The 72,089-nt window shown below is 36.4% G+C and overlaps 1 protein-coding gene and 1 pseudogene across 1 annotated transcript; both read right to left on the minus strand.

Moving 5' to 3' along the window:
- Nucleotides 1–17,313: 17,313 nt before the first annotated feature.
- On the minus strand, nt 17,314–18,941 carry LOC133196234 (putative nuclease HARBI1; annotated as a pseudogene).
- A 29,070-nt stretch (nt 18,942–48,011) lies between these two features.
- On the minus strand, nt 48,012–48,992 carry LOC133196246 (uncharacterized). Its single transcript, XM_061332162.1, has 2 exons — nt 48,234–48,992; nt 48,012–48,077 (listed from the first exon to the last, which is right to left on the minus strand). The coding sequence occupies exons 1-2, from the start codon at nt 48,990–48,992 to the stop codon at nt 48,012–48,014; spliced, it is 825 nt and encodes a 274-aa protein (XP_061188146.1).
- Between the last annotated feature and the right edge of the window lie 23,097 nt (nt 48,993–72,089).

The following is a 72,089-nucleotide window of genomic DNA, read 5'->3' on the forward strand; positions in this document are numbered from 1 at the left end:
TATTTTAATGGAAGCATCCTCAGGTAGTGAAGAATCAAATTTCTTCAAATGAGGGCCCCCGGGGTAGGGTGGATGCACAATGGGGGATCAATTTTTTTAAAAATGAATATATGGGAAAAAATCTGCTGCTCAAGAACAGCAAAGCCATCTGTTCTATTGATATAAAAGCATCATTAGGTAGTTTAAAATTCAAGTCCAACCCCCCCCCCCCTTTTGGTAAACTTTTCAATACTGAACTGACTTTTGCTTTTTTCCCCTAGCCAATGTGCTCAGATGAGCGATGTGGCCCATGGGCCTCTTGTTTGGTTTGTTTCAAAGAAACAAAATGTAATCTTTTAAAATTTATGAATTCTGAAATTCTTTCTAATTGGAAACTTAACCTTTTTGCACTAGAATTTGATTTGCATTTAGAATATTGACCACATTCAATATAAATTCGAAATTTGAGAGATAAATATTAGATATTTGCTTGATATTACAATTTATGTCTTCATTTTTTTCATTTTCTTATAAAATTAGCCAAATTCCCATTATGTCTAAATTTTGAGATTTTGTAAATGAAACATATATCATTTTTGCATCATCATAACTTGTGAATTAAAAGGAGATAAACTCAAACAATTTGTATTTTTACTTACTTATACTATAGCTACCTGAAAATGCAAAAATCTCAATTTCATGAAAAAAACTCAATCACATATATCAGCGACAAAATGTGCAAATACTCACAGTACATATTGTCGCCGACGACAAAATGTGCCGATGCGTGACTGTAAATTTTATCGTCCATTAAGCAGGAGGGGAAAGGCTCGTTTCGGTACATATTATCGCCGGCGACAGTATGTACCGATGGTCGACACTATGTGCAGTGAGGTTAGGTACATATTGTCGCCGACAACAATATGTACAGAACGGTAATATGTACCGTCACAAGCCTTCCAAGGGGAGACGTATTGTGTTTGTCGATTTTCTTCTTCATTATCCAAATTTTGTCCGGGGCGTAACTTTAATACCCTTTTAAGACTTCAAACTTGGAACATGGACAGATGACATTGAGAAGGAGTGCACGCCTCCAAAATACCTATTTGTAAGGTAAAGGTCAATTTTTTAACATAAAAATAGAGTCCAGGCCATAATCTGAGATCCCTTTGATATAAGGACTTCAAACTTGTAACATAGAAAGAAGACATTGTTACAAGATGCACTGCATCAGAATTTTGACCTTGGCCCCTTTTAAGGTCAAATAGAGAAAAAAAACATGAATTGACAACCCTTGAAAACCCTTTGACATTAAGACTTCAAACTTGGAACATGCAGAGTTGGAATGGAGGAGGGGTGCATGCCATCAACATTTTTGACCTTGATCCAATTATTATAAGGTAAAGGTCAATCTTTTACATCACAATACAGATCATGCCGTATCTTGAGTACCCTTTAATATGAGGACTTCAAACTTGTAGCATAGAGAGAGGACATTGATACAAGATGCAACGCACCAAAATTTTGACCTTGAACCCTTTCTTCCTTCAAAGTCAAATGGAGAAAAACTTGATTTTAGGAATGACTCTAATTCTTGGCCAAATTATTCGAGTATAATCTGGTTTGGGTCAGTTTACGCTTTATAATCCGCGAAGCGGATTATAAAACAGCGTAAACTGACCCAAACCAGGTTATACCCGAATAATTTGGCCAAGAATTAGAGTCATTCCTTATAATTTAATTTTAAAATCATTAAACATCTGTGGTTGTAAAATTTCGTTGCTTTTTATTAGTTCAAATTTGCCGCTCAATAATACAACCGTAGTGATGGGAAGCGAGGGGAGGTAAAAACTGATACATAGTCCTAGCAGCCATGTTGTTTGATTACATGTTGTAAGATCCGAGTTACTGTTCGAAGTAAAAGGTACATTTATTAAATCTGGAATTTTCCATGAATCCCGAGGACTAGAAATGAGATGATTGCATGGATACAGACGATTCAGCTGGTTGTCGGGGGGGGGGGGGGGTCCCCATACCAAACCAGGCGGAGCCTAATTTGTACGGGAAATGTTAACTATGACATCATACAAAACCAGCAATTCTTAAAAACCCTACAAAATGAAATAATTTACTATTTTAAACTATAGGAAACCATCAAACTACATCTAAACTTACTATAAAATGCTGTTTTGTCTTTAGTTAAATTCCACATAGCAAGGTATAAACAAGTCACTGATCGCGATGCACTTGTCGATGTGACGTCATTTCGTAAAACCTGACGCAGTTTGTATGCAGTAAGTGGCGGATCAAGAAATATTTTCACAACAAAAAATGCATTCTATAATTAAATAAAATATTATTTAAAGATATTCAAGAGGCAGTTAACTTGGAGGCAATGTCTTCTTTATGATTTTATTCGTATATATTCCGTACATTCCCTATTTAATTGATACTGCCGTATATTTGTATGCAAGTACATCGGAGGGTAATCCAAGGGTCTTAATAAATCGATCTAGTGCAAGGGCATACAATCAATGGATTACAGTAAGCTTTTACATATAAACTCTAGAAGTATTAAGGTATCTGAAAAGTGCTGCGATCCTGGTGAAATCTTAAGAATGAATTAATTATATCTATATTTAATGCCGTTGACCAGCAAAAAATACAGAATGTGGTCATATAAATTTGATTTTAACAATGAAATAGCAGAATCTATAGAGGATCGCAGCACTTTTCAGAAACTACGATGCGTGTTGAAAATATTTATACTCTAAATTTAGAGTTTTAACTTGATTATGCCCTTGCACTAGTGAAATTTATAGGTGACCTCAATACTGCAAGTATATGTGCTATATCACGTGTCTGCCGCATCACGTGACAAGTCTAAATATAAAATCTTATCGTCCTCAATATGTAGTTATTAACCATAATTACATTTGTTGGATATCAATAAAGTACTGAAAATAATCGCCATCCTGATTAAGAATATATTTTCAGTGGCAAAAATTTGCCGATATTTCCATTGCGCACCTTAACTGTACTGCGAATACAAACAAACTTAAATTATTAGATAATAACTTAAGAACCCTTTGTTATTACGACTTCAAATTTGGAACATGCAGATTGATTGATTATTATTGTTTTACGCCGAGTCGGCAATATTTCAGCCATATTTCGGCGGTGGAACATGCAGAGATGGTATGAAGGAGGGATGCATGAAACCAAAATTTTTGAAACCAAAATTTTTGATCTTGATCCAATTTATAAAGTCAAGGTCAAACTTTTACATCAAAAGAGAATCCAAGCCATAGCCTGAGAACCCTTTAATATTAGGATTTCAAACTTGGAACTAAGAACTAAGAAGACATTGATACAAGATGCACTGCGTCAAAATGTTGACCTTAACCCCTTCACCAAGGTCAAATTGAGAAAACACGACTAGACCATAACTTGAGAACCCTTTGACATTAAGACTTCAAACTTGGAAATGGAGAAGTGACGTAGAGGAACATGGAGAAGTGATGTAGAGGAAGTGTGAATGCCAACGTTTTTTTTTTTCACTTTGACCTATTAATAAAGTCAAAGTCAATCTTTTACATGAAAATATAGTCAAGGTCATAACTTGAGAACTTTTTGACATTAGAATTTCAAACTTGGAAGAAGGAAAGACAATATTAAGACTCAAAGCACTGCATCATTATATTTGACCTTGGCCGCTTTCTTCATTCAAGGTCAAATTAAGTAAAACACGACCAGACAATGAATTAAGATCCTTTTGACGTGAAGACTTGAAATTTTGTACACAGATGGGGGAATTTGATCTGAGATGCACTGCATAATTATTTTTGACCCTGATCTTATTATTGCACTCGTTAATGTTGGTAAAGAAGGGGAGACGTGTTTTTTTTTTCGTAAAAAAAACAATACCTACTTGTCTGGTTATGGTTCATACATGTGGCTTATAAGTAATCGACTTATCGTGCTTGCAGCCTGTCTGATTATATAAATGCTTTAATGTATAAAGAATTTACGATAAACGACATACTTAACCCTACCCTGGGGTCTAAAATCAGGGGTTTAACTTTCACAATTTTGAAAGAGGACCAGCTGCTTACTACAATCAATCATACTTTCAAATAGCCTGTTTGATGTGCATGTGTCAAGAATAAGTCATACATATCCCTGTCAAGAGGCACTATAAAATATTATTTTCAAAAGAGTCATATATTTAGTGTATGACCATTACTATCCTGGGGTCGAGCTGCTGTAGTCAAAGGATATGATTTTAACGATAGCTGTAAAGTGCACAATATACTCAGGTAAGACATTATCCCGCTAAAAATTCGTGACTAAAGCAGAAAAGTTTGGTGCTATTTATTTTCAGCATATCAATTAAGTTCAACTCTAAATCCTGTTCATTATATTCGATAAGTATTTTTTGTCCACCGCTTTCGCGAAAGCGAGGGGGAAATTCAATATCATTCGTCCGTCTGTCAGTCTGTTTGTCACAAAAACTTTAACCTTGGTGATAACTTTTGGATGAGAAGAGATAGGGCTTTAATATTTCACATGTACATTATCTGTGACAAGACCTTTCCAAATATACTTTGATTTTTGACCCCGTGACCCTGACCTTGAAGTTTGACTTACTTTTCTAAAATTTCAACATTACTTTGAATTGGTCATGACTTTCGAATGAGGATTTTCATATTACACATGTACATTACCTCTGACAAGACCTTTCCAACTATAATTTTTGACTCCTTGACCTTGAAGTTTGACCTACTTTTTAAAAATGTTATCTTTGTTTATAAATTTTGATTGAGAAGAGATAGGGCTTCATATTTGACATGTACATTACCTGTGACAACATGTTTCCGACCATGCTATGATTTTTGACCCCTTGACCTTCATGTTTGACCTAATTAAAAAAAAATAACTTTGGTGATTACTTTTGAATGGCATACGATAGGGCGTTCATATTTGACGAGTGCATTATCTGTGTCAAAATGTTTCCGAATGTGCTATGATAGTTGACCCGGTGACCTTGACCTTCAAGATTACCTAATTTTCAAATATTTTATCAGTGATGCTAACTTTTGAAGGAGCGAAGATGGGGCATTCATATTTGACACGTGAATTACCTGGACAAGCATTTCCAAATGTACTATGTTTTTCAACCCCATGACCTTGACTTCAAGTTTGACCTAATTTTCAAAAAAAAAAAATTAATATAGGTGATGATTTTTGAATGACGGAAGATATGGCATTTAGACTTGACATGGGCCTTACCTGTTTCAAGACCTTTCCAATTGTTTACTCTGGGTTTTGATATTTTTTTTTCACATGTGCATTAACTGTGACAAGACTTTTCAGATTGTATTATGGTTGTTAACCTCATGACCTTGATCATTAAGTTTGATGTAGTTTTGAGAAGCTAATATCTTTGCCATAACTGTTATTAATTTAATAATTTATGTCTTTTCGTATGATGCATAGACAAGACAAGACACACAACCAAGACAGTTGTAATATATATGCCATAAATAATGGCATCCCATCCACTTAGACACCGAAAGCGGGGGACCACAATTCTTTGAGTTTGCTTGTTTTTCAAAATTCTCAAAGAAGCTTAGTTGTTTATCATAATCATGGAAAAAAAACTCTGTGGCAGATGTATCAAAGAATGAGAAAAATATTTTAAAAAGATATAATAATTTTGAAAAACCATTGAAGCTCTACTTTGTACGTCTGTACTCCGAAAGAAGACGCGATGAATTCACAATTTTGTCACAGTTTTCATTGAACTGTTCATTGTTTGACTAGTTTTATATACAAGAAAAGAACAGGATTTTCAAAGATATTAATGCACTTTTCATATATGACTTTGGTAGCTTAGCCCAAACTGATGCCTTTACTCGTAAACATGCATTTCCTATTTTTCAGTTCTTAAACAGGGCCATAAAGACGTGCTCATTAAAATTATATGAACAATATGCCTGTAGGGTATCATGAACAAAGATGATTTTTAAAGATATGATGAAATTAGCCCAAATATAGAGCTTAAATCCTTATTCCATGGAAGTGTAATTGCTGATTTTAATCAGACCAATAGTTTTCCTCTTCGGTGTTCAGGGGAAAAAAAAAGAATTTTTGGATATTTTTAATACAATATTACAAACTTAGCCGGTCTCTGGGGCCTGAACCCTGAACTAGTGGGGACAGTTGTGGAAATGTTAATTATACTAATAGTAATAATGCACACAATTCACATCCTACATATCTACGAAGAAACTTCAAAGATATAATATTTATAATATTATTTATTATATGATCGAGTAACTCCTAGCTCTTTGATTGAGATCCAACATTGTAAAAAATAATAATTATTATTATTATAATAATACATTATGTTCACCTGCACATGACTTTCCAGGTTAATGTAAAGATTTCTTTCAACTTTGGACTAAAAATAGATCGGGAAATAAATAATTCTGGAAAGTTATTTCACTTGCACTCGACTTCCACGTAGATGAAGATAACATTCAGGCAAATGGCATCGGGGAGATGGGGGTGTGGGGTGGGATACTGCAGGGGACCTGTCCCCTCCCCACACTGTTTATCTGAACGTATTTTTTTTACTTTACTTCCAATCAACATTGATAGGCTGGTTGTGTCCCTTCCCGTTAATGAACCTAAACCAATCCCAACCCCGAAAGAAAGAAAAGAAAATTTGGAGTTTGGAGAATTCTTCTTTTTTAATGGGGGGGGGGGGGTAGTCAAAGATTTTCTTCAGGTATTTGGGTAATTGTTTTTTCATTAAAAAGACACCCCCTCCCACATTCAAAATCAATCTTATGTGCCTGACATTTAGTTATTTTTTTCTGCATAGCATCTAAAATGGATTTTGAAAAATTCCAAATTAATACAACTTGATTTGGTTATTTTTTTTAACCCCGCTTCTCTCGTAGCGTTTGGCTAGAACTTCAGCAAATGTAAACAAGTAAGATGGAATGGATTGCTTAACGAGCTTTTGTCATTTAATCATATAATAAAACAATTATTGCTGTTTTCTTTTAAGTAAATACTATGATTTAGTCACCTTTGAAGTGCAATATTCATCTCACCCTTCGAGCTTGGGGAATATTGTACTCCTCATGTGGTATTGACCTCAAAGCCAGCAATAATTGTATGTTTTTTAAAAAGAATGACTGACTTGAATCAGCCTAGGGAACGAAACCTATATCAAGTAGCTACGAATATCATAATTTTGATGGAAGTAAGCTGTTCAAAATAATCACGCAAATAGCCATCTTATAAACTTGAGAAGTACAGAAAAATGATTTTAAAAAATGTCATTAGTTTGTCATTCAGTCATGTTTTAAACTCCTTCGCCCATGTCACTCTGTAAAAACTGTCATTCATTTGTATCAACGTAATTTTTCAAAGACTTTTGTATATGTATACATGAATTCCGCGTTTTAATAGAAGTTTCTTTACAAGAAGATATGCTTAATTGTTGTTGTTCATGCCAATGAATGTGTTTGACGTCTGAAAAAGTCAGTGTTAAGAGTCTGAATCCAATGCGCAATTAACCTAATTTATTTCTCAACAAAGGATGTAGTTGCTAGCACCTTGTTTGTTCAAGATTGTTTAAATGTTTATTGAATTGTACTAATGTCAATTACCTTGTACATGCTCCATACAAGTTTACAAGTGATGTTTGAAATATTAATAAAAAAAAATTAATTAGTATCAATATTTCTGAAATTTAATGATTAAATGTAGATATTTTTCAGAATGAACATTGTTTGAGGAGAAAAATACTTTCCTTTGAACAGTTTCATGTTAACTTTCCTTTTCTCATCTTGTGGCTTGTATTTTAGTGCAATCTTAGTAGGTTATTACTTTTGTCTTCTGTATTTTATCTGCAATACTCAATTTATTAACATTTTATTAATTGAGAATTAAGGAAGAAATGAATATCTTTTTAAAAATTTCCTATTTATTTTATCAACTTGAAAATTGTCTGTTCTCATCAATTCTGTGGAAAAGAAGAATAGAAATACTTAAAATCCTCAATGAAAAATTTAAGATAACGGACAATGAATAAATACACATGTTTTGAACAGGGCATGCATGTAAAAACACAGAACACCCCATATTCCAGAGGTGCAGTCAGGTGCTTAGGAGGAGTTGACATCCCCGGTCGACCCATCACATCCGGTGTGAGCCCTACGTATTTGATCAGGTAGACTAAATATTCCCTAGTCAAATTTAGTATAAAAACAAAGACCTATCAATTGGCATGAAATATGTCAGTCAAAATACGACCCATATAATTTTGAAAATACTACCTGTAAAGGAGGTTGTTGAAATCTCTGTAACATAAATTTATCTGTCAATAGCCTGCCTCGGTTTAAATTTGTTCGTACATGTGATTTCCAACAATTTGTTAGAAGACCTGATCTGCAAAGACTATATAGATGTCGTCCATGAGGAACTCCAGCATCCTTTTAATATCAACTTCAGAGTTTTTGACAATGTGTATAATATCAGACTGATTTTTAACAAAGTGATTTTGTATTTGTGTTTAAAATCAGACTGATTTTTAAGTAATTTTGTTGATGACCAATCAAAATATAAAAATTTCAGAGTTCCATTTTTATTGAAGAAGAGTATGATATCAAAAAGTCTAGTTTTTTAGCTCTACTGGTCAGAGACCAGGCGACCGTTTCACTTACAAATCGTAGATCGTAAACGTACGACTACGTTTACGATTGCCAGACGTGCACGTAAACGAGCGTTTCATTAAACCTATCGTAAACGTAGCACTTACGACCGACGAGTTACGATCAACTTGTTGGAACTCTTCTGACTAAGGAGGTAACTGTGGTTACAGCAGACGATCGTAAACATGGAAGAGAGTACAAAGGCAAACTGGAATGAAGCGGCGATAGAAAACTTGGTGGATCTCGTTACAGATTGTGAGCGATGGGCTATTATTCGAGGGAAGTTTAGCCCATCGCTTACTATCCGGACTAAACAACGTGTCTGGCGTGACATCACTGAAAGGTATCTCGTACTTTATAAGGTTGAATCTAGATGACAACATCTGCAGTTGAAGCATTTTTTTTAACGTTTTTTAAAACTTGTATTGAACTTGTATTCAGTCCCCCAACCAACATATTCCAATATTTTTCCCCGGAAAATTACCGAACTTAAAACGGCTAGACGGCAACTTAGTAAGGGGAAATTCAGTAAAATAATTTTAACAGATAAAGATAGGCTAAAGTAAAGAAGAAATCATGCTTACGTCAATCAGTATATAATCAATCAACCATCAAAACTTGAAGCAAATCACTGGTCTGTTGGAATATGTTATTCAATGTGTTAATGTTCTTGAGTTGTAAAAGGTTCATTTTTTTAAAAATTACTATAATTAAATGCAGGGTAAATGCAAGCTCCACCTGTGTAAGAGCAGTTAAAGATGTCAAAAAAAAAAAATATGGCAGGACATCCAAAGCCACACCAAGAAAAAGGAGGCCAACAGGTACATGTAAGATATAGCTATTTTTACCAAATAAAAAATTTATTTGGTAATATATATATATATATATATATATATATATATATATATATATATATATATATATATATATATATATATATATAACGTCTTTTATAATAACAATTGCTAAAATCAAATTCTTTCAGCTGCAAATGACGTTTCTTGGGATACATTTATAACCATATCAATGATCAGACATAGGCTGGAATGTTGGAAAAATTTGCTATTAGCAAGCATTGTTCTATGATCATCATTAAATATTTGTTAGTTTGATGTACTCCAACCCACATTTTTTAAAGGTGGGTAGATGGTTAATATTTTTTTTTTAAATTAGCTAATACATAGATAATCATCATTAAAATCATAGACTCAGAAATTTATTTATGCTTTCATTTCAATATATATATTTAAGGAATGAATTTAATAGCTTCACGGTTTATAAAGCGTAAACTGCTCCAACCCAGTTTATACCGTATAAAATGGGTAGCTTTTAAATTCATTCTTATAATTTAATTTTCATTCATTTGGTGTTAGAAAAAAAGATGATTGTCCTAAAAAAAATGACTACAATATGTTCAAAATTTGAATGCAACATAGGTGGAGCGATACGTTTTTGACGCAACTCATTGTGACGTAGGCAACCCATTTTATACGATATAAAGTAATTTTTATTATCCAATCAAATACAGCGTTACAACCAGAGTTAAATTATTTACATTTCCAAATATTTTTCCTTAAGATTCTTTGCAAATTAGAAGACTGTACATTTTCTCATGAACCGACATGGATGAGCATGAATATCTCCTTTGTTACGTAATTATATCACACTTGACGTCAAAAGTATAATGCAAACTATTTTGCTTTAAAAAATGACAGTTGAATGGCGTAATTTGTGGCAACTCATCAGGAAAATAATGTAAATATAAGAAATGAATTTATTTTTTGAAAATTCATGAGGTACATGAACTACAACGCTTCACGCCGGCATATTTATCATGAAGCGCTAACACGCTTCATGAAATATTCCAGCGTGAAGCGTCGTAGTTCATGTCCTCATGATTCTTTAAAAATTAACTTCATTTCTTAAGTATACACTGGACAGTGCGTCTGAGTATCGCAAGCGACCTAACGATACGATATATATCACAACACAGTAATGCGATACAACATGTATCATGATACAGTTGACAACAATTGAATTTAATAAAAGGAAAAGTAACTGAAATTTATTCTTTCTTTTCCAAAATAAAAAAAAACTGAAGTTTTTGAAATTGACATGAAAAAGATACGAATTAATGTGATATTTAATTGGTTTCAATAAAAAATGTATATTCATGAATATCAATTAGAGAAGTATGTATTGTATTTAAATACGTATTTTTTTTATAAGATTGTATCTATCCTCTCAGAAGTGTCATTTCTGGTGTGGAGGGGGTTTTGACTGTTTGTGTACAGCAAGTTTGCCAACAGATAAAACATGCAAGTATAAATATAAATACACTTAAAAAATTTCAGAATCTGATCATACAGTTTTTAGCTCACCTGAGCTGAAGGCTCAAGTGAGCTTTTCTGATAGAAATTTGTCTATTGTCTGTTGTCAGCGTTGTCATAAACTTTTCACATTTTCATCTTCTCCAGAACTACTGGGCCATTGGCACAGAGTATCCTTGGGTTTTGTTCAAATGAAGGGCCATGCCCTCCTCCAAGGGGAGATAATTATGAAATAGCGAAAAATTAATGCATCATTGAAAAATCTTTTTCTCAAGAACCAATGGGCCAGGATGGGCCACAATGAATGATGAAAGTTTTACATATAGCAATATATAGGAAAAATCTTCCCAAGAACAGCAAAGCCATGTTTGGTCCTATTTATATGGAAGCATCCTCAGGTGGTGTAGATTCAAGTTTGTTCAAATCAATAACCCCCAGGGGTAATTGGGGCCACAATGAAAGTTCAAGCTTGTAGGGAAAAAAGTCACAGTTATATGTAAGCATCCTTAGTAAGTGTAGGTTCAATTTTGTTCAAATCAACCCCCCCCCCTCCGTTTCAGGGGTAGGTCAGGACCACTTATGCGTTTAAGCTTTTCAATACTAAACTGATTTTTGCTTGTTTCCTAGCCACAGTGCTCAGGTGAGCGATGTGGCCCCTGGACCTCTTGTTATTAGCTCTACTGGTCAGAGACCAGAAGAGCTTATGCGATAGTAATGTGTCCGTCGTCCGTCCGTCTGTCTGTCTGTCTGTCCGTCCGTCTGTAAACAATTTTTCAAAATGCTACTCCTCCTACAGTTTTGGTCTGATTTCAATATAACTTGGCACACAAGTAGACTACACTAAGATACATAATTCTGTGTATCGGTTTTTGATTTCGATGAACAGTGTTGCCATGGTTACTAAAAATAGAAATTTCTGTGAAAAACATTCAAAATGCTACTCCTCCTACAGTTTTGATCTGATTTCAGTATAACTTGGCACACAAGTAGACTATACTAAGATACATAATTCTGTATATCGGTTTTTGATTTCGAAGAACGGTGTTGCCATGGTTACTAAAAATAGAAATTTCTGTGAAAAACATTCAAAATGCTACTCCTCCTACAGTTTTGATCTGATTTCAGTATAACTTGGCTCACAAGTAGACTATACTAAGATGCATAATTCTGTGTATCGGTTTTTGATTTCGATGAACGGTGTTGCCATGGTTACTAAAAATAGAAATTTCTGTGAAAAACATTCAAAATGCTACTCCTCCTACAGTTTTGATCTGATTTCAATATAACTTGGCACACAAGTAGGCTATACAAAGATGCATAATTCTGTGTATCGGTTTTTGATTTCGATGAACGGTGTTGCCATGGTTACTAAAAATAGAAATTTCTGTGAAAAACATTCAAAATGCTACTCCTCCTACAGTTTTGGTCTGATTTCAATATAACTTGGCACACAAGTAGACTACACTAAGATACATAATTCTGTGTATCGGTTTTTGATTTCGATGAACGGTGTTGCCATGGTTACTAAAAATAGAAATTTCTGTGAAAAACATTCAAAATGCTACTCTTCTTACAGTTTTGATCTGATTTCAATATAACATGGCACACAAGTAGACTATAATAAGATACATAGTTCTGTTTATCGGTTTTTGATTTCGATGAACGATGTTGCCATGGTTACTAAAAATAGAAATTTCCTTGAAATACCTTCAAAATGCTACCCCTACAGTTTTGGTCTGATTTTAGTATTACTTAGCATACAAGTAAACTACACTAAGATACATAATTCTCTGTACCAGTTTCGGATTTTGATGAATGGTGTTGCCATGGTTACTAAAAATAGACATTTTCTTGAAATACTTTCAAAACGCTACTCCTCCTACACTTTTTGTCTGATTTCAGAATAATGTGGCATACAAGTAGACTACAGAGATACATAATTGGTGTTATTGTTTTTTGATTTTGTTGAATGATGTTTCCATGGTTACTTAAATCAAAATTTCAGTAAAATTGTTTTAAAAGGCTACTCCTCCTACAGTTTTAGTCTGATATAATAATAAATCTTGCCAAAAAGAGACTAAACCAAGGATCATTATTCTATTTATTGCTGTTGCAAAGTTTCAAGTCCAAGTGCTACTTTTATCTTCCTTTATAAATACAACCAGTAGAGCTACAGTCTCATCAGAGACTTCTGGTTTTTTTAACTGAAGTGGTAAGTCATTGCTATTATACATGTGAGTGAATATAATCAATATATCAGGTTCATTTATGATTTGATTTTATGTTCGAAGTTCGAACACTTTAATATCTCTCCTCTGTTTTTGTAGATACTCAATCCAGACAAGATATACCAGTGTCAAAGAGAAGATATGGTACTCGTACATATGTTTCTGAAATAATTCTTACATTACAGTCAAACTTCATTATCTTGAACTCAATGGGACCGGAAAAAGAATTCCAGATATCCTAGGATTCAATATATCTAGGGTAAAATACATAAGGAAAAAGTAGTTGGGACTTCCAAATCACTTTGACGTATCCATGGTAACGTACCGGTATATGAGATATCATTGTTCGAGATACTGAAGTTCAACTGTATTTATTTCATGGTCAATAATTATAAGATACACTTTATTTAATTTTGTATGATTATAATTTAACATATGATACAAGTGGTAACTGAAAAATTACATCTTTGATAATACTTTGCATATATAAATTTTAGAGGAAGCAGATCTTGAACCAGAAATGGGGATGGAGGCACCACCATCATCTGGTTAGTTACTTTATATTATCATCTCTTTCAGAGAAGGCCAAAAAAAAATATGCGACAATGTGCAAATTATTTCAATAATGTCATTAACACAATTTTGAAATTTAAGTATCGAAACTTTTCTTGTGAACTATTCAGTATTTGGGCATATGTTCCTTTGTAATATTTAGAAAGGTTACAGACTCTTTAAAAAAAAACAACAACAACAAGCAGTCCTAAATGTAAATTCTATGTATTCCTTCTTTGGCATTGTTATGTACTGTACAATGTACATCTCTAGTTTTAATTGCACAGGTTTCTATCAACCAGAAAAGGCTCTACAGACTATTTCAGGTGAGTAAATTTCACACAAATAATTAAATTTATCACAATACTTAAATATTGCTTTTAATACAACATAAATACATGTACATACACAGGGTAGCTAGTAAATTCATTTCTTAAATAGCCGCAATGAAAATATGCTTTTCATTTCTTAAGTAGCCGCAATGAAAATATGCTTTTCATTTTATTTTTTACTGTTGCTTTTCATTCTATTTTTCACTGTTGTTGCAGCTAACAGTCATTCTGTCAATAGCAGAATCTCTAGTGAGTATAAAAGAAATACTAATGTACTGAGTATAAAATACATATACATTTGTACCAGCCAAGGGATTTAAGATTTATACAACAAAATAGTGTAATTAGTTCAAATTTCCAATAAAATTTTAGACTATATATATACATGAAATGATTATCAAAGGTGAAAAAAGTGCATGTGTAGGTATGAATTTTACTTTTATCTTGACTGTTTGTAATGTGAATGATCATTAACAAAATGCACAATTATTTTTAGGTTTACAAAAAGAAAATGTATAAATTTTTCAAATCAAACATCCAAATCAGTTTATGCAAATAGAGTGCAGATTTATCTTTAAATTCACTCACCTTTTATTAGCTCTTCTGAGCCAAAGGCTCAAAGAGCTAATGCTATGGCCATTTGTGCGGTGTGCGTAAACTTTTTAGAATATGGGCCATAACTCAAGAACCCCTTGGCCAATTATTGTCAAATTTGTCACAGGGTATTCTTGGCCCAAGGGCTCCCTTTTATACTAAAACTAGGGTTGTGACCCTTAAACAAGGGGAGATAATTAGGAAAATAGAAACAAAAGTACTGGTTGCTAAAAAATCTTCTTCTCAATAACCACTGTTCAGATTATCAGCAAACTTACACAAAAGGATGAGGATATGTTGTAGATTAAAAATTGTTCAAGGCATCACCCTGGGGCAAAGAGCATGGTCTCAAGGTCACTTCAAAGTTGACCAAAAATTACATTTTATTAAAATGTTGATATTTTGCTTACTATAAGGACTAGGATCATCAAATCTTGTCAGTTAATGTATCTAAGGACCTCATATCATGTTGACTCAAAAGTAGGTCACGGTGACCTAATTTTTAAATTTTGCGGCCATTCTTTTTCAAAATGATTTAGAAGCATATTTTGAACAATTTAAGGCCTATTATCATCAAACTTAGTCAGTTGATGTATCTTGGGTCCTCAAAGTACATCAACTAAAAAGTAGGTCACCTTGACCTACTTTTCAATTTATATGACTATAATTAAATATTTCTGGTACTAATTGGCTTAGAATCATCAAACTTTGTCAGTTGATGCATCTTGGGTTTTCGGAGTAAGTCGACTGAAAAAAAAGTCACCATGACCTACTTTTGAAAATTTATGGCTTTAATTATATATTTCAGGAACTAATTGGCTTAGAATCATCAAACTTTATCAGTTGATGCATCTTGGGTCCTCAAAGTATGTCATCTGAAAAGTAGGTCACTGACCTACTTTTGAAATTTTATGGTTATAATTTAAAATTTTTTAGGTATTAATTGGCTTAGAATCATCAAACTTAGTTGATGCATCTTGGGTCCTCAGAGAATGACAATTGATAAGTAGGTCACCATGACCAACTCTCAGGTACTAATTGGGTTCTCAGAGTGTTTCATCTAAAATGTAGGTCATGATGACCTACCTTTGGAATTTTAAGGGTTTATCTATATATACAGGATACTTAGAGGATTCAAATAGAAGTGATAGGTTGTACAGTTTATCAGAAGAGCGATTGAAGGCCCTTGGGCCTCTTGTTTTCAAAAACAAATTAATCTGGAAGATTGGTAGGAACTGTATTTGTTGAATAAAATGTTATGTTGTATAGATGACTGTATATCTCATGTTATGTTGTATAGATGACTGTATATCTAATGTTGTGTTGTGTAAATGACTGTATATCTCATCGGAGGGTGTGTGTGTATTTGTGAAGTAAATGCTTAAGATGCTTACTTTGTACAAATTTCACAAGAATGTTATTCTGCTAATGAAACAAAAAATTTGTTATTGTTTTATGTGAAATATGCATATTATTATAATACTTGTGAGTTATCTTACAGTTATTAATGTCCTACATGTATCGTTATGGTATGTTTGTAGAAAAAACAGCAGCAAAATAGGGTTCAATTATTGTAATATCTTTAAAATTTTGAAATACAATACATATAATGATAAGTAGTCAAGCAATATTACTTTAGCAAAATAAAGATAATGACTTAATATAAAGCAGATTGATATCCTGATGATGCAAGACATATACTGTGATGTAAGCAATACTGGTTCTGGTAAACTATTCTGTTTAGCTAAACAGATAGCACGCTATATATATATTACTTTAACCATAATAAAATTATTCTTTAGAAAGAAATACATGTATAAGTGATAATAATTTATAAGAAAAAAAGCTTTTCTTCCTTGGTCAGCCACCTGTTCAGCTGTATGCATAATTAAAGTTACCATTATTGAGAATTCTGAAATACATGTATTTACATTTATAGTGAGATGAATTATTAAATGATTATGATAGTAACAATGTAAAACAGTTTCAGTTGTCTTATTTTAGAAGAAATCATTTCATCTTTAAGGAAGCTCTGAACACAGTACATTAAAGAGTTCTAATTGTAGGATACAAAAATGTAGTTTTATGCAGTTAAAGTGACCTGACCCTATACATGCTATATGAAAAATGAAATAACAGGAATCGTTTGTTAATGACACAATTTGTTATAGACTGAAGTATTCTCAACTTAATATCAGACCAATATAGACTAACTGAATACATTATTATACTGTATTTTACCAATATTAGTAAGCAACAGTGACTCCTGTTCACTACTAAATCATCATTGAGTCTGAACATTTTTCCTCGGGAAATATGGCAGGTAAGCTTTGTTGAACATGAACTGAATAAACTCATGTACACCTTTATATGATATACCGGTAATTTTCTTGAAAATCCAACAAAAAAAAAATCATTGATGTTTAGAGCTTCCTTAAGAACATTTCATTTCATCTTCAAACAAAATGCTGAGAGACAGTTTGATTAGTATTGGAGATCTTGCATCTGCAAAAAAATAAAATTGCAATAGCAGGAGATTTCTCAGTTGTTTGAGGGACTGATAGTTTCAATTGGCAAATCTCTGTATTAGTCTCTGTCTGACTGTTTGTCCAGCATCGTCAGCAGTTACGCCTTCTGGCACAGGAAACTCCTGGTCTGGATCGTTATCAAACATCTCTCCATCTATGGGCATCTTTATGTCCATACACATGTTGTGAAGCTTAAACACAGCTGTGATAATCTGCACACTTTTTGCAGGGGTAAATAAAAGCATCCAGATTTATGTATGCACCTATTTCAGAAAAAAAACTCACATTCTAGTATATACATTTTAATCCGATTGGATCTTGATTCCAGCCTCCATCAAGCAAAATTGAAGTAGTCTGAAACATATCCTCCCTGGTTGCGATGCGTAATCTCAACATCCCGCAAAATGAACACATACAGTGTAGTTTGATGAAATTATATTTCAAATCAAACCGTAAATGTCACACCTTTCAAAATTTCTTAATTGTTTTAAAAACTTTGAAATATTTTAGTTAAACAGTACCTGAATCGGGATTTGCACACACCAAGTGCTCTTTCAACAACAACTCTCGTTTTGCTGTGGGCTAAGTTATAATTTTCCTCTGCCTTATTGCTTGGGTTGGATTTTGGCGTCATCATGTAACGTTTTAAAGCATACGCCGAGTCCCCGAGAAGCCAGCCGTCATCCCTGTGGAGGTAATGTTTTGAAAAATACATAAGGTCATTAAATTTTCATGAAATGAATGGATAAAGACTAAATATTTAGTAAAATTGTTTCTAAAAACATTTTATCCAAACTATCAATCACTATAATAGAGAATATATGTTAAAAATCTATCAAATATTTCTAAAAAGATAACAATTATGAATGATTATCATTTGATCAGGTCATTTCAAATTTGGTCAGGTCATTAAATTTTTATGAAATGAATGGATAAATGACAATAAATTTGGTAAAAATGATTGAATAAACCTTTATTCAATTGAATTGCACTTTATGATTAAGAAATTATCATGAAAAAAATTGATATAAAAACTCAGAATATTATATTTGGAGAATTTTTTGTTGGTCAGGTCAGTCAGGTCTTTAGTAGGTCAGGTCTTTAGTATGTTCCAAAATTTTGCCTAATTGTAACGCTGGTAGCGCACCATACATATACACCGGTATCAGAGTAACGTCCCTTGACACTAGCAACTTACGTGTGGTATAGTTTTCATGTGTATTTCATGATTTAGTGAGTAAACAAAACCATTTCAAGCTGATACATTATTGATACACATGTTTTATTGTTGATGAGTGACATTTATTGTTTACAATTCTAAGTATTTAGTTTTGTTTCCAACCTTCATCAATAAGTACACCGGTACCGTAGAACCCCGGCATACAATAAATGCTAAGTGTCGGACTCGGACTTCGTAATATTTACATACAGAGATGTTTATACCTGGGTAGATCAGGACAAGGAATGGCTTCGTCCTGTCGTCCTTTGCACATCAGCGTTTAATTACCAAGTCCATCAATCTGTATAGGAAGACTCGAGGTAAACGATACCTTTCGATTACTTCTGCGTCATTTAGGTAATCGAGAGGATTTGTCCGATCCCGGAAAATCCTCTCTCGTCGAAAGTTTCGTGTAGAATCGTCTGCTAGAAGGACAACAGACGCCATTTTTGTTTGTTTACGTGCTCGCAAGTCAATTTACGAGTGCCCCTGACCACTCGTGGACTTACGATCAACTTCAATAGTAACTCGCAAATCGTAACTCTTAGTGAAACGCACTTACGTTCTACGTCTACGTTTACGTCTACGTTTACGATCTACGACCTGTTAGTGAAACGGTCGCCAGAAGAGCTTATGCGATAGTAATGTGTCCGCTGTCCGTCCGTCTGTCTGTCTGTCCGTCTGTAAACAATTTTTCAAAACGCTACTCCTCCTACAGTTTTGATCTGATTTCAATATAACTTGGCACACAAGTAGACCATACTAAGATACATAATTCTGTTTATCGGTTTTTGATTTCAATGAACGGTGTTGCCATGGTTACTAAAAATAGAAATTTCTGTGAAAAACTTTCAAAAATGCTACTCCTCCTACAGTTTTGATCTGATTTCAATATAACTTGGCACACAAGTAGACCATACTAAGATACATAACTCTGTTTATCGGTTTTTGATTTCAATAGACGTTGTTGCCATGGTTACTAAAAACAGAAATTTTTGTGAAATTCCTTTTAAAAGCTACTCCTCCTACAGTTTTGGTCAGATTTCAGTATAACTTGGAACACACGTAGACTACACTAAGATACATAATTCTGTATATCAGTTTTGGATTTCGATGAACGGTGTTGCCATGGTTACTTAAAGTAGAAATATTCTGGAAATACTCTAGAAGTGCTACTCCTCCTACACTTTTTGTCGTATTTCAGTATAACTTGGCATACAAGTAGACTACACCAAGATACATAATTGTCATTATTGTTTTTTGATTTTGTTGACTGATATTGCCATGGTTACTTTAATCGAAATTTCTGTAAAATTGTTTTAAAAGGCTACTTCTCCTACAGTTTTAGAGACTAAACCAAGGATCATTATTCTATGTATTGCTGTTGCAGAGTTTCAAGTCCAAGTGCCTCTTTTATCTTCCTTTATAAGTACAACCAGTAGAGCTACAGTCTCGTCAGAGACTTCTGGTTAATTTGTCGCGAGGAATGGTTGTATAAAGTGTAGCAAAGTAATACGTTTTGATGTTTATGAAAAATTTTGTGATTTTAAATTTTCTAAACGTTTCTTTAGCGTTTTTGAGAAGCCACATTTTATTTACACTACTTCTCGAGTATGCTGTTGCACAGTAGTCTGACGTTTCTCATTTACAACAGTAAATATTTTTGTGAGTAGTAAAGAAAGGGGCTTGGTAGAGCATTTGCTGGACCAAGCGATGCATCTTTGTAATGATTTTTATGAAGTTTAGGAATCCAGTATAGGTAAGGTAGATCGAACCCACATTTGTTGACTGTAAATGTAATGTGAAAAGTATTGGAAACTGAAATTAGTTTTTTTGATTTGAATTTTTTGAATGCAATTTGAAGAATTGCATCCTTAGAGAGTGAACTGTGAGTGTAAGTTGGATATCTGGATTCAGAATTAAAACCAAGTTCTTAATAATTAAATAAATAAATAAGTTTAAATAATTAGCCTTACAAATAAAGACAATATCGTAACTAGCCTTGTCTGCTTGAATCATAACATCTTGTTCATGTAGCCTTTCTTTTTCAGATTTTGTGAAAACGGAAATAGATGGTTCGTCTAGGATCAGAATATTATAGCTATGAGATCTTGAACCTATTTGGTCTTCAGAGCATGCTCTTGAGTATCGAATAAGTTGCGAGACATAAAATCACATGTATATTATAAATTATTATGTATATTGCTAGAATGAAATATGAAGATAACGAACAATAATAAAGCTCAAAAGTCCACTGAAACAATACATGTTGGGAGCAGAGCAGGCACGGACCAATAAAAACATCAAAGGTGGGATCAGGTCCCATTGAATAAGCATCCCCTGTCGACTAGTCACATCAGCCGTGTCTCGTTGTCATGATCGGGCAATCCGAAAATCCGTAGACAATACAGTTTGAAAATAATGGCCTAACAATTAGTATAAAAAACGTCAGTCAGCATTCAACTTAACAACAGACTATATTTGCTGACGAGGTCTTTGTATCGAACATAGAATTTGATTTGCGAAGTGTTGACTTTAAATGAGACTGCAAATATCCTTGTATCATCTACTAATTTGTCCATAATGTTGTAATATTTGTAAAATCCATCAAGTAAAACATCAGTTTTGTTCAAAGTGATATCTAAATAATATTCTTCTTTTATCCATGTTAATATACTATCCCATGTTTCATTTACATATATGCATTCCCAAAATAAATGACCAAATGTTTCGGCATTACATCCACAAAATGTACAAAATTCTGAGTCGGTAATTCCAATCTTAGGTACATAAATATGTATTAGTTGCAAGAATTCGAGGTACAATTCTATAGTAAAACCATCCTAGCTGAACGTCTATAGTTATTTTGAAAAATAAAATATTTCCCCTTTTGCATCTTATATCATTCACATCCAAGTCTACTTCATTTTCCATTTTAATTAACTTTTTTCTCCATAAAAATCTCTTGAACCTTGGTAATGTTTCTTAATTTTTTGTGATACTTCATTATTAAAAAAATCTAAAATACGATGCATACCATTAACAAACCTTTGCTTATAATAAATAAGTTTGTCATTAACACATATAAATCATTAAACCATACACAATGTAGGTCTTAGTATAGATTGTTGACATTTTCAATGTAATAATATGTATTGTAAAAAAAACCCATAAATAATTATAGAAAAAGGAGTAAAAAAGAATAACCATCTCTTATTGGACTTAAATGTGATATATTATATTATTATAAAAGTGTAAATTCATTTATATGAAAAATCATAATTGGACAAGTTTAATACAAGATGGGCATGGCTCTCTTTTGGTAATAATACATGATAATTTAGCCTATTGCCCTAGGTATTGCAAAATAATGATTTCTTTACTAATGTGTCTAATTGGAATCATTATCTGACTACGACAGATGTATATACAACAGGATGAATGCAGTATGAAAGATGAGTGTATGCAAAAATAACCTCATTTTACATTAATGTATATTACCATGTTAAATTAACTTATAGACTCCAAGGCTCCCCAACTTTGGCTAAAAGGACACATATATATGAACTGGGGAAATAAAAAAAAACCAAACTAATTTGTCAATACCTTTCCTGTTTAAGAAAATCTTCGTTCGTAGAGCGCGCATGCTCGTGCGTATCGAATTAACTGGGAGACATACAAATATAATATTCATATGTAGGTGATTACCGTATATTAATTACCACATGAATAAGAAAAGTTGACGATAGAAAAGTTGAAGTCGTCACATTTACCATACAGTTTTGTTGTTAATTACCATTAACGTCTTTTTCCAGTAAAATATCTAAGTATGAAACAGATGTGTCAGACTCTGTGGTATCTTTTATCTCGAGTTCAAAGGGAAATATCAAATCAACGTAGGAATGAAAATGAATATTGTTAATTGATAAAACGTCGTCGATATATCGAAATGTTGATTTGAAGGCAACAGCGAAAGACTTCTCATGTAAATGTTTTGGAATAAATGTTGCTTTATAGGTCCGCTGCCCTAACAAAAAAATACTATAGTTAACTAAAGTAAATCAAAGTGTCAAAGTTATCACTATAGTAAATCAAAGTTTTCAAAGTGATCACTATAGTGTCATAGTGATCATAAAAGTTTTCAGCATAGTAAATCAAAGTTTTTTATAGTGATCACTATAGTAAATCAGAGTTTTCATAGTTATCACTATAGTGTCATAGTGATCACAATAGTAAATCAAAGTGTCAAAGTTATCATTATAGTTAACTATAGTTTTCATAGTGTCAAAGTTATCACTATAGTTAACTATAGTATTTTTTTTTGTTAGGGTAATAACAGTGCGCATGTCTAACAAAAAATACTATACTCTATAAATGACCATACGTAAAATATCTGAGATGTTGAAAATACATGTATATCAATGAAAAATTTGTAATTATATGTTAACAACCTTAAAGAAAAAATAATTACAATTATGGGAACAAATAAATTATTCTAGGTAGGTCAGGCCATCTTTAACAAATTGTTTGGTTGCCCTCTCCCGACCGACTGGCTAAAAATGATCCGACTCAAAACTTTTTTTAACCTCAAGGAAGCAATTTTTTTTTCTGCATTCCAGAAAATAGATTTTGAAAATTCAGCATTCAGCAATTCTCACCTACCTACCGACTCAATTTTCTCATCCTTAGTCGGGAGAGGGCAAGCAAACATTATTTTAAAGTTGGCCTCAGGAAGAATTTTATGTTATTTTTTAAATAGATTATTTTATTTTATTCATTTATTTACCGTAAGTTTAGAAAGGACGTGGATACACTTCAAATATTTGGGTACATACCTCTAATTATTTTTAGAATCGGTAGGAGAAGAAAGTAGTGCAGAAAAAATTACAAGTTCCTTAATTTGCAGACTTGAATAAAAAAAATTGTGATAGTGTACTAAACTGAGCCTCAAACTTGTTGATAAGGAGTATGTTTCCTAACAAAATAACTTGGCAAATGTAATTTATCAAGAAGATCAGCAGAATTATTTTGTGTATTATAACGCCAGTGAGAAGTCTTGAAATCCCCTACTTTCACTTTCATTTTCAGAGGTTAACGCAGACAGACGCATTTTGCCGGAAAACGAATCTGACATGCCACCTCGAGATTTTAACCAAGGAAAGACAACTTTATGTGCTTTGATTTGAGGGGTCACTCACTGCTGAACGAAAATTAGGGACATAGCTATGTGAAGAAATGTTAACATTGCCACCTATGGGAAAACAATTAGTGGACTGTACCCATATTGGTAAGTATGAAATAGTTCATTTCTGTTCAATTTTAGTATTTAAAATGAAATCCCGGTAATGTACCGTATACGGATTGTATTTTATTTCACTTCCTGTTAATTGTAAGATGAACATGGATGCTTTTGTTAGAAAATATTCTAGAAAACTGTTTGAAAATAGCTTTGTTTCCATTAATGGAGAGTGTCGGTTGTGGCATGAGACAGGCGGTAAATCTCATGGGCAAATAAGAGTTAAGTTACCAAATGGTGAATGGCACACTTATGCACCTGCTAAATTATCCTTAATCTTGAAACTAAAACAAATCCCTCCCCACTCTTTAGAATGCTCTCATTTATGTCACAATCCCCTGTGTATTAACCCTTCCCACCTCACACTTGAACCCCATGCTACTAACATGCAACGCATTAACTGCTTGGGTGAAGGTTTATGCAGACATCACTCTACTTATCCTGACTGCATGATTCAGCTGCATTTGAATGGTATGTATGTAATAACAAATTTGCAATTAAAAAAATTAAATATCATTTTTTGTTTTGTTTTGTTTTGTTTTGTTTTTTTTTTTGTTTTGTTTTGTTTTTTTTTTTATTGGGGGGGGGGGGTGCCTCCACTTCCTCCACCATCTCCTCACCTTTCTTTTTTTTTTTATTTTACTTGCACCTTTACACATTTTTTTTTATGCTGTGCACATTTTATTTCATACAACACTTCATATAACTTTATTTCCATTTTAATCACCAGTAACTACAACCCTGTTGATCGGGATCGATGTTCACTAATCTTTTAACCCTTTTCACATGTGTACACAGAGGAGACGCTGGCAGTTTTGGTTCAAGTTGATACTTTATGTAATCACTCTTCAGAGGACCATTCTTTTTGTTTTTAACAAATTGGTTAGCATATCTATGGCGAGCCATGGCTCGTCTTTTTCTTTGGTTTATTGAGTTTTTATGTTGTTTATAGTACTCTGACTTTTCTTTTATTTTTTTCAGTGCACTGAGTGACTGGGACCTTTTACCAAGGGGAGCACCAACAGCAGTCAGTGTTTTACATATAGCCATATCTATACCATTGTTTGTCCTTAATATGGCTGACAAGGCACGGGATTTTGCATTTCGTGAGTAGGTTTTATTTTTCGGTAAACTTAGAGACATAGTTCGGTTTACCGACTCGCATTTGTTTGTAGTTGAATTGAATTTCATTTCGTTTAATGCACAAACTGACAGCTTCATTTCAAGCAGTGACTCAAGAATTAATTTGTCTTGTGTATTACATTTTAGTGCACCAGATTTTAAACCATATGCGCGGAGTCCGACAGACTTGTGCCACCAGCTTGTTGTTTTGCCACCCCCACAGAGAGTTAAGCTCCACCTACATGAATCACCACAACTTCCTGTGTAACACTTCAAAACCTTAACAGCAATTCTCGGTAAGGAGTTTGACATTTTTTTAAGGTCACCATTATACTTTTTGAAGAGAGCTTTTATGATACCACTACATCTTTCTTTAATGTCATTTGCCAGAACTTTTTGTAGCTCTGCTTTTTGAACTTTAGTGTTTACAGGAAACATTTCATCACTAAAATTTGCCTTGACACCATGTCTAAACTGACTTTGACCCCGATGAACTCTATCGGCAAGTCGATTTGTTCTCCACAAGGGAGATAAAAAGTCCTGAATTGCTTTTTCTAGACCTACAGCACTTGTTGCATCACCATCAGTTGTTACATATTTTACAAGAAGATTTTTTTTACATAGTTTTTCCCCTATTTTATAACCTAACTCTCTTTCAGAAAGAGGCTCGACAGGATTTTTATTTGCTGTACAACAGAAATGACCACCTGGGCACTGGACTTGGAAACCCTCACCCTGAAGCCATGCTCCCACCCAGCACAGTTTATTTGACATGTGGTAAGCAATAACTTGATGTTTGTCTGTGACATCTTCACATGCCAAGCCGATTACTTGTGAGGCTCCTTGGCCCATTTTGTGTCGGCTTGTTATGCTTTTGGACTGATATGAGGCATCCATTTGTATATTGATTGGGTGAGATTCATGTAGGCCAATTAATTTATTTCGTTCTTTTAATTGGTTAATTCTTTCATCCATATCACACTCTGCAGGTGCAACAATTTTTTCACCTACTTTATTGCAAGATTTGATCATTGAAGATCTGGATGGGGGTGGGATACCCGTACAAGCGAGGATCATTCGAACCTGGTCATTTCCTATAGGAGTTTGATACAAAGCAGTTTGTATTGCTCGATTAATTGCAGCTGCTTTTCGACCTGGTCCCTCAGAGGGGACTTCATGAAAAAGTTTATACATTTTAGATTGAAATTCACAATTTTTGCAGCTAAATGTCCAAGTCCACCCTAGACCCTGTTTAACTTCAGATATTAATTCAAAGTTGGGGGTGGCACACTGGGTTTGAGAATGGGAAGAATGCAAGTTGTTTATCATATTAACAGTCATGTCCCTGTCCACAATCCTCATTTCTCTACTGTCGGGGGTTGTAATTTGAGGAAAAGGATCAGGGTTGCGAGGATGGGGGCGTAATATTTTAACATTGTTTGGACTTTCATCAGACCCTGCTATGATATATGACTGGTCATCATAAGATTTTTTCGTCAAAGTTTCAAATTCATTAATTGTTAACCTAGGTAACCAAACAGAATTAAAGGACTTAGCTTCTTTTCCAGACTTGGATACTCTCCCTTTTCTGATGGTATTTCCTATTGCAAACCTGTGTTTTTTTCTTTCACCTTTCATTTTACCTATGTCAAAGTGCACCTATACCTATCAATTTGAAATTGCTTGTTATGATGACATCATAAAAATGGCTGCCTCAGACTTCTATGACATCATAGTCATTTTCGCGTACATTTTTTTTCATAAGATGCTCACTAGGAATATCATATTTAATTGCATATATTTTCCATATTAATAAACCAATTTTCATTTGTAATACCTTTTTAAAAAGGTTATAGCCTCTAGATTTTTGTAGAACTTATTTCGGGGTATTTGAAATAGAATTTCGCTTGTTATTCATTGGGTAATATAAAAAGAGTTTAAAAAAAGGGGTTTATTCGCACAGAAAATATTACGTAATTCAAATATACGCTATTGCGTAGACATGATTGTTCATTAAATCATTTGAATTAATTAATTGAAAGATATTAATATGCCAAAAATATTCATTGTTCATCTTTCATAGTCAATATTTGAAGAAAATGAAGAGGTTGAAAATGACCAAATTTATTCATACATGAGTTGCCTTACAACAAGTTTTCAAAAGTCTGTAAAAACTTGAAATATGAACCAAAATTAATGAAACTTGGCATAATGATTGCATATTGTCTAGAGTTAAGTGGTATTTGACCAAATATTGTAAAACTTAAAAATGCTTGTTCATATTGGGTACATACCTCTAATTATTTTTAGAATCGGTAGGAGAAGAAAGTAGTGCAGAAAAAATTACAAGTTCCTTAATTTGCAGACTTGAATAAAAAAAATTGTGATAGTGTACTAAACTGAGCCTCAAACTTGTTGATAAGGAGTATGTTTCCTAACAAAATAACTTGGCAAATGTAATTTATCAAGAAGATCAGCAGAATTATTTTGTGTATTATAACGCCAGTGAGAAGTCTTGAAATCCCCTACTTTCACTTTCATTTTCAGAGGTTAACGCAGACAGACGCATTTTGCCGGAAAACGAATCTGACATGCCAACTCGAGATTTTAACCAAGGAAAGACAACTTGATGTGCTTTGATTTGAGGGGTCACTCACTGCTGAACGAAAATTAGGGACATAGCTATGTGAAGAAATGTTAACATTGCCACCTATGGGAAAACAATTAGTGGACTGTACCCATTTATTTAATATATTTTTTATACCGCCGCTCCGAAGGAGAGAGGGTATACTGTTTTACCCTTTTGTGTGTGTCTGTGTGTCCGTGTGTCTGTCCGTAACAAATTTTGGTCGCACTTTCCTCAGCAATTACTCATCGCTGATGCTTTGAAATTTTAACACGCTCTTTGTTTAGGCATACCATATGGTGGGATTAATTTTTGAACGAATGTGATGTCAACTTCCTGTTTATCCATGGGCCTGTCCGTATCATACATTACAAATTTGGGTTGCAGATTTCTCAGCAACTACTTATTGCAGATGTTTGAAAGTTTAGCAGATTCATTGTTTTAGGCATGTCATATGGTGGGATTCATTTTTGTATGAATCTAATGTCAGCTTCTTGTTTATCCCTGTGTCTGTCCAAAAATGAACTTGTGTATTCACATCAGAGCGGGGATATTATTAGTGAGCATTGGCTCACATACTTCTTGTTTTATTTCATGGGAGTAACAAAATATTTTTTTAACCTTTTGACCAGTGTTTCTGTCGGTATATATTTTAGCCTACATTGTATAGTAACTTTCTGAACTTGAAGAACTTCATACACATGGAAGCTGCAAAAATTTAGATCATTTTGCAAATCTTCGTCTTGCTCAAGGTCACTGTGACTAGAGGTCAATTTTCTAAACAACTGAATCTGACTAAAGTGAAGTGTATTGAGCAAGGCAATTACCTGTTGTTTATCTATGCTCCTTATTTCATTCATTATCACCTACCCTATGACATTTACAAATAATATTGGCTGACACTTGTAGGGGTATAACGCTATGATGTAGAATATAGATAAATACTAGTATTGTGGATGGAATGAAATTTTTTGCTGTTATATTATCACAGATATATGTTACACAAAATTGACATTGTTCTTTTATTGTTCTTTCCTATCATATATTTTTTTGGCTGAATATTACAAACGGTTTTATAAAAAAAGCCAAAATTGTCACATAAAGTATACAAGTTCTCTCGATTACAAGTATTCATATATCTTGCCTGATGAATTTGAACTAAAAAGTATGCATATATGCAATCTATATTTCCAAGTGCTACATTTGAAAACATGAAACATTCAACTGTCCTGTGACTAACTAGAGAAGAGGTAAAAAATACATCTGTACCTTTTGTGCATAAAGGGTACACCAGTGGTAAGAGGGTACAATTACATAAATAAGTATAGAACAAGATGTGTTTGTGAAACACTGATGCCCCCGTATGGCAGCTTATGGCGAAGGTTAAAGTTTCTTAATTCCAAGTCAAACTCCAGGTCAAGAAATCAAAAATGTTGGTATACCCAAAGAAAGGTCTTGTCTCAAGGAATATACCTGTGAAATATGAAAGCCCTAGTACAAACCGTTGAAAAGTTATGGCGAAGGTTAAAGTTTTTTTCAAAGTAAGTAAAACGGCAAGGTCAAAGTCAAATGGTGCCCAAGGGAAGTTCTTGTCACAAGTGATACACATGATCGTGAAATGTGAAAGCCCTAGAACCAAACGTTCAAATGTTATGGCCAATGTTAAATTTTGTTAAAAGTAGGTCAAAGTCCAAGGTCAATGCCAAAATTATCACTTGGTATCCAAAGGAAGGTCTTATCTCAAGGAATGTACATGTGAAGGATGAAAGCTTTAACACCAACTGTTCAAATGTTATGGCCAAGGTTAAAGTTTTTCAAAAGTAGGTCAAACTTCAAGGTCAAGGTCAAAGGGATATGGTTGTTGTATCTAAAGGAAGGTGTTTTCACAAGGAATGCATATGTGAATTATGAAAGCCCTAACACCAACTGTTCAAAAGTTATGGCCAAGGTTAAAGTTTTTCAAAAGTAGGTCAAACTCCAAGATCAAAGGGCCAAAGTTGTTGGTATTAAATGGAAGGTCTTCTAAAAAGGAATGCATATGTGAAGTATAAAAACCCTAAAACTAACTGTTTAAAAGTAATGGCCAAGGTTAAAATTTTTCAAAAATTGAAGTAGGTCAAACTCCAAGGTCAAGGTCAAAATTGGTATGCAAAGAAAGATCTTGTCACAAGGAGTATACATGCAAAGAATGAAAGACCTAGCTTAAACTGTTTAAAAGTTATGGCCAGGGTTAGTTTTTCAACAGTAGGTCAAACCCCAAGGTCAAGGTTAAAGGGTCAAAGATGTTGGTATCCAAAGAAAGGCCGTCTCACAAGCAGTACACTTGTGAAGCTTAAAAGCCCAGGCTCCAAGTATTCAAAAGTTATGGCCAAGGGACGGACAGGGCATAAAATATATGCCCCCGAATCTTCGATTACGGGGGCATAAAAATTACGTGTGGACAGAACAGAAACTAAAACTTTTGGAAATTATGCCTGAAGTGTTGTCCATTATAACTTTGCTTAATTTAGTAATTTTCAAGGCCATGACTATATCACCCCTTATACCTTGATTTATCGTAAGGAATGGTCGTATAAAGCGTTGAAAAGGCGAATGTTTTGAACGCACACATTGAAAACGGAAAAGTTTACGCGCTTCGATGACAGACTACTTTTCGTTTTTATGCCCCCGTATCGAAGATTCGGGGGTATATAGTTTATGCCCTGTCCCTCCGTCTGTCTGTTTGTACGCAAAAACTTTAACATTGCCCATAACTTTTGATTCGTTCGAGCTATGGCTTTCATATTTTTGTGTATTCCTTCTGACAAGACCTTTCTTTGGGTACCATCAAATTAGACCTTTTGACCTTGATTTTGGAGTTTAGCCCAGAATTGCAAAATATTACCTAACTTTAACCTTGACCGTAACTTTTGAAGGGTTGGAGCTAGGCCTTTCATACTTCATATGTGTAATTCTCGAGACAAGAATTTCCTTTAGATACCAACAACTTTGACCTTAACCTTGGAGTTTGACCTACTTTTGAAAAACTTTAACCTTGGCCATAACTTTTGAACAGTTGGTGCTAGGGCTCTCATACTTCACATATGTCATCCTTGTGACAAGACCTTCCTTTGGATACTAACAACTTTGACCTTGACCTTAGAGTTTGACATATTTTTGGAAAACTTTAACCTTGGCCATAACTTTTGAACAATTGGTGCCTGGGCTTTCATACGTCACATATGTTATTGACAAGACCTTTCTTTGGATACCAACAACTTTGACCCTCCGTCCTTGACCTTGGAGTTTGACCTACCTTCGGAAATTTTTAACCTTGGGAATAACTTTTGAATGGTTGGAGCTAGGGCTTTCATAAATGTACTTCACATATTTATTTCTTGTGACAAGGCCTTCATTCGGATACCAACAACTTTGACCCTCTGACCTTGACGTTTGACCTGCTTTTGAAAAAACTTAACCTTGGTCATAACTTTTAAAGAGTAGGTGCTACAGCTTTCATATTTCACATGTGTATTGTGAGAAAGCCTTTCCTTGGGCACCATTAATTTTGACCTTGATGTTTGACTTTCTTGTGAAAAAACTTTAACCTTTTCTATATCTATTGAATGGTTGCTGCTAGGGCTTTCATATTTCACAGGTATATTCCTCGAGACAAGACCTTACTTTGGGTACCAACATATTTGATTTGCATTTGGGAAAGTTTAACCTTTTCTATAAGTTGCCATACGGGGGCATAAGTGTTTTACAAACACATCTTGTTTTTCATTGGAAATTGCTGATAAAAAAGTTGTACAATAATAGCTGCACAGTATGGTACATGCATTCAGTTATAACTCGAAAATCATTCATAATAATTTTACACTGATGAATAAATCAAACTGTAGCACTGTCTCCAATTTGAGTTCACATACCTCATGAAATGGAACATAAAAATTAATATGGATCAAACGAACAGTAATCAAGCTCAAAAGTCCATTGAAACAATACAAAGTGGGAGCAGAGAAAACACGGACCTCAGAAAACATCAGAGATAGGATCAGCTGCCATTAAGGAGTAAGAACCCCCTGTCGACTGGTTACACCTGCCGTGTGCTCCTTGTCATGATTGGGCAAACGGGAAAAAAATCGTAGACAATTCAGTGTGTAAATAACTGCCTAACAATATGTATGAAAATTGTCAGTCAGCATTTGACTTACTGATAGATTGTATTTGCTGACAAGGTTATTGTTTCGACCATAGAACTTGCGAAATATTAACTTTAAACGAGACTGTTGATATCCTTGTTTTATCAACTTCTTTGTTAATAGTTTGCCTCGTTTTAGAAATTGCTCGTACGAAGAGCATCCTTTTGCGTATTGTATCAACTGGGAAACATAAACTCCAATTCAAACTCAACATGCTCAATATTCAAAACCTCGTGGCAACTTTGTATTTACTTAGAATTCTAAAAGTTTTTTTTCCAGGAAAACTATAAAAACTAAAATTGTTTCCCTTGCAAAAAAACCTTTTTTTTATTCCCTCGCAAAGAAGTTAGAAATGAGTGTGTTGGTTACGGAATTTATGCAGGATTCATATTGGAATCGATATGCTCTTTTGCGAGGGGATACTCCGCTTTGCGGTGCCCTTGTTTATGCAGAAATAATCCACAATCATCTGCATTTGGTTTTTAGGTCTCATAACTTTTTCGATACCTAAGAGCATGCTGTGGGTATAATCATTTTTTAACTCAGACAGACTACTGGCAAATAAGTTGATTATACAGTGATATCAACAACCTCGTTTAAAGTCAGCATTTCGTACATTCTTTATTCCTTATAATGGCTTTGTTAGGAAATAAATGTATAACGTGTCATTGGGTCGTACTTTTACTGACATTTCATACCAATTGTTAGGCCTTTGTTTTATACAAAATTTGACCACGGAATATTCTGTCTTTCTGATCAATACATAGGGATGATGGCAGGTGTGACCGGTCGACAAGGAATGCTTAACTGTGCTAGGCACCTGATCCCACTTTTCGAATTTCCAGGGGTCTGTGTTTTATGCCCTGTTTACAGATTTGTGTTGTTTGCGGGTTTTTGAGATCGACTACTGTTCTTGTCTTCACCCTTTTTGTACCCCCGCTCCGGAGGAGAGGGGATATACTGTTTTACCCTTGTGTGTCTGTGCGTAACAAATTTTCGTCGCAGTTTTCTCAGCAACTACTCCTCACAGATGATTGAAATTTTAGCACACGCTGTGTTTAGGCATGCCTTTTTTTGTGTGAATCCGATGTCAGCTTCCTGTTTATCTGTGAGTCTGTCCGTACCATACATAACAAATTTTGGTCGCAGTTTTCTCAGCAATTACTCACCATAGATGCTTGAAATTTTAGCACACTCTTTGTTTAGGCATGTCGTATGGTGGGATTCATTTTTGTACAAATCTGATGTCAACTTCCTGTTTATCAGTGCGTCCCTCCATACCATACATAACAAATTTTGGTCGCAGTTTTCTCTGTATCTATCTGTATCTGTATCGCAGATGCTTGAGAGTTAAGCGCACTCTTTGTTTAGGCATGTCATATGGCGGAATTTATTTTTGTACGAATCTGATGTCAACCCACTGTTTATCCCTGTGTCTGTCCATAAATAAATCAGAGCGGGGGTATTATTAGTGAGCATTGGATCACAGACTTCTTGTTATCATTATAATTTAATGATAGTGTAACATATGAATAATGTATTTCAAAGTCTGTGTTTTATGCCTTGTTCACAGATTTTTTTTTATCGTTTTTAGATTTTGAGATCGATCACTGATCTTTATATTCACCTTTCAAATTATTATAACTTAATTTATAGTGTAACATACGAATAAATTATTTCAATGACCGATACAACATGTAAAGAATCACCGAAATAAAAACATTTTCAAGCACACCAAATGCTTTTTTTCATAGTGTCTTATATCTGTATATCAAGGCAAGCATAGTGAGCCATCGCAAACAAGTGGCACACCGAAATTGTCTTGTAATTTGATATCCAGAAATGCAAGTCAAAAGAAAGGCATCATGTCAGTCTCTTTGAATTGATGACAACATACACGTCCAAGAACGAATTCGATGACGATATCGACGATATTATAACGATATCTATCCTGATCAGTACTATGAAATTGGAAATACTGGATACCATACAAGACTTAGAGCTATGTCAATATTGTCGATCGTGAGAATATCATGACGATATCGTTTCGATATCTATAATGAGTTTAGAAGTTGAGGAATAAATAATTTTACAAGGCCTCAAGCGATGTCGATATCGATTCATTATTGGCATTAATATGTAAATAAATAAGGATGACAAACAGAGGGTTAGGGTAAGGTTGTGGATTAGGGTGAAAGTTTGTTAAAACATTATGGTTAGAGCAATGATGTATCGATAAGATATTTTCAAAATCGACACACATACACAATGGCAAGGTTCCAACCAAGGGTTGAGCAAGCATGATTCAATATCGAAGCAATATCGTCGATATCGACACTACAGGGAAAACTTCATAAAGTGATAGTTTTCAAGTAACTCACATTTTGAAAAACACAATATTAAGGGTGGTAACCATAATCTATTGAACAATCATAATTCGATATCGGCACGGTATCGTGGATATTGACAGTAAGGAAAACTTCGTAAACAGAAAGTATTCTAATATACGCACACGTATAAAGAAATATTGTAGGAAACTATAAAAAACGTAACTTCATCGTGTCTTGGACATAACTCGATGACAATGGCGCAAAAAGGCCAATGATATGAAAGACTCAAACACAAGATGAAATCGGGCTTCCTAAGAGCATCTTAAATGCTAAAACAAAGTCTTTAAAGAATATTATACTTGAAATGATTTTAAAATTTCAAAAAATCTGTTTTTATGTGTAAGATATAACATGAAATTTTGAAATTTACCTCCAGTATACTGCATAATATTTTATCTTAATGCAGAACTTTAATACATAATTTATAAAAGCACTTCTAATTAAATAAAAATACAAACACCAACTAAATCACTATATTTCGCCTCATTAAATATGTACCACGACATCGCTTGTACCCATTGGTAGACTTATGTAAATGAGTAGAATAATGATTCTAGAATTGGCCTTTGATAATGAGTTTGTGACGCTTTCTTTTGATAAAGTAGATATTAAGCTTTCTGTATTCCTATTATCTAAAGTTTTATACAAAGGACGAGTGCTTTAACCGCATTGAAGGTTTAATTTGAACAGTAATTAACTCTTGTTGGGAAGGGCGTTCTTGTTACTCGCTCCAGCCAGGTCATTTGGGGTGAAACTTTGATGATGTACCCGATCTCATGGTAGAACAGAGCAGGATCAAGATGACTCTGCATCGCATATTTTCCAAAGCATCATTAAGTTTAATTTGGCTCGACATCTATAGATGAGGACGTCTCCAATGGATAAAAAAAATGTAACTAGGAAGTAAAACCCACGGAGAAATAGAAAAAATAAAGTCTATGAATAGTGAAATAGACTCATTCAAACAGGAAATCGCTTAAACGTATTGTTAGTTATTGATTTTATGACTTTAATATCCTGTGATAACGAACTTGCGATCATTTACATGGATGTTTACAATTAAACAGTCTTTTGTCCATTTCTGGACAAATTACAAATGAACGGGTTACGTAAAGCTTTAAAATAAAGGAAATTCTGAATAATTGTTCGGCATTGCTATGTTCTCTGTTTCGTTAAACGGAAACTGGAAATTTAAAAATCTTTTTCGGAGAATGTATGTAATAAACGAGTAGAACCATTTCCACTATAGTCATTGTTTTTATAAAATTCCAATCCAAAGACAAAATCCTAAATTGAAATTACGATATTTTCTACCAATATTCAAATCAATAAAAAAAAAATTAAATTGAGAAAGCACAAACAACTGTAATTTTGGTGTCCATTTTCCATTTGAGATTTACCATAATTATCTTGATAGTTTAAATTTATATAAAGTAAGACTACTGTATATTTTAATTCACCATTCATTTGTCATTACATATGGATTTTACATTTCATTAAAATCAATAGTCAGGCTTTTCATTGTTTAAAGAATTCATGTGACTATCAAGATTTTACATCTCGGAAATTTCCCAGACAAGCAATTAAAATAAAGGTAACATTACATTTATATATGTATTAAGTGATTGGAAGGTCTTTCAATGACCTTTCAATTGGCATTCGTTGACCTTATAGTTACTTTCAGTAGTTTTCTGAATCATTTTACATATAAACAATATTTTACGTTTCTTTTAGAAGCTAATAAAACATCATTAATGAATAGCTTGATTTTGTTTTTATCTAGTATTTTTTAACAGCTGTAATTCTGTTTATTAATTACATAAATTGAGGTAGTAAAAATTTTGAATTTCGATTTTAAATAAACGCTGAAAGTACATGGCTACAAGAGCATGCTCCGAGTACGATCAATATTTAAACACAGGTAGGTTACTTAAAGCTGAACATGATTCATAAAAGCAATGTGTCCGCCATTTTTGTTCGGATTCTCGCTATATCTGAGGACCCCTATATAAAGGGCCTGACTTGGACTCTGTTCAGTATAATCAGTCGACACCGGTGTAGACGGACGTATGCTATACAGCACTCGGTAGCGACAAAAATAACTGTAATACCTCGTCTAATGCAGGAAAGTAAGGTACAAAAGAGACTTACAATTATAGTTGTACAGGTCAGTGCAGTATACAAACAAACACAGATCTATACACGTTACTACAATAAGATGTAAACAAAGGTAATGCAAGATAACCTGCACGAACACGGGTCGCCATTCCACGCCGATACCCGTGACAATAAAGCAGTCAGGTGTAACGAATGCGAAGAGTATACCCTGGTGTTGATGTATCGTAGATATAATATCGAAAATGGCGTATGCCTATTTACGAGTCGTGTTCAGCTTTAAGAAATAAAGTCCTTGTTATCGTGAATGTTGCAGGATAACCTCCGAGGTCGAGAAATGTTGTCTGAAATATAAAAGCCGAGGCGTTAGCCGAGGGTTTTATATTTCAGACAACATTTCGAGACCGAGGAGGTTATCCTGCATCATTCACGACAACAAGGACTTTATTTCTATTCTTCTAACGGCTCTAAAATACAGCTGATCGTTTTCTCTATAGAGAAACGAATTAGGTCATCATGTCGCAATTTCGCTGTTCCATTTAACACCAGATGGTCAATCGATTGCATAAAATGCAGACGATTTCAGCTTTCGTTGGGTTAAAAATATCCTTTAATATTATTTATAAATTTGTTTGTAACATATATTGATTAATTTTCATGAATATAAAATAACAAAACCAGTTGTCTATTTCATTGTTTTATTCACGGGAGTGTAAATATTGTGGGGAGGTCCGTGGGACAGCCCCACTTGGCTATAAAAACGGATATTTATCAACTGTTTCAGGCGATACACACGTTTAGACTGCGTAAGACGACTCATCGATGTGGTCTAAATAAGTATTAGATTCTACAGTGAAATATTTATTTCAACTCAGGTTTGACATGTGTTTCTGATCTGATAATTTTTTGATGACGTTCGTGATTTATTGGAGAATAATGTCCGCGGCATTTCTCTGATCTCGGCAATAATCGTAGTAGAATAACAGATAAGTTGATGTTACACAGACTTCAACAACCTCGTTTAAAGACAGCATTTCAATGCTTCTGCTTCTAAGTCTAAATTTTATTGTCGTTATAATGACCTTGTTAGCAATCATTGTGTCGTATTTTGGCTAACATGTTTCATACCAATTTTAGGCCTTTGTCCTTTGTGTCGCCAGCAGAGCAGAAAGACACTTAGGGATCACTTTACCTGGCGTCTGTCACACCCTTTATCTTGAAAACTGTAAGAGGTATGGATTTGCACACATATTGCTTGGCATTAAATTGGCTTTTGTAAAATACCTATACAAATGGTCGCCGATCTCTTGATCTTTGAACATGACCTTTAACCTACTTTTCAAAATAGTTCATTGTGCCGATATACAGCATATCTTTAACATTTAAAGGGTAAATCTATGTTATTTAGCATGTGCATTGTTTGTCATGATAATACTACAGTCCACTTGACCTTGCTTGACCTTCTTTGAAAATATACTCTTGGATGGTTGATTTAATTAGCCTCCTTTATATTTTGAGATGCGAGATTTTAATTAATAGCATTTATATCACAAGTTTATGAGTTCAAGACACTGTACTTTGAAACTGACGTGTATTCTATACAGAGATACCACACAACTATAAAACCGTCACGTAGTTCAGTCGGTAGAGCGCTCGCTCCGTGATCGGAAGGTCGAATCACGGCCGCGACTTACCTAAGTCGATAAAAATAAGGTAGCAATTGTTCCTTCGCCAAGCACTCGGCACTTTGAAGTGAAAGTTGCAGATCTTTCGGATGAGCCCTTGAAAACCGAGGGCCCGTGTCACGGTAGGCGTTGGAACGATAAAGAACCCTAACTGCTCAATGGCCCTGAGTGCCGAGTAAAGGTCTAAATTTGAAGCCCTTCAACGGTATATGGTGACGTCTCTATATGAGTGAAAAATTCTCGAACGGGACGTAGAACAACATTCTATCGATCAATCCACCCCTTATTTTTTAAGCGGAAGACACTTAATTCTCTGAATTAGCTTGTTCTCTTTAGCTTTGGGGGTTGGGGAAACATATTTCTATTTGATTATCAGATTTTATCAAATTAATTATATACTATCCATATTACTATTTGTGGATTAATGTCCGTTGCAAAAAAAAAAAGAGAAAACAAAAACAACCCACCCCACCCCTCTAAAAAAAAAACAAAACAAAAAATATAAACTGCCCCAAACTGAAAAATCCTACTCAAAGAGGGAGAGGGGACCTTTCTCTAACTTTTCGGTCCATTTTTTAATGTATAATGCTAGTAACCAATAAATATCTGCCCATCCTTAGAACACTGTGTATTACCGACACCGGATATTCTACCATCGAGGCGAGGGGCTCTTTAGATATGAACAGGAGAGATATTTTATTCATTTTATTTTACAAAAATTTCGTTCATATAAATGTTCTACATATATTTCTGGCATAAAGAAGACACTACACTTTTAGAATCTGTTCATACCAAAGCGTTTGGCAACGTCATTTTATTTTTACGTATTCAACATGCTACATAGTACCGGAGAAAATTCAAGCTGCGAGAACTGGAGGTGCTTCTTATATATGTTTTTATGCTTAACTGAAAAATCAAAAATCGGTTTATCTGTAATTGTTTATCATTCAAATACCTTGCAGGTACAGTATAACTTGTGTCAGCATTGATTGACTGACTGTATGTTGTGTTGTTTTACGTCCCATTCGCGAAGGAACAGTTGCTACTCATTTTTTAACGACTTAGGTCAGTCGCGGCCGAGATTCGAACTGACGACCTCCCGATCACGGAGCGAGCGCTCTACCGACTGAGCTACCGTGAACGGTAATTGTGTCAGGAAAGAATGCTTTTAATGATGAAATTAAACAAAACTGTTTTTGGTACTATACGGCAAATTGAGGGTAAAACTACGGTATATTGCTAATTTGCGCATTTCAAAGTGTAAGGCATTTTGCTTATTGTAAATCTTTTTGAAAAGATTATTTTATTTTATTTCAGATATCATGACAAGGTTTGACTGCTTTTATTGCAAAGAAACGGCGTCCTCCTTTGAGGATATCGTCACCCATTTTATATTATTTCATAAAACACAGGAAATAAAGCTAAAGAAAAAGGAGAAAATTGTTTCACACTCCCAATTTTTGTATCATACCAGAGATCTGCCAGGAACAAGGGCGTTTGATAACAATACACGATGATAAAGAGAAAATACATTTGTCAAAACCGGAGATTGTCTGAAAGACAGTCTACTGAAGAAAATCACTAAATTGTCAAATAATTTCGAGAACAATTCAGAAACTTCTGAACTATTAGCACACGAATCTAATTAAATTGAAAATATCGAAGAGAAAGATAAAACAAGAGGCCCAAGGGCCTTAACGGTCCCCTGAGTATAATACAACAACTTAGAGGATCCATAGAATATAAAGTAAACTGGTAGATGAAGCTTTGTTGCCCAAAAGCAAGAGAAATAGGATGATCAGGATCAATGAATTGATTAGTCTAATATTTAGTAACAACTCATATTAAAATTAAATTCTAATCTGTCCCCAATTTATCACTATCACCATGCAGACTGTTAACAAACTATTGGTAATTCTGTACTATTTTTAACCCCAACTTGTTATCTCTCACACTGGCCTCTCTTGGTCTTTGAAAAACATTTTAATAAGTTATTTTTGTCTCAGTTTTATTATTCAATTATTTACAAGTCTATCTATCATTAAAACTATGAAAGTAGTTTTTGTATTATACTATAAAATTTCTTGCACAATTCTCTTATTCTATTAACTTTTCAAATACATTATTTGCATTAATTACCAAAAGTGAATTGCAAAGGGTAATAACTTCTCTCAGTGGGATACAAATTAATAGAGCCCTGGCAAGGACCTGAACACTTGAGCAAATGGTCCAGATGTTTAAAAATCTGGTAAAAATATCCTTTTATTAAAACTATTACTCCGTTTGCCTTTGATATGCCAAGGAGCAGAGAAGATTTTCAAAGAAATCATGCATTTTCACTACATGTACCATGACTACAGATTCAACACAGCCCTACCCAAACACCAAAACCCATGACCCAGGTTCATGAATTTCACAAATTTGGAAGAGGTACCCTCATCATCATAACTCTGCACTTAGTTGAAGATTTTCAAAGAATTAACACATTTTAACTATATTATCAATAGACACCCCCCCCCCGATGAGAAACACAAAAGCCCCTCACCCTGGGACCATAAATGCATTTTCACTACGTAATTAAAGAGCCCCTCCCTAACACCAGAACCCCTGACCCAGGGGCCATGAAATTCAAAATTTTGGAAGAGACACTCTTGCTCATCATAACTATATACTTGGTTAGTTTATATATTACCAAGGAGCAGAGGAGAAGATTTTCAAAGAATTAATGCATTTTCACTACATAATCAATAAAGCCCCATCCCAACACCAGAACCTCTCACCCTGGGGCCATGAATTTTTCAATTTTGGAAGAGGCAGACATGCTCATCCTAACTATGTATTCAGTTAGTTTGTTTAATACCAAAGAGCAGATAAGAAGATTTTCAAAGAATTAAATGTATTTTCACTATATAATCAAAAGACACCCCCCCCCCTTACACCTGAACCCCTGACCCAGGGCCATGAAATTCAAAACTTTAAAAGAGGCACTCTTGCTCAGTAAAACTATTAATTTATTTTATTCCCAGGAGCAGAGGAGAAGATTTTCAAAGAATTAATGCATTTTCACTATATAATCAAGAGAGCCCCACCCTAACACAGAACCCCTGACCCAGGGGCCATGAATTTCATAATTTTGGAAGAGGCATTCTTCCTCATCATAACTATGTACTTAGTTCATTGGCTAAATACCCAGGAGCAGAGGAGAAGATTTGTAGAGAATTAATGCATTTTTACTATATAATCATTAGAGCCCCACCCTAGCGCCAGAACCACTGACCCTGGGGCCATGAATTTCAAAATTTTGGAAAAGGCATCATTGCTTATCATAACCATACACTTAGTTTGTTTAAATAATATCCAGGAGCAGAGAATAAGATTTTCAAAGAATTAATGTATTTTCACTCTATAATCAATAGAGCCCCGCCCTAACACCAGAACCCCTGACCCAGGGGTCATGAAATTCACAATTTTGAAAGAGGCATTCTTCATCATCATAACTATGTACTTAGTTCATTGGCTAAATACCCAGAAGCAGAGGAGGAGATTTTTAAAGAATTAATGCATTTTCACTATATAATCATTAGATCCCCACCCTAGCGCCAGAACCCCTCACCCAGGGGCCATGAATTTCACAATTTTGAAAAAGGCATCATTGCTCATCATAACCATGCACTTAGTTTGTTTAAATAATACCCAGTAGCAGAGAATAAGATTTTCAAAGAATTAATGCATTTTCACTCTATAATCAATAGAGCCCCGCCCTAACACCAGAACCCCTGACCCAGGGGTCATGAAATTCACAATTTTGAAAGAGGCATTCTTCATCATCATAACTATGTACTTAGTTCATTGGCTAAATACCCAGAAGCAGAGGAGGAGATTTTTAAAGAATTAATGCATTTTCACTATATAATCATTAGATCCCCACCCTAGCGCCAGAACCCCTCACCCAGGGGCCATGAATTTCACAATTTTGAAAAAGGCATCATTGCTCATCATAACCATGCACTTAGTTTGTTTAAATAATACCCAGTAGCAGAGAATAAGATTTTCAAAGAATTAATGCATTTTCACTATATAATCAATAGGGCCCCACCCTAACACCAGAACCCCTGACCCAGGGGTCATGAAATTCACAATTTTGAAAGAGGCATTCTTCTTCATCATAACTATGTACTTAGTTCATGGGCTTAATACTCGGGAGCAGAGGAGAAGATTTTCAAAGAATTAATGTATTTTCACTATATAATCATTAGAGCTGCGCCCTAACACCAGAACCCCTCACCCAGGGGCCATGAAATTCACAATTTTGGAAGAGGCATTCTTCCTCATCATAATTATGTACTTAGTTTATGGGCTGAATACTCAGGGGCAGAGGAGAAGATTTTCAAAGAATTAATGTATTTTCACTATATAATCATTAGAGTCCCGCCCTAACACTAGAACCCATGACCCAAGGCCATGAAATTCACAATTTTGGAAGAGGCATTGTGCTTCCTCATCATAACTATGTACTTAGTTCATTGGCTAAATACCCAGGAGCAGAGGAGAAGATTTTTAAAGAATTAATGCATTTTCACTATATAATCATTAGATCCCCACCCTAGCGCCAGAACCCCTGACCCTTTGGCCATGAAATTCACAATTTTGGAAGAGGCATTCCTCCTCATCATAACTATGTACTTAGTTCATTGGCTAAATACCCAGGAGCAGAGGAGAAGATTTTCAAAGAATTAATGCATTTTCACTATATAATCATTAGATCCCCACCCTAGCGCCAGAACCCCTGACCCTGGGGCCATGAAATTCACAGTTTTGGAAGAGGCATTCTTCCTCATCATAACTATGTACTTAGTTCATTGGCTAAATACCCAGGAGCAGAGGAAAAGATTTTTAAAGAATTAATGCATTTTCACTATATAATCATTCGATCCCCACCCTAACACCAGAACCCCTGACCCAGGGGTCATGAAATTCACAATTTTGAAAGAGGCATTCTTCTTCATCATAACTATGTACTTAGTTCATGGGCTTAATACTCGGGAGCAGAGGAGAAGATTTTCAAAGAATTAATGTATTTTCACTATATAATCATTAGAGCTGCGCCCTAACACCAGAACCCCTCACCCAGGGGCCATGAAATTCACAATTTTGGAAGAGGCATTCTTCCTCATCATAATTATGTACTTAGTTTATGGGCTGAATACTCAGGGGCAGAGGAGAAGATTTTCAAAGAATTAATGTATTTTCACTATATAATCATTAGAGTCCCGCCCTAACACTAGAACCCATGACCCAAGGCCATGAAATTCACAATTTTGGAAGAGGCATTGTGCTTCCTCATCATAACTATGTACTTAGTTCATTGGCTAAATACCCAGGAGCAGAGGAGAAGATTTTTAAAGAATTAATGCATTTTCACTATATAATCATTAGATCCCCACCCTAGCGCCAGAACCCCTGACCCTTTGGCCATGAAATTCACAATTTTGGAAGAGGCATTCCTCCTCATCATAACTATGTACTTAGTTCATTGGCTAAATACCCAGGAGCAGAGGAGAAGATTTTCAAAGAATTAATGCATTTTCACTATATAATCATTAGATCCCCACCCTAGCGCCAGAACCCCTGACCCTGGGGCCATGAAATTCACAGTTTTGGAAGAGGCATTCTTCCTCATCATAACTATGTACTTAGTTCATTGGCTAAATACCCAGGAGCAGAGGAAAAGATTTTTAAAGAATTAATGCATTTTCACTATATAATCATTCGATCCCCACCCTAGCGCCAAGACCCCTGACCCTGGGGCCATGAATTTCAAAATTTTGGTAGAGAGCTCAATGCTTATTACAATAATGCCAGCAGTTTGACTGCTTGATGTCCAGCAGTAAAGAAGAAGATTTTTTTAAAGAATGCATTAATTTTGATGGTTTTAGCCCCACCCCTCAGGGGGACAGGGAACATGAATTTCGCAATTTTTACTTCCCTTCACCTATAGATGCTATATGCCAAATTTGGTTGAAATTGGTTCGGTGGTTCCAGAGAAGAAGCTGAAAATGTTCAAAAGTTTACGAACGACGACGGATAAAAACAGATAGCAATAGATCACCTGAGCGACTCGGGTGACCTAATAATAAATGTTCTCCAACAGTTATTGATGTACTGAAAAGTTGTGGAAAATTAGAGGAGTATATTGCCTTCCAGAGACTTGTTTCGGGGGAAAAATTTCCCTTAACAACAAAGCATTTTTACTTTTTTTAGCCGTGGTACGTTGGTTTGGATTATATAGAATCCTCAACGTGACGGATGCGCTATTCGAACGAAGTGAAATTATTTTGGCAGACAGGTCCAAGGCTTTTTCATGGAAGATTTCTCAGATTCATGGGTGGACCAAATAATTCCGAAGACATTCTTTCGGGTGAGTCGAATAGGAGAAATTGCAGATCGGAAAATTCGAAGGTCAGTTTCACAGTACCGAACAGAAAAGTAGTTGGTGGAGGATGCATCCTTTATACCTTATAAAAGCCCAGGAATTATCCATGAAATGATCGAAGATATAGTTGCTAACGACAGCGAATCGTTATCATACAAGTTATGTGTCGATGGGAAAAATAATAAATCCTTGTTCGAGAGGGGAAGTTGATTTTTGGGGTTTTGAAGATAGACCAACTTACAAGGAGAAACAAAGTCGTCTGAAAAACGAGCTTGATTTTGTCAGGTTTACTATCTCATCAAATATACCTAGATCATGTATATGCATTATCAAGCACGGACGTTGTACAAACACAATTACTTACAAATTGCAGAATTCTCATTAAAATAAATAGCAAAAGACTCAGTGAACTTAGAAAACTACAGATAAAAAAGAAATGTTTCTGAAAACTTTAAATGAGAAATGTGGAGCCGATTGGAGAAAAAGTAATTATGCAATGGTAATAAGTTCTATAAGAACTTCAATATTACAATAGAAAACACGGTTGCAAGTTTATTGCTCTGAAATGATTCTTTGATGTATGGCTACAGCTCTTTGTGGAGTTTCCCATCTTTCAGAAACAGATGATAGCGTTACTTTGGAGAAGCAAAGCAACATTGTGTGCCTGGCATCTGGTGGATCAATTGAAAATCCACCTCTCGTGAAACAAAGGACTGATGTTTGGTATGCATTGAAAAAGCAAAGTAAAATAACAGGAAGCACAATAAACACGGCGTTGGGATTTGACGGGTTAAAGAAGCAAATGTCATTCTGGGAGGAGAAGAATGCTAACAAGGAAGCTGAACAAGTTCAAAATTACTTAAAAGAGAGGTTTGAATATGGTACCAGAAATGAACTAAATGCAGTAGCAACACTGATATGAAAATATCTCCCTGCAATTCACCCAACGATTCGGTTCTATGAAGAAGGATGTTATGCATGTTCACATGATGGCGAAGTTGATCTCATTGTAAGTCCAGATGGAAGTATTCGTAGCTGTGATGAAGAAATCGTTTTCGGAATTGAAATCAAATGTCCGATTCCCGGAGAATTGTACACCACCTATTCACTACAGTATTCCACACTATTACATCCCTCAAATACTTAGTGAAATGCATGTATTGGGTGTGAAAGAACTACATTTTCTCTCTTATTCTGAAGAGTCAATTGGTGTTTTAAAGGCTGAATTTGACAAAGAGTTCTCTAAAGAGATTTTTGGATTCTTCCTATTTACCAAAGAGACTTGGAGATAATGTCTCTAGAATAAGGTTAAAAATAAAAGCATATTGCGAATCAAAAGTAGAACTTCTTGTAGAATTTCCCTCCAGCAAAGGTGTTCAGTGTAATCACTCTTCTTCCGATCAGACTGGGCAAATTCACCATAAGATCCAGTTATATACAATAAAATACAATATATACAATATAAAAAATATTATGGATTCTGTGGACGATTACGTGTGATGGTGACCCAAACATGAAAAAGTAGATCCTGACACTTTGTCAGAATGGATTAAAAGTATCAGATGGATGTTGAAATCTTACATTAAGCGATTGAGGGGCAATATGAAAAGCATCTATCCTGTCTTCAATACTTCGGAAATGAAAACAAGAATTAGATTACACGATCAATATGATTGATTGATTGTACGTTGTTTTACCTCCCATTCGAGAATTTTTCACTCATAAAGAGACGTCACTATATACCGGTGAAGGGCTTCAAATTTAGACCTTTACTCGGCACTCAGTGCCATTGAGCAGTGAGGGATCTTTATCGTGCCAACGTCTACCGTGACACGGTGCCTCGGTTTTTAAGGTCTCATCTGAAAGACCAGCAACTTTCACTTCAAAGTGCCGAGCGCTTGGCGAAGGAACAGTTGCTGCCTATTTTTTATCGACTTAGGTCAGTCGCGACCGTGATTCGAACACACGCCCTTCCGATCACCGTGCGAGCGCTCTACCGACTGAGCTACCGTGACGGCCTCGATCAATATATACTGGTTTCGGTTGACAAAGCAGGTAACAATGTAGTCTTTGTTTGTAAGGCTCATCATTTTAATTGTAATACCATTGTAGAAGGGCTGGGATTTAATTCTGCAAGTAGTAATCCAATTCATATCCGTAGCTCTCTTTCTAAATCTTCAAAATCAAATGTCAGTTTTAAATATTTTTAATTTTCTCAACAATCAAATTGAATTACCATACCTATACTGGATTCCTAAACTAGGTAAAATCTTTACAAAGATACAGAGCGGCTTCCAGTAAATGTTCTACCAAGCCTCTTTCTTTACTCCTCACTAAAATATTGACAGTAGTGAAGGAGAAACTTCAGGAGTGCTGTTCAACAATATCTTCGAGAAGTGGTGTAAATCAGACGTGGATACTTAAGAACTCCAAAGATTTTTTTTAAAGAACTCCAAGGATTTTTTAGATAATTTGAAATTACAAAATTTTACCAAAATCAAAATTTCATCAAAACGTACACGTTTTCAACACTCTTAGCTTAAAGTCCAGGTTTTTTGACATCATAGACAACGGCTTGCAATAAAAATGGATCTCGTAAATTTACTTACCTTGTCATTGGTCAGTTGCAAAACTATTTTGTTAAAAACATTCTGATTGTACACACAAGTACTCCGAAGTTGATTTTAAAAAGATGCTTGAGTTACTGATTGACAATATCTATGTAATTTTTGGAGATAAAGTCTTCCAACAATCTTTCGGAATCTACATGGGTAATAGTGTCGTATTCCGGCAGGATTTTAAAATTATGTTTTGTACTCGATTCGGGCACATCAACATCCGGTTTCCCCAAGATGACTTTCGAAAGCTTCAAAGTACCAGAATTAAAGCGTTTTTTTTTTTTTTTTTTTTTTACAGAATCGGGGGGTTACAAGTCACTTTTATAGAAGAGATCACTTGCTAAGATTATGTAAACTTGGAGCAGAGTTCTAAACGAAGAATCAGGTGTTGTCAGTGGAAATAATGAAAAGGATTTCTTGCCGTACAAGATGTTACAAAATAGTCAACATACATGTGTATGGTATCATTACCATCAAGTCAGCCATGTGATGCCATGGTGTACCTTATCAATAATTGTGGTTAGGAAGCTTCTATATTATCAGGTTACAGGAAGGATAATGGTTACTAGATACATATTGATATAGTGTTCTTCTATAAAATTACATAGTAAACTGTGATGGCGGTACAGAGAAACACTATGGTAAATATTCCGCACTTTATTAAAGCTTACCGTCGCCTATGTGTATATATATAACAGTCTCAGAAGTTACAGCGTGTCTGGTCTGGACAACAGCCAAAGTAGAAGAGAGAGAGGAATGCGGGTACACGTCACACAATGTGTGCAGTGCACCACGTGACAAGAGGCAGCAGGGCAATTCGTGCCCGGTACCTACATGTCCACTACATTCCTCCCCATTTTAAACATAGGGCGTCCCAGCCCGTATCTATAGTACAATGGGACAAACTATAATGTACAAATAATCAAATAAATTAACTCATAGCAGGGCCTATCACTCTTACATACATACATGCACACAATAGCAATATCAATTAAACATTAATGTTCATAATAAAATAATAAGAAAATTAACACAGTTCATGACACAGTCACTCATCGGAATCATCCCCCGAGTCATCTCGGTCCACCACGTAGTCCACACTGCTTCCCGACTCCTGTCGTCCACCACGTGGTCCACAACATCATCCATGGATAGGCTCTGCTACATCTAATACGGCGACGTCTACGGTGCGGCCAAAAGTAGATAGAAAAGGGTACACCAGGACCTGGACATCCTGGTCACAATAAACAAACTACAAGGACCCCCTCACCTGAGGACCAAAGAACACCCTGTAGTTCTGGTACACTAACCCCGCAAGAAGAGCGAAATCCTGTCCCCTCACTGCGGACACAAGCTTGTAAACCTCTCCGATGTGCCGAGGGCTCATCGGACTTACGACACCACACGGCGAGTCCGGACCATCCGACTCGACCAACAACCTGCCGACCGGGACAGCACGCACACCCGACAACTGAACCTCCGACACACCAGAAACCTGCCCGCTAATCCCAAGAAACACAGGTCTCCCTGAGTCTAACCAAAGCTTTACCTGTTCCGGCCCCCCAGAAAAGTTACGCAAAAACAACGGGACCAAGGTAGGAACGAACATACCGTCTAACAAAGTTAAACAATCCTGCATAGGCACGCGGCCTAGCGGATCATCCGCATGTCCCTTAACTACCAAGATCATGCCTGTACTGAAGCTAACTTGGCGGAAGAATTCCGCCAGAACAAATCTCTGACATCTCTGAGTAGCCGGTCCGGAGTAATCCAGACCGATCTCCCCAATAACCCAATTCTTAGCTCGACAGTTCCCGACAACGCGGGCCACATCAGATTGAAGGATCAAGTCCGCGACTCCCGGGGGAATCCCCTGGGCAATCACCCAACGCGGATTACCGTTATCCGAGAGAGGCTCCTCCTTGTACGTGTATGCCACACATCCCCCAACTAACTCAACCTGCAAGCTAACGGGGCGCTGGTCCGCACTCACCAACTCGTTGACATACTGACCCTGGCACCCAGGCATACTCCTAGGAAACCACAAACAATCTACTACCTGCAACAACGGAACCTCCGAACTCTCGGATCAGGAAGGCCGCGGCGCTCCGCCACTGGCGCCTTCCTCCACTGGAAGAACAACAACCACCTCTGGCGGACTCTCCGCCACTGCTGTAGTAGACACTTCTGGCGCCAAACTCTCCGCCGAACTCGGGAGGCTATCCGGCACCAAAACCACTCCACTAACAACTGAATCTGGGAGCAACTCATCCTCCCAAGACTCCCCTAAGTCCGAGCGAGACCGCTCGAGGTAATTCCAAGCACCCATAAAATCAGCACCATTCAGTATAATAGCAATGACTCGCGGATGAGCCAACATAGCAATATGGGGTAACTCCCCCATCCGCACCCTGCGGATCTGTTGCTCTAACGCTGGTACTATCCTCAAATGGGCAGATAACCTAGTCATGACGTCACGCACACTAGCCGAAAATTCCCACTCGACCTTTCCCATCCGCCTAACTACCCACAGGCGGAGTTTCTCTAACAGATTATCTCTATCAGCACCCTCGGGAGCCACCCTCAGCAACTTTGCTAAATCCAAGAGAAACTCCAGGAATACCCCTGGATCATCCACACCCCTAGTGTGAGATTCCCAAATATGCGTCAACATAGGTGTCGCCCCAGAAAACTTCGCGCCACACCCATGTACTGCGCACCTACGAGCACCCCTAGACCTAACCCGACGTGCCCCTGCCCCCTCCGCACCTGCGGGAATTAACCGTAACCTAGCATAATCTGACAACAAACCGGCACGTCCGACCCCTTGAGGTCGGGGAGTACTAACATCTCGCGGTCTAGCGAAAGAGAACTCAGGCTCCCCCATACTCTGAGGTACTAACTCCGCCCAGGAAGGTTCCGGCTGAATAGACACTCCCCTCCCGGCAGGCGGTAAACTTAATGGCACATCCGGGATCCCGGTAATCCGGCCCCGGCCTCGCGGTGCCTCAGAGTCTTCCTCCGACGCACTGGGATTACTCTCCGCTGGAGCGGACGCTTCAGATTCCGCATCACTTCTCTCCTTTAACTCCTCCTCGGCGGAGCTTCCGCCCTCATATATAAATTCATCTATTTCCTTAGACATCTCTAGCGAACCTACAAAAAATAGGTAAAAACATCAAACCTACACCTTCAAACTAATTCATGTGCAAGTACACTTACCCTGATGGAAACCTATCTAATACCTACACATGCTCCCGCATCATTGCGGGAACCCTAACTCCCTAATCTAATGACTGACAATGACGGGACTGCACTCGGGGCAAGTATATTGGGGCACTGTTTTAGCATAATCCTCACTTATACCTACACACCCAGGATGAAACCAGTCCCGGCAGCTGTCGCACTGAACCATTAACCCCTTAGGATTAGATTGTAAGCATAAACAATACTGTCGGGTCTTAGCCCCCTTAGTGGCTCTAGGTCGTTTGGGCGATTTGGGTTTTTCCGGTTTTTCTGACCTTTCCCTTACCCGTTTCCGGGTACCCAGATATGGACCTACTGTTTCTGCTGGTTTAGGGCTGACTTTAGATTTACCCCTACTCCCCGGGTTCCCAGGACTTGACCCTGAGTCCGCGGTCACCAGCGGTCTAACCACATCGCACACAAGGGAACTATCCCCATCTCGGGCTACTGACTGTCCTGGCAACTTGCTCTGATAAGTAACTAACCACTTGGGAAGTTGCCTGGCCTCGCATCTCTTAAGCTTGTCATGGTGCATGACCTTGACATCGCGCCGAGATTTAACGACAAATATTGTATCAGATTTGGCTTCAATAATTACCCCAGGGCCCTTCCAAACAGATTCTACCTTTTTTCCCGCATTGCGGCGCCAATACACCAAATCTCCGACCTTAAACTTATGAGTACGGATCTTAATGTCGTGCGACCTTTTCATTGCCTTCTGCGCGACTTTTAGTTTCTTACGGGCAATGTCATGCGCGCTCTGCACGTTCTGTTCCAGATCACGTACATACCTGTCAATCTCACCCTCCTCCCCATTTTGAAAAGACTGCGAAGGGGGCGGGGAAAACATTAAGGTTGCTGGTATGTTGACTTCTCTACCCAGCATTAGACGATTTGGAGTATATCCGGTGTGGCGATTCACCGCCGACCGCAATGCCCCAGCCAGTGTACCCAAAAACCTATCCCATGTCTTGGGCTGACCATCGATATAGCAACGGACCGCATCCATCAAGGTGCGGTTGTACCGTTCTACTTGGCCATTTCCGGAAGGTCTGTATGGCGTGGTCCGGGCTTTATGAATACCTAACATTGTACAAATTTTACAGAAAAGCTCACTTTCAAAATTACGGCCCTGATCTGTAAAAATTTCATAAGGATAGCCAAATCGCGAAAAGAAATCATTGATGGCTGACCTGGCCGTGACCTCCGCTGTCTGAGATGGGAGCGGAATGCACTCAACCCACTTGGTAAAGTTATCTACCATCATGAGTATATACTCATTTCCGCTATCTGTTCGGGGTAGCGGCCCAAGGAAGTCTAAGTGCACTCTCTCCATCGGACTTCCGGCCTGGTAGCTTTTCATTTCCGATTTATTCGGCAGAGAACCCCTCTTATTCCGGGCACAAATGTCGCATGTCTTGACATATAACTTAATGTCCTTTACCATCCGCCACCAATAGAACTGTTGCTTAAGTCTTTCTTTAGTTCTTTGTATACCTTGGTGACCGGACGACGGAATGTCATGACATAAGTGCATGACCTCGGACCTGAGACTTCTCGGGACTAACAGTCTACGAGGCATGTCCGAGTCTTCCGGTTCTCGCCAAATAACACCTGTCTCGTCCAGTGTAAAACAGTCTCTCTCCAGAAGGTAGCATTTCTCTTCCGGACTACAGATGATTAGGTCATTTTCAGTAGGTAAATTCCCAGTCTCTAAGTACTGTCTCAGGTAAACCATGGCCTCATCGGAGTTCTGTTTATGGGCCATGTCTGCGGGACTGTAAGAACATAGGGAAATTCCCGCAGTGTCACCCTGAGATACTTGACAAACTTGAGGTTTTACTTCCTCAATCTCGGGACTTAAACTCGACACCCCATTGACAGCGATTTCGAAACTCGGAAGTTCAGGGGCACCTGCTGCCAACGGAACATCTGTCCAAGTATTTGTCATAATAGCCTGACGGAGAGGGGGATCTAAGATCTCATAATTAACCCCCTCAGCGGACTGCGTCTCCGCTCTAACAGGCGATTCCTCAAAGAGCTGGGAAAGAGGAATAACATCGTCAATCTCGGTATTAAAGTCATGCCAGCGCTCATGTGCTCGGCGGCAGTACCGGCATCCGCCACATGGCAAATCTTCGACTCTGATTTTAGTAGAGTAACTCTGGCATGTGTCTGGTATGTCTCTAGACAGCGCATCGGCATTCACGTGCTTCTTGCCTGGGCGATGGACTATCCGCATATTGTATTGACTAAGCTCCTCTAACCAGCGAGCAATCTGATTTTGCGGATGCTTGAAGTTCATCAGCCAGACCAGGCTATGGTGGTCTGTCCGGACTGTGAACTCCCTGCCCAGCAGGTAATGGCGGAATTGCCTGGTAAATTTGATCACCGCCAATAACTCCTTTCTAGTAGTGCAATACCGGCGCTGCTCGGATGACAGCACAGCGCTGCCATACCCGATTGTTCGCTCTCTTCCATTCTGGACTTGGCTAAGTTCCCCGCCTACGGCATGATCCGAGGCGTCAGTATCCAGAATGAAGTGACCTGTACTGTTCGGAATAGCAAGTACTTGGGGGTTTGGTCATTAATTGAATGAGTTCCTCGAAGGCGCTTTGTTGTTCAGCCCCCCATCGGAAACCACTCTTTCCGGTAACCGCGTACAGCGGAGCCGCAATTCTCGAGAACTGGGGAATGAAACTACGGTGATAGTTAGCGAAGCCTAAGAAACGCTCAACGCCCTTCACATCGCAAGGGACAGGCCAGTCACGTACTGCCTCAATGTACTGATCCCCCATCTCGACTCCTTGCTCGCTCACGGTTCTACCTAGGAACTCGACTCTAGTTTTAAATAACTCGCATTTCCGAGGCTTAAACTTAAGACCATATGCTCGGAATCGCTCAAACACTTGTCTCAGATTATCAAGGTGAGCATGTGCTGAAACCCCTAATACTAATACATCATCGAGAAAAGCTAATGCAATTTTCCAGTTGAGTCTGTGCAATACCAGATTGATGGCCCTAGCGAAGGTCGCGGGGGCATTACACAGACCGAACCCCATTCTTGTGAATTCGAATAGTCCGTATTTGGTAATAAAGGCTGTCTTTTTCCGGTCTTCCGGAGCTATTTTAATTTGCCAATAGGCCGCATTGGCGTCCAGTTTAGAAAACCAGCGGTTTCCCGCTAGCGTGTCCATGCACTCTTCGATGAGTGGTAAGGGGTACGTGTCCTTGACTGTCACCTTATTCAGGGCTCTGTAGTCCACGCACCAGCTGACACTACCATCCTTCTTCCGGACTAGGACCGGGGCAGACGCCCAGTCTGACGAAGATGGCTGGATAACTCCGGTCTCTAACATTTTGTCTAGATGACCCTCTTCCTCCCCCTGGAACACAGCAGGAGTGCGGCGCATCCGCTGCTTAACGGGAAGTGCATCGCCAGTATCTATTCGATGCTCAATCTCGGAAAAGTTTCCGAGGTCAAGGTCATCTACAGCAAAAACATCAGCAAACTCTTTAACTAGCTCTACAGCCTGAGATTTCACTTCCACAGGCGCACTCTTACCTAACTGATCTAGGAGTGGGGCTATGTGTTTATAATTAGTTTCCCCCTCCGCTGACATGCGACGCACTGTGGGATCGGTACTCTTGACAGACATAGCAGGAGCAGCTTCCCCTACTTTAGTACCAGTCTTGATTATATGACTTCTGTCAGTCAGGTTTAAGATACATAGCTTAGCTTTGTTTCCTGCGGCATTGTATGTCCGCGAAGCTACTATACCAGGCGGAAATATGCTAGCTGGTTCCAGCATAAATTCTGGCATATCGGAAGTAAGGGCGCACTCGATAACCTGGGCAGTGTGCGGAGGGACCCGCACTCTGCGGACTGAAACCGCATCGAGTACTGGCACTGTTTCATCAGCGCTCAGGGCGAAAATCGTATCTATGCCCTTAACCCTTAATGTACCGGCTTCACATGAAACTTCTGCACCGTGTGCACGCAAGAAATCAATTCCCAAAAGCATTTCGTCTTGTAAGGGGCCAACATAAATCGGGTGAACGAAATCATAATCCCCGATACGAAGATTCAAATGTCCGAGGTACTGGGCGGTCATCCCAGCCCCCTCGCCTGCGAGCTTAACATTAGTGTCTCTAACAATCTCGGGCTGCGGCCTCAGTGACTTGTACACCTCCCCTGAGATTATCGTGATATCAGCTGCAGTATCGATAGTTGCCTTCACGCGTTGGCCTCCCAGCTGCACGGGAATACGCCAAGCCCCAGAACCAATTCCCTGACTACCTGACCTGACAGACGGTATTACGTAAGTCGCTTTCACATTCGGTTCGTAAAACTTGACTCTAGTGTCTGAATCTGACGCACGTCGTTTTTCTGTGTACTTTCTATCAGCATTCTTTATGCACGGATGAGGAGTTCCCGATCTACGCCTTCGTATGCGGATCGGACAGTCCCGTCGCAGATGGCCTGGCTCTTGGCATTCATAGCAGACCACTGGCCTTGGAGCACGAGGACGACCTCGACCCTCTGACTGTTCCTTGGATGAACGGCGCCTGGAACTATAGCTTTTACTACTGTCCCCCGAGTCACTGGAGTGACGACGCGGTCTCCATAAAGCCCGGTCCGGTGACTCGGTGCGGGTCTTTGCTCCCTCGGCAGTGGATAACGGGCTCCTCCTAGAAGTGCGTTCCTTGTACTGTACATAGGGTTCTCGAGACCCGGAGTCTGAGTTTTGTCGGGAATGACCTTGAGGCGGCGAAAAACTAAGATCATCCCCGCGATCACGAGAAACGGACCTTACTGCTCGTGGACGACGGGCTACAGCTCTCCGGCTGAGCTGATAAGTCTTGACACGCTTAATGGCCTCTTCTAGAGTCCCCGGGGGGTTGTTAATCAGTTGCTGCCCCGCCTCGCCATCATTACACCCAAGAGCAAAACGAACGATTACCTGCTCCTGAAAAATTTCTGGCGAAGTCCCGCTACCAAACGCTTTCTGGGCAGTGTCCATAACTCGGTCCCCCCATTGTTCTATAGCCTCGTCCGCCCGCTGGCAAATAGAATTAAATTCCAGCTGTGAGGCGGCTCGCAAAGAAGTTCGACCAAACCTCTCCTCCATCCGGAGAACAACTTCTCGGAAACTTAACAGCGCGCCTCGTCGTCTGAGAATATCGAAGTACTTCAGGGCTGCCCCCTCGAGTGTGAGACTTAGGGCAAACAGAGAGTCGGGATCGCTCCACTGATGATATTCCGCGATAGTGGAGAACTTGGCATAAAACGGACCCCATTCTACGTCTCCGTTATATCTAACACCCTTAACTTCTGCTGGAATGTTTTTACTGACACAACTTCTTGTTCCCGGGGGAAGTAAACTCGGCAATTGACTCCGATTCGCAGTGGTCATCAACGTGTGACCTTGAACTGAACTAGGCCACCCCCCAATGCTAGGTACGAGCGACGGACTACCCCCTAATGCAGCTGACTGCCCAACCAACCTACCATAGTGATCAGAGCCCTGACCACTCGAGTTAGCCACACTAGGATGCGCGGACGCTAAGGGCAAGGTCGCGGAAGTACCCACTCGGGTGCACCATGCAACATGACCCGGGACCGGTGGGCCCGTGCTGGGAAGCACTGGGTAATCGGCAGTCCCCCCTGACGCGAATGAACCCAACGTAATAGTACTCGGGAGTCCGGAGCCTATACTTTCACAGCCAATCGATGATAGGGAATGACCTTGAGACACATTAACACTCTGTTCCCCCATAGACACAGGTGTAGACCTTCCGCTAGGTGCGGTCACTACAGGCATATCATGTCCGGATAGTGAACTAGGAACCCAAGGACTCCCCTGGCTGCTAGTCACTATGGGTTGACTGACCTTGACTTCCTGCATGGGTGGGGGTGACTGTGGCGGACATGCTTTCATCATACCCGCCAACATCTGGGTAATATTACCTAACTGGGCCCCCATATTTTCTCCATTGAACCCACCTGTGAGGTCACACTAGTCTCAAGGATATTTATATCCCCCCGCAGTGTATCTACTCTGCGGTTCATCTGGCCTAACTCCCCCTGTAACTTATCTACGACCCCCTCCAATATTGTCTGCCTCTCCTGGAGGAGCGCGTAGAACTCCTGAAAACCGGGTGTGTCCCCTGGACCCTCGGATATAGTTCCCTGGGTAAGTGACATGTCCCCCTCCCCATACTGAGTGACATTATCTGGGGCACTCTCCCCCTGGGGCATTGGTGTACTAACTACACCCGGGACGAACCTCACACTCCTGACAGGCGGGACTTTCCCTGAGCTGCACTCTAACGGGGTACTCTCCAGACCCATGCGGTCTATTCCCCCCCACCCGAGCGTACCAGCCCCCCTCGGGTCTCAAAGTCCTCCTGCCCAGACCGAAGGAACTAAACTCGCGGTCCATGACAGAAACCCGCCTTACACAAATATACACACTATAAAACTACATGTAATTATATAGCGGCTAGCCCGCTATATATATAGGCACAATACAAATAAATACAAATGAACTTTATTTAATAAAACAACTTTACATTATAAAAGTGTACAAAAATCCAAGATGGCGACGGCACTAGCCAACACGTGCTAGGCCGGCACCCCGCTGCCCAGACAAAAAACCCTGGTTCACAGCGTCAATATAGTATTTCTCTTATATATTACATAGTAAGGCTGTGATGGCGGTACAGAGAAACACTATGGTAAATATTCCGCACTTTATTAAAGCTTACCGTCGCCTATGTGTATATATATATAACAGTCTCAGAAGTTACAGCGTGTCTGGTCTGGACAACAGCCAAAGTAGAAGAGAGAGAGGAATGCGGGTACACGTCACACAATGTGTGCAGTGCACCACGTGACAAGAGGCAGCAGGGCAATTCGTGCCCGGTACCTACATGTCCACTACATTGATAACCACATCAGTGTTGTGACTATTGCCGATGTAACCGATTGTATATCATACTTTTTTTTATAAAAGCATGTTGTGCAGGCCCGTAGGAAGCAAATTCGGTTTGGGGGGCACAGTCATACATTTTCAGTTGACAGTTGAGGGGGCACTACCAAAACTTTTCTGACAAGCAAAAAAAAAAAAGAAGAAAGAAAAAAGGTCATCAGACGTTTTTATTGAGGGGGCACAAGCATATAGGATCTATGTTTACTATAGTTATCTATATATCGGCAAAATTATTGGAGGGGGGCATGCCCCCCCCCCCGTGCCCCCCGGTTCCTACGGCCATGTAATGTGTACCGGAAACTAGGCAGATTATGGTCCCATATGTTACTCAGGTACTTCTAAAAACAAATGGACAGATTTTTGCTGGAGGTTATTCTTGTGTTGTGTAAGCTAATACTTTTGCTGTTTACTGTGTACATGATAATAACTTCATACAATGTGCTTTTGTTATTCTTTTTCACCAGCATTTCAGATTTATGTTTTTCTCATTTTGTGTTGCAACTGAGAGAAGTACTTAAAAGATTATTAAGGAGATGGGCGAACATAGCGTGTAGAAAGCCTATAGCTTCAGTTTAGCTTCAGTTTAGTTTGTGAATTTAGTATTTAGAGTAAAGTTCTCATTATTGAAATTTATGAAATTATGATAAACAAAACTTTTCTGAGGAAAAATTTCTCGGCAACATTTATTCTTTATTTAAAAAAAAATTAATGTATTTGTGGGGTTCGAACCCTTGCAAAATCCTGAGTATCATTTCCTTCCGAGACTAGCACGCTAACCGCTAGACTACACAAGTCCTGATAGAGTGGCATTTTAATCATGTATGTGATATTACCCTTGACTTAATGGACTTTAAGTATTTCTCGAAAAGATGGGAATGTTATGTCATAAAAGTATATTTTTAAGGTATAGTGGGTCTTTGCTCCATATTTTTGGTAACCAAAAATGTATATTTTAATGCAAACTTTGAGGATTAACTTTCAAAAAAGTGGAGCAAAGATCCACTCATACCGAAAAATAGTCTTATAGTATGAGAAAGGGACTCTTTTTGCCCATTTTAGTGTGTGTATAATAATTCATAGGCAAATAATTTCAATCTTTGAGGGATTTTTGCAAATTGTAGAGATTTTACATAAAGTATATTTTAATATTTTAATGTTAGAGGAAATATGAAGGAAAATTTTGATATAAATGAAATTTAATTTTTCATTTTCATGTTCGTCACACTGTAGGCTTTTCGCTCGTCATGTTCACCCATCTTCTTTAAACAAGTCTCCTCTGTACTTTAATCGTTGACTTCACATTCATACATCACGTATCATCTACCCCAGTGCTGGCAACTTGGTAGCTGAAAAACTGCAGCGTTATGGTTTTATATTTTAGTTTTTCACCATAACGCTACAGATCCCGTTGGTGCAATTTACGGTGCAAGATTTTCTGTGCACTTAAGATGTATTTCACTTTTCAGCATTGGTCAATCAACTACCTTTCATTCACTAATTCTAGACATATTCTTTAACCATTCTGTATATTTTTTTTTCATCTCCTTACACTTTCTAGTCGTCTACATACAATTAACTCGCTTGTTGTGAATTTTACACCAAGCGAGTTTATTGGTCTGTAAAGAAAGGGTTAGATGGATAAAATATACAGGTTAGTTATAGAATATGACTGAACTAAGGAATGAAAGGTACTAGTAGTTTATTGACCAATGCTGGAAAGTAGCGAAATACATCCCTAATAAGGTGTGCAGAAAATCTTGCGACATAAATTGCATATATTCCCTATAAATATTTTTTCATGGCTTAAAACGTAAACGGATATTTAATCAATCTAAAGTTAAAGTGAACTTTAAAAATTATTAAAGATAACCAGAATTCTCTGATGAGACTGTACCTCTACTGGTCTGTATGTATCACAAAGGAAAAGTAGGATTTGAATTTGAAACTTTGCAACATGCAGCAATCACAGGTGCTTGGGGACAGGACCCCTCCCCCAATATATATTTAGAGCTTCCCAAGTTATTTTTTTCATGATTAATTTTTTAAAGCATATGCTAATGTATATTCGCAGTAGGAAGAGCCACTTCTATTGATGGACTTCAAGTTCTGAATTTCAGAAAAAGTTTATGTAAAACGCACCCAAATTCTGTGACTTCATTTTAACAGAATGCGTCATTTGGAGATATTTTCCAAAATTTATTATGTAGGCAGAGTTTCTTGAAAGTGTCCATAGGTATTGGAGGGAATGATGATGATGATGACTTCAAAGATTTGGTACACAGTCTTGAAATGGATTCTGATTTCTCTGAAAATGAAATGGGCTATCTTACACGATGGATCATTTTGATGAATGCTCACCAGAAATCAAATGTGTTCTCAATTATGTATCGCAAGAATTCTAAGAGACCCCTGTTACAGACCAGATTTGCAAATTTAACTAAAGTATTGAACAAGACAGTAGCTTTTTAATGAATGGTTTATGAAACAAAAAAACCATTGTAGTTAAAATGGTCTCATCCTGTTTTCCTACAGATACAGATATTAAACACAATAAAAAGGAAATTGGAAGGTTTTATACATCCTTCCAAAGGCACTTAGCTTCAGTGGAATATGAAGCTGTCACAATTTCTCTGTTATATTAGTAAAGCTGCACAGAGAAGGGACCTAAATTTCGATTCCTTACGTCCCTCGTGTTTCATGACAGGAAGCACACGGAGGGTGTGACCGGTCGGCAAGGGATGCTCACTTCTCCATGGCACCTGATCTCACCTCTGATGTCTTAGAGGTCCGTGTTTGCTGTATTTTGTAATGTTTTTAGGACTTTTGAGCTCGAATACTGTTCGTTATCTCCACAAATTTCATTCAAAGAAATGCTTCAGCCAGCTTTCAGAACAGTTGAAATGAACAATGAAGCAAGTTTCACTATCTGAAACCTTACCTGCATCTAGACGGGGTAAAATAAGGTATATTGGAGGTTATGTTGTTGCAAAGCTGAAGTACAAAATGTCGGTTAAAGTAAGAAATTCTTTGTTTGATAGAGACAAAGAAAATGAACTAAAAAAATTACATTCTCAACTGGATATTCTCAATAGCTTATGCATTTCCTATGATGATCTGAAGAATGTCACAAATGATCTGGAGAGCTTAGAAGAAATAAAGAGGAAGCAGAGTGATAGGGAAAGTCAGACCAATATAACAGATGTGGCTTATACCTTCTTTGCAGAACTTGAAATGAATGCCGTAAGGAACTAACACATAGCAATTTAGTAGAACAAGGAAAAAATCTTCACTATTACTTCAAACAAAAATCAAGGAAAATACCAAACTCTTTGATTCCTTCCTATTATGCATTCCTGCCAAGAAGTCTTGTGTAGAGAGAGAAGCTGAAGGTACATGTACTTTATTGAATGAAATTGAATTGATCTTGTCAGAGATTGTAGCATGCAGTGAAAATTACATTGATGTCTATTACACTATACTAGACTTGTTCCAGTGTGTCAATTTAAGTCAGTTCCGTAGACACTATCTAGCTCATGTTCGAAAAGAAAAGGGGAAGGCACTAAGAAAAAAGTTATGGAAAAATCCAAGAAAACTGCAGGTGAAAAATTCAGTATGAAAATTTGCATGGAAGATAACTCTGTAAAGAATATAGTGAGCCATCTAAGACTGAAGTCTGAATTAATGAATAATTCAAATTTTATGGAGAAATCATTTACTAAAAAAAATGCAAATTTTTAGCAAGGCGTATGATCTAACTCTTCAAAATAAACTTTAAAAATCTGAAATGAGCACTCGTGTGACAAAGAAGATTTTAGAAAGTGAGAGTATGACTTTCAGAAAGTGAGAGGGTGTCCTGTCCTAATTCATTTGTCCAATCCTCCAGTGAACTAGTATATGCATGTACAAATGTATCCGATGAAGAACAAGAAGCCACAGTAGATGAACAAACGGAAAAAGACACCGCACAGCAACAAGATGAGGAACCGGGACCAAGTGGGTAGACAGGAAATGTTAGGAAAACTTCTTCAGATGATTCATTTAGCAAGGAGGATTTACCTGATCAAGTGATAAACACAAAGGAAGTTGAAGAACAGGAGACTGAAACCAGTGAAAGTATCTTGTACAGAAAAGCAAGCAAAACAGAGACGGTTCTTATTCAAGAAAGGGAAAAGGGAAGGGAAAAGCAAAGGAAAGGAGGAAGAAAGGCAAAGTTTGTACAGGCATTGAGCAGGATAATTCTGAAAAATGTGTTTTTTGTAATGGGATAGATACTGGTGGAGAGGACTGGATAAGCTGTGACGTGTGTACAGAGTGGTATCACAGGAAATGCACCAATATAACAGACAAAGAATGGGATATATGTATACCCTTGAAGATGACTCTTTACCATTTGTGTGCCCACTTTGCGAGTAGATATGAAAAATTAATTTTCTTTCCATTTCATTTCATTGTGAGTATAAATTGTATTCATATTTGTTGAATAATAATCTTCATGTAGTATACAAGTACCATTATATTTATAGTTTGAGAAATTAACAGTGAAAACATTTGGGTATTTAATTCATTTGCCATCCAATTCAAGACATTGAAATTAATACAGCTTCCTGTTGTACTGAATTTTTGTAAATTTGTAATAAACGCTGAGATGGAAGGATGATAAATTCACTTTTACACAGTTCCGAATAGCCTCGCGGACTTCTGCACCATAGTGTTAGACACAACCGCACAATGTCTTTCTTACATCGCCTTCCATGCTTGTTTCGCTTGAGTGCCATTTTCCGGGACATCAAGAATTCAGACATTTTTGCATTATATTCTGGGAATAATTTATGAAAGATCGCTGATAAATCTTCATGATCATTCTTTTCCAAAGTTATTTGGTTGCTTTGATCAGGAGCAGGTTCTTTTTCAAAGCAATGAATAGAACTGTCCTTGTTATTTTTATTTGATCGTTTAAGATAGTATTTACATTAATTTCTGACATATTAATTTCACTGATTTGTTTGGCAAGATACCAAGGCAAGTGTGCTCTAATTCTAATAGTATGATTGTTCTCATCACCTGCTTGAGACATGTGTTCTTTGTAAAATAATGAATCATCCTGAGACTGTAACTCATTACTGTCAAATACATTACAAAATTTTAAAATTTTAATAGTATTAAGCACCATTTCAATGTTAGACTGTAAAAAAGTAAATACATTTCTGATTCCAACATTTTGTAAACTGCACTAACTTATGTATCTTAGTGTAATCTACTTGTATTCGAAATTTTATTGAAATCAGACCAAAACTACAGCAGGAGTATCGTTTTGAAGTAATTTCACAGATATTTATATTTTTAGTAACTATGGCAACACCGTTCTTCGAAATCAAAAACCGATGCACTAAATTATGTATCCTAGTGTAGTCTACTTGTGTGCCAGGTTATATTGAAATCAAACCAAAACTGTAGGAGAAGTAGCTTTTAAAAGGAATTTTACAGAAATTTCTTTTTTAGTAACCATGGCAACACCGTTCATCGAAATCAAAAATCGATGCACTAAATTATGTATCTTAGTGTAGTCTACTTGTATGCCAAATTACATGTATATTGAAATCAGACCAAAACTGTAGCAGGAGTAGCGTTTCAAAGGGATTTCACAGAAATGTCTATTTTAAGTTACCAAGGCAACAACGTTCATACAAATCAAAAACCTATGCACTAAATTATGTATCTTAGTGTAGTCTACTTTTGTGCCAAGTTATAATGAAATTATTTTTCACAATTTTTTTTTGAAAAATTGTTTACAGACAGACGGACGACGGACACCTTACTAAGGCATAAGCTCTTCTGGTATCTGACCCGTAGAGCTAAAAAGCTAAAAATAGACGATTTTAACAATGGATGAACTATAGATAAAGTACTTATTTTATAGACATTGGATTCCATTTACAATGTGCATGGAGATAAACTGACGTCTCTAAATCAAAGATGGATACAAAGAAATTTGCAAAGTTTGATGAATTCAATGGATAGGCTTTGTCCTCTACAAAATTGTTGGGGGAGTTACAAATACCTAAAAAAAAACATTGGCTAATTTGTTTTTACTTTCATAATGATTTACTGTAGCAACATTTGAATTAAATCAAAATTCATCAGACATAAATACACGAACTCATGCTTACCATAGCTTTTTCCCTAGATTTTCCTTTTTTTTCTTCATCATTCTCTTCTCATTCTTCTTCTGTTTCTCTTTCTTTTGCTGATGTTGTGACTCCGACAACTCCGATCCAGAACTTCTTGCAACAATTGCTCCTTATTACTGTTATATTCATCGCAACTTTAAATTCTAAATATATATAAATTTTGTCAAAAAAGATTATTCATTAATTATGTCCTTGCAGGGAAGAATATTTATTTCCAAGACGACCAGAGACCGATTACCTCTTTCTTTGGAAAGAAAAAAAAAGCACACACATGCACAAACAAAAAACAGAACAAACAATAAAACTTCTTTCGTAAACACATCAGAATTAATTTCATGAATATTTTGCATCAGTCAAGGTGATACTGTTTATTTTGTTAAAGAAGAAAGACATATTATCTATTTTCATTATTACTTAGTTCCAAAATTGAAATCTGCCAGCCCCCCCCCCCCTCCAACAACTCCCAACATGACTTATACAGTTTCGTAATAGTAGCTACGAAAGTTGTGGAAAAAATTATATCCCTTTGTATAAAAAAATTAAATGAAATTAATAAGAAAAAATGGGGATAGTATACTCATATTTCGAGTGAAGATTTAATCCCTTAATCTCCCCCCCCCCTTTTTTCCAATCATGTAAATTACTAAAATTATGTTTGTGTATAGAGTCTAATATTTTTTTTTAATCTGTGCATCAATGTTAATCCTACTGCGTACATTATTATATCAATATCATTGAGCCCACAGACTTTTCTGAATTTCAGGTTTTTCTGTACTTTTAAGTTCTGCATGATAGCGAGTGTCAGTGCACAAACAGAATTCGGTCCCTTTGTAAATGAAAATGTATACGATTCTTATGTAATATATGCTTATTTAATCATTTATATAAACATCATTTTTTTAAACTCTCAGATAATTGCAAAGACTTGAAATACGACAACTGCCTACTCCATATCTGATTGTTGGTGACTTTAATGCCCATAATCCGCTATGGGGTAGTGACAAAATCACAGATAAAGGAAAAAAAATAGAAGATGCAGTATCACAACATAATCTTTGTATACTTAATGACGGCTCGAACACTTACCTACATCCGGGCAATGGTTCATATTCTTCCATAGATATCACTTTAGTAGATCCTTCTTTACTCTTAGATTTTAACTGGTCAGTACATGACGATTTATGCGGGAGTGATCATTTCCCTATTATCGTTGAAGTGAATAATCCCCCAGAAAATAGTTATGTTCAAAACTGGAAACTAAACAAGGCTGATTGGATGAAATTTGAATACTTATGCTTACAAGATCTTTCGGCTGAGAAGTTTGAAAACCATCCTGATCCTATTAAAAAATTTACTGAAATACTATTAAACACAGCAAATAAATGTATACCTAAAACGTCGGCAAATTCTACTAAAACTAAAAAACCATGGTTTACAGAAGAATGCAATGATGCTATTAAAGCTCGCAAAAAAGCAGAAAAACTATTTAATAGATTACCAACATCAATGAATTTAAGCAATTTTCGCATATTTAGAGCAAAAGCTCGTAGAACTATAAATTTTAATAAACGAAAATCTTGGAAAAAGTTTGTTTCCAGCCTTAATACGCATACTCCGATAAATAAGGTTTGGAACGCAATAAGAAAAATAAAAGGAAAGGGTCCTCAAAGATATCAACATCTTAATATTGGAAATAAAATTATTACGAATAAAACAGAAATAACTAATGAAATAGCTAATACAATTTCTAAAAATTCTTCCACAAAGAACATGAGCCGTACATTTATTCCTTATAAAAATTCACAAGAAAAGGAAACCTTAGATTTTACATCTGAAAACCGGGAATGTTATAATCAACCATTTACTTTAAATGAACTGCAAAAGTCTTTAGATAAATCTCATGATACTGCGGTAGGACCGGACCAAATACATTATCAAATAATTAAACATCTTCCTAAAAACAGTAAAGAATGTCTCTTGCAAATTTTTAATTCTATCTGGGCACGAGGTCTTTTTCCACCTTCCTGGACGCAAGCAACAATTATTCCTATTCCAAAACCTGGAAAGGATCACACAGATCCTAATAATTACCGACCAATTGCTTTAACAAGCTGCTTATGTAAAACCATGGAAAGGATGATCAATGAACGCTTAATATGGTTTCTTGAAACCAATAACATTTTAACTAATATACAATGTGGTTTTAGAAAAAACCGAAGTACTATTGACCAGTTAGTAAGACTGGAAACGTATATTCGAGATGCCTTTATTAAAAAAGAGCATGTCGTATCTGTATTTTTTGACTTAGAAAAAGCATATGATACCACATGGAGATATGGCATCTTGAAAGATCTCTACAGTATGGGCCTTAAAGGACACTTGCCCAATTTTATAAAGAATTTTTTGAATGATAGACATTTTAAAGTACGCTTGGGGTCTACATATTCGGACAATTTTGAACAGGAAATGGGTGTGCCACAAGGAAGTATTTTATCTGTCACATTATTTAGCATAAAAATTAACAGTATAGCAGAAGTGCTTAAAAATGATATGCATGGAAGTCTATATGTCGATGATTTTGTTCTTTGTTTTAAATCCAAAAGTATGAATTATATTGAGCGAAAATTACAGCTTTGTCTAAACAAAATTCAAAATTGGGCTGATAAAAATGGATTTAAGTTCTCAAAAAGTAAAACCGCTTGCGTGCATTTCTGCTCTAAACGGAAAGCACATGATGAACCACATTTGTTTCTAGATAGAATCCCTATAAAAGTAGTAAAAGAGATAAAATTTTTAGGTATTATCTTTGACAGTAAACTCTCTTTTATCTCGCATATTAAAATGCTTAAAGAAAAATGTACAAAGGCATTAGATGTATTAAAAGTTATTGCAAATACAAAATGGGGGGCGGATAAAAATACTCTTTTAAAACTCTATCGTTCTTTAGTTAGATCTAAATTAGACTATGGTTGCATTGTATATGGTTCGGCAAGAACTTCATACATGAAAGCTCTTGACGCAGTCCATCATCAAGGCCTTCGACTGTGCTTAGGAGCTTTTCGAACTTCTCCTGTAAATAGTCTATACGTTGAAGCAAATGAGCCACCGCTGGACTTAAGAAGAATCAAACTTACCTTACAGTATATTCTCAAATTGAAGGCAAATATTAATAATCCTGCTTATGATTGTGTTTTTCATCCGCAGTACGAAAATTTATATGATAAAAGTAAAACATGTACAAAACCTATTGGTCTAAGATCTAGGAAACATATCAGGGATTCTGACTTACCTTTGGACATTATAAAACCTACAAGTTTCTCTGAAATACCGCCATGGAAATTAATTAAACCAAATGTAGACACATCTTTAACTGAATTTAAGAAATCAGAAACCAATTCTCTTGTTTTTAAACAAAAATTAGCCGAAATAAAACAATCTAAACATTCTACAGTCGAAATTTATACAGATGGTTCTAAAGACAAAAATAAAGTAGCAGCGGCTGCAGTGAATAAAAATAATGTTTTCTCTTTCAGGCTTCCAAATGAAGCTACAATATTTACAGCAGAGGCAAAAGCCATACAGCTTGCATTTGAATATATTAAATCTTCTAATAACAACTCTTTTACAATATTTTCGGACTCGCTTTCTTGCTTGCAATCTATACAAAATATGAATATCGATCAACCATACATTTTAGATATATTAGTTCAGTTCTATCATTTCACTCAACAAGGTAAAGTAGTTGACTTTTGTTGGATTCCAAGTCATATTGGCATCATTGGAAACACTAAGGCTGATAGTGCTGCAAAATTGGCACTTCAGTACGAAATTACCATTTTTAAAATCCCTTATACTGACCTAAAATATATTGTGAAACTTTATGTAAATTCTCTTTGGCAGATATATTGGGAATTTTGTGATACAAGTAAACTATATGCAATAGAAAACAAAGTTAACATATCATCTAACTTCGGCCTGAAACGTCAGGACGAAGTGATTATTTCAAGAATACGTATAGGTCATTCTAAAATAACACATGCATACTTATTAAATCGAGAACTTCAGCCAGAATGTATATCCTGTGACTGTCCGCTTACTATAAATCATATTCTTTTAGAATGTTCTGATTTTTCGCCTATTCGAAGTAGACTTTTCAATAATGTACGAACGATGCGTGAACTGTTTACAAATGTTAATGTTAATACAATTTTAGATTATTTACATGAAACTGATTTTTACAGTAAAATCTAAAGGTACACAATGTAATTATTTTTTGATAAACATAGAGAGAGATTTATTTTAAACTTTTAAAATATTTTTAAATTTTTAAGTCCGTCGGATGGGACGTTAAATGGTGCCCCGTGTCAAGGATTGCAACCCCCTTGGCACGCAAAAGATCGTTTTTCTGGTTTTCGGAAAAGAGTAGGCTCACTGGGGGCCGCCAGAGAAACCAAAAATCTTTCAAAACCGATCATACAGAATTAATTTTCCGCCGAAATATGGCTGAAATATTGCCGACTCGGCGTTAAACCCTAATCAATCAATCAATCAATCAAAGACTTGAAATAAAATTACAAGTTATTTACTTACGTGTAAATCAAACGCCACACGTTCAATACGAGTAACTTCACATCATAGGAACACAAAGGAACTTCAAAGTGCACAAATTTTAATGACGTCATACCTACAAGATCGCTATAAATATGTAACTAAAGCTCTCTATTATTATTTATTATGATGTACGTAAAATCATTTTATTTTGTGGGAAAAGAGATATTCAATAGCTTAATTAGAACAAAGGAAATGCATAAACTTTTACCAAAATTTTAATTTGCATATTATATTGATTTACAAAGACAAATTTCAATAAAAGTGATCAAGCTATTAATGAACACCTACACATGTACAATGAAGCAATATAACTTGTACATCGTACTGAGTAGAATATTATGCATTTTCTTTTTCAGAGGTAATGGAACATGTAAATATTGTGTACATTTATTGTTTTCCTTGGTAAGTTTCAATGACAGACACCAAGATCGTTATTAAGAGGCATGTACTGGTACTGTGTGTATCTGGGACAAGCCCAAGAAAACATAAGAGCCAATGGAAAAAGACAGGATCAGAGGATTGATCTGCAGAGAAATACTGCATTTACTACAGAGAAAAAAGTATAGGAGATAACGAACAGTATTCAAGCTCAAAAGTCCATTATACAATACAAAATAGGAGCAGAGCAAACACGGACCTCCAAACATCAGAGGTGGGATCAGGTGCCATGGAGGAGTGAGCATCCCCTGCCGACCGGTCACACCCGCCGTGTGCTCCTTGTCATGATCGGGAAATAACGGGAAAATCCGTCAACAATTCAGTGTGTAAATAATGGCCTAACAATTAGTATGAAAAACGTCAGTCAGCATTTGACTCAATGATAAATTGTATTTGCTGACAAGGTCATTGTATCGACCATAGAACTTACGAAATGACGACTTTAGACGAGACAGCTGATATTCTTGTTTCATCAACTTATTTGTCAATAAATTACCTCGTTTTAGAAATTGTACATACGTAGAGCATGCTCTTGCGTATCGAATCAACTGAGAGATATATACCCCGTATGCAGGTGATGATGGTATATTGCTGCATAAGTAAAGGAAGTTGACGATTGAAAAGTTAAAGTCATCACGTTTATCATAAAGCTTGGTTGTTAGATTACCATTAACGTCTTTTTCAAGTAAAATATCCAAATATGAAACAGATGCGTCGGACTCTGTGGTATCTTTTATCTCAAGTTCACCAGGATATATCGTATCGACATAAGAATGAAAATAGCTTTATGAAACAGATGTGTCGGACTCTGTGGTATAAAACAAAGTTAACAGATCATTTGACTTCGACCTAAAATGTCAAGACGAAGTGATTAATTCAAGAATACGTATTGGCCATTCAAAAATTACACATGCATACTTATTGAATCGGTAGTTTCAGCCAGAATGTATATCCTGTGGCTGTCCGCTAACTATAAATAGTATTCTTTTGGAATGTTCTGATTTTACACCTATTCGAAGTAGATGTAATGTGAGAACGATATATGAACTTTTTACAAATGTCAATGTTTATACAATTTTAGAATATTTACATGAAACTGATTTTTACAGTAAAATTTAGAAATAATTTAAGCAATTTTGATGAGAAATACATAGATCATTTAATTTTTTTACAGCTTACGTATTTTTAAATTTTCAGTCAGTCGGATGGGACATTAAATGATGCCCCGTGTCAAGGATTACAACCACCTTGGCAGGGACAGACATTAATTTTCAGATTCACTTGCCCTTCGGGCAAGTGATCTCAAACTTTGACTTATCCGAATGAAAAACTTGGTTGCCCAAGAAGAAAATTATTTATTACTGTAAACGTTATGATATAAAAAATGTGACCAAATGCACTATTGTCAATTTGGCAAGTTGAGCTACCTGAAAAAAAATTTCGATACTGCATTCGTACATAAATGTATACCACTGTACTTGTAAATTCAACCTGTTAACACACACTGCCATGAAGCAATAACCCCCCTTTTCCTTTTAATATAATTCATATTTTAAAAAAATTATTTTCGGTAGGATCCTTTTGTGAATCGTGATTTTCATAGATAACTGTAAAGCAACGCTTAAGGAAGATAGTTGCTACGAAACATCTTATCTTGATCAGGATACATTGTGTTACACTGTACTTAAATAAAATGTATTCTGTGCGTGAATAAATAATCTAATTTCCTAATTAGAAGTTAACACAATTTTGTTAGACGTAGAGCGTATTTACTACGAAAGAAAATAACGAACACGATTTTTAAATGAACGGTATAATCCAGAAACGCTAGCAAGGAATTCTGAATGCAAAAACATTGTCAGTTGCGGAAATCAAGTGTTCAATTTATTGTATTACAGTGTACTTATAAATTAATGTAAACTAAATAAATATGTACATCTGTATAAAAAAAATTCACTTGCCCGATCGGACAAGTACGTCGACAATTTCACTTGCCCGAACTGATAATTTACTTGTCCCGGGCAATCGAACAACCGTTAATGTCGATCCCTGCTTGGCACGCAAAAGATCGTTTCTCAGGAATTCAAAAAAGAGTAGGCTCACTGGGGGCCGCCAGAGAAACCAAAAACATTTCAAAAACCGGTCTTACAAACTAAATTATCCGCCGAAATAAGGCTGAAATATTGCCGACTCGACGTTAATAAACAATCACTCTAGTAAAATATCCAAATATGAAACAGATGTGTCAGACTCTGTGGTATCTTTTATTCCAAGCTCCCCGGGATAAATCGTATTGACCTAAGAATGGAAATAAACATTGTTAATTGACAGTACGTCGTCGATATATCTAAATATCACAAAGTTTTCAGACAAAAAATGTCTGATTTACTTACGTTTGAAAATATCTTTGGAATCATATTACCAGTAAAAGCTTGCAACACATAATTTGACATGTTGTCTGCATAGACTGAAGACTTACGCAATCGTGTTTTGAAAAAAAAGAGATCAAGACAATTTTATTTTGAGTTTAATGCAAACAATTTTATGCCCCCGCCATAAAATGGCTTGGGGCATATAATGTTACCATGTTCCGTCATTATTGACTTTCCGTTCATTATACACAGTGTGTAGATGTGCATATTACCAGGAAATTCCGATTCCATTATTTTTGCCTTATGAGTTTTGCCTATTATTGAAGAAACTTTCCAGCTAGGTAATAAGGAAATCCACTGGAATCAGCTTTTGTAATGAAATTTTTTGTGAAATATTTTATGACCTTAAAAGACCCTTATTGATTTTGAGATCAAAATATTAATGATTTCACACACACACACACACACACACACACACACAATCTTGGATAGTTCTCACCCCCCCCCCCCCTCCCCCTCTTCATAAACAAATTCATATGACTACATCATAATCCTGTTTCCATCAATTATTTAAATGTGTAAATTGTCATGTGTTGGACATGGACTTGCACTCATTAACAAATCGAAATCACTGAGGAAATTTAAATAACAGCTTGTCAGCATAACTCCTGCACCGAATTTCCTGAAACTTTGTAGGTATTTCAGACTTAATGTATAAATTTGTATATAACCAAGAAATTTTGATTCCATTATTTATCTAGAAACTTCAGCCCTATTAAGGTATTAGGGGTGTAATGGTCAGTAATTCAGATATTGCCAAACACATCAGAACTAAGGTGAAGTACATTTAATAATTCATTTCAGCAAGTCTGGTAAAATTTTAACCACAGGAAAAGTTTTTACACACTACCCTTTACGGCTTCATTTCCAATAATGAACAGTTGGTTACCACAAGTATTTTTTATTTTTAGTTGGAATAATCAATCTTATTATAAGTTTTTTTTCCTGATATGATATTCTAAAATAAAATTAAATTCATTTGCATCGTCATTTTAATTAAGTAAGGAAATGCTAACATCAAATGAGTCAGTACTCGTTCACAAAGACAACATTTTGACATGGAAAATACTGACTAATTTCATTCCTAAAAAAAATTATGAGTGCAGAACCAAAAAAGTTTTATTGCTTTCAAAGTACATGTATATATGATTATAATAAAACAAAAATAAAATCAATTCCATCCACACATTTCTGAAATATCATTTGCCAATCTAGG

Source organism: Saccostrea echinata, unplaced genomic scaffold (genome assembly GCF_033153115.1).
Source record: "Saccostrea echinata isolate AGI-Se365-2 ecotype Australia unplaced genomic scaffold, CSIRO_AGI_Sech_v1 ptg000001l, whole genome shotgun sequence".
NCBI lineage: Eukaryota > Metazoa > Mollusca > Bivalvia > Ostreida > Ostreidae > Saccostrea > Saccostrea echinata.

Bases quoted from the DNA above. Each gene is read 5' to 3' on its own strand.
- LOC133196246 (XM_061332162.1), bottom strand. From the start codon at position 48,992: ATGCCTGGGTGCCAGGGTCAGTATGTCAACGAGTTGGTGAGTGCGGAC. The intron at 48,078-48,233 runs GTGAGGGGGTCC...GGTGGACGACAG, and splicing joins GGGTGTTCTTTGGTCCTCAG to GAGTCGGGAAGCAGTGTGGA.